General features: G+C 43.2%; 3 long non-coding RNA genes across 3 annotated transcripts; all 3 read right to left on the bottom strand.

Moving 5' to 3' along the window:
• Positions 1–1,504: 1,504 nt before the first annotated feature.
• LOC141136590 (uncharacterized) lies at positions 1,505–2,743 on the bottom strand. The gene is made up of 2 exons (XR_012243679.1): positions 2,647–2,743; positions 1,505–2,088 (listed from the first exon to the last, which is right to left on the bottom strand). It is a non-coding gene; the product is annotated as an uncharacterized lncRNA (long non-coding RNA).
• Positions 2,744–27,872: 25,129 nt separating this feature from the next.
• Positions 27,873–29,111, bottom strand: LOC141136486 (uncharacterized). The gene is made up of 2 exons (XR_012243678.1): positions 28,994–29,111; positions 27,873–28,436 (listed from the first exon to the last, which is right to left on the bottom strand). It is a non-coding gene; the product is annotated as an uncharacterized lncRNA (long non-coding RNA).
• A 28,410-nt stretch (positions 29,112–57,521) lies between these two features.
• Positions 57,522–69,005, bottom strand: LOC141136382 (uncharacterized). Its single transcript, XR_012243669.1, has 3 exons — positions 68,890–69,005; positions 68,610–68,695; positions 57,522–59,632 (listed from the first exon to the last, which is right to left on the bottom strand). It is a non-coding gene; the product is annotated as an uncharacterized lncRNA (long non-coding RNA).
• Positions 69,006–72,089: the final 3,084 nt, after the last annotated feature.

The raw sequence follows: 72,089 nt of genomic DNA, 5'->3' as shown, positions 1-72,089 counted from the left end.
TACAGTGTTGCATGACTGAGTAATTGTCATTCAATGTGTGACAGCGCTGAAAGCTGAAAATTGGTTTGGGCAGGAAGGGAATGAAAGTTTCCAGTATTGAAGTGGTTAAAGTTGAACTTTAGGGAAGAATTAAAATGGCATCATTGGCTGTTATGATGTGCAATAACAACCAATGACACTGTGCATCTGCCTGTGTCCTGTGATGTAATTGGTTGCTAGGGTGCACACAGCTGGCCCTCACGGTGTTACTGGTTGCTAGGACGCAGGCAGACACCAGTTGTCATTTAGTGGTGGTAGTGATACTGCCACTAAATGAATGATTTCTAAATACATCAACCAGAAGTTTTGCAGTAGGGTGCACTGGCTAATTGAGGTCATTATTTTGCCTGTCCGGTGAACTGTGAGCATGTAAACTTCAGGTCGAACTCTACATCAACCCAAATTAACCACTTGCTTACTGGGCACTTAAACCCCCCTCCTGTCCAGACCAATTTTCAGCTTTTAGTGCTGTCGCACTTTGAATGATAATTGCGCGGTCATACAACACGGTACCCAAATGAAATTTTTATCATTTTTTTCCCACAAATAGAGCTTTCTTTTGATGGTATTTGATCACCTCTACGGTTTTTATTTTTTGTTAAAAAAAATTTAAAATGACAGAATTTTTTTTAAAAATTATATATTTTTTATATTTTGTTATCAATTTTTGCAAACAGTTAATTTTTCTCCTTCGTTTATGTATGCCGATGAGGCGGCACTGATGGGCACCGATAGGTGGCAGTGATGGGCACTGATGGGTGGCGGTTATGGGCACTGATGGGTGGCAGTGTTGGGCACTGATTGGGCACTGACTGATGGCAGCACTGCTAGGTGGCACTAATAAGTGGCACTTGTGGGCATTGATAGGTGGCACTTGTGGGCATTGATAGGTGGCACTTGTGGGCTTTAATAGGTGGCACTTGTGGGCTTTAATAGGTGGCACTTGTGGGCACTGTGGGCACTGGCAGATGGCACTTGGAGGCACAGATGAGGCATCTGTGCCTCCTTCCTCTTCGGGACCGATGTCCCTTTGACATGAGCCGGTGATCGGCTTTTTTTTCCTCCTCACGCTGTCAGCGTGAGGAGAAAACGAAACCGATCACCGAGCTTTTGTTTACATCATGTGACCAGCTGTCATTGGCTGACAGCTGATCACATGGTAAGGGGCCGGGACCGGCCCCTTACTCGGATCTGTGATCACCCGAGTCTCCGTGACTCGGTGATCACAGCGCGCACACCGCACGCCCTGCAGGGTGCGCGCGGTGCGCGTGCATAGGGGAGGACGTCATATGACGTCCTCCCGGAGATTGAGGTCCGCGCTGTAGCCGTCATTCGGCTATGGCCGGACCTCAAGTGGTTAAAAACTCATCTCTGATCTCCACATGTGGCAAAGTGGGAGCACAATTCAGAGACAGTTGTCTCCCTATAAAATAAAGTGCCTGAAGAAGGGATTCCATAGCAGGAGTACCAGATATTATTTTAATAAAAGCTGCATATTTAAATAGACTGGGATTTACTTTTGATGTTACAAGTTAAAGCTTACAGTATTTGAGATTTTACTGATCGGGTATAGATCTACTTTAAGGTTTTCCATATTCTTAATATACATATATGTACTGAACATTCATTTATTATAATATTTAGGTGATGTTATTGGAAGTGGTCCATGAAGGTGAGCCCTTTTACTGTACAGTCATTGTTCAGGAGGTTATTGCATGTAGATGAAGTTCTTGCACAGGTCTTCCTGTCGGTTCATACACTGTGCCTCCACCGAGCAGAGATACAATGCAGAGTCAGATACAATGGAGTGCTGGATGTGCAGTAAACAGCTGCCCTTGTTTGGGAATAAAACGGTGAATCTTCCTTCTGGTTTGCTCTGTTCTGAAGGAGCATTTATGATGAGAACTGGACCACCTCCAGGGTTCAGCCTGTACCAAGTTAACTTATAAAATTGAGACACTGTATATCCACAATATAGAGTCACATTTTCTCCTTCTGTGAGGGTGATGGTGCTGTTCTGGTAATCTACAGAATTTTGGCAATGTACAGCTGAAAAACAAGAAATGAAGACTTCATAAACTGGATAATAATAATTCATATTTACTGTCAGTGTGCATGACTTACTTACAATAGTCGGAATAACACAATAATTTATAAAAATGTACCAAGCTCAGCGTTGCTTAGCCAACCTTGGTTTTTCAATACATTGCATAATCACTGGATACCAAACTGCTTTTTTTTTTAATCTTTTTGTGATTTTAAATGCTGTTATTCTAAATATTAGTTTATCTGTATGTAGGCCCTGTTGGGGATGATAACTGATGTGAATAAATCTCTTTACTCTGTAAAGTGCTTTGTAATATGTCAAGTGATATATAAATTGAGAAAATATAATGTTAGGACAGATGGAATACATTATAAAGCATAAATAAAATAGTACTAAAGCACATTTCTGGCTTACACTAAAAAAAACAATATATTAAAGGAATATTATCTTAACCTGTCCTCAAAAATGAAAATTGGCTATGTTATTAATACATATAAAATCATGGGGTAAGTGACATGATTCTGCAGATATGTGATTGGTCCTGAGAAAGGTAAACTTACAGGAAATCCAGAAAATTTTTAGTAAAACCAGACTCCATAGAGGGTTCATTGTTGTGTCTCTTCTGTATGTAAGATCTTCAAGAACTGAATGTGATGTGTGCTGTACAAGATGAGAATGTAGCTAGTCATTCACCACAGGATACAGGATGGTGTTATCTGACCTAGATTGTCACCAGATCATATGACTGCAATCCTGTATTTCAAGGTGCATGTTGTCTGTTTAATCCTTCAAATGATGATATAACAGAAAAGCCAAGTCAGACTTTAAGGCTCAGTTCACACATATATGCGATGCGAGGACCCATGCGAATGAAGCACAATTTCCCGCATCGCATAGGACTCGCAGGCTTATGCGAACCACTGGGAGTGTCAATACAAAGTTAATGACACCCCCAGATCGGTTTGCATATCGCAGAGCAAACTGACAATTCGGATAAGAATGTGAGAACACCTATGCGATCCGGTTCTTGCACAGACCAAGAAAAGGGTCCTGCACAACTTTGGTCCGAATGCAATGCAAATTCAGCCATACAATCTGTATGGCTGAATTCGCATTGCACAGACATCGCATGTGATTTGCACAGCGCACCAGTGTGAACCCAGTCTAAAGAAGAAAATTACATACTCTGACACCTGGTATTGGTTACATTAAAATATTTTGTGTACAAGCTTTTAGGGAGCACACCGTCCCCACTGCCAAGCATGATCACATGATATCCAGCGAAGAGGACCAATATTCATGAAATGCCCTGCTGAATTGTTGCATATTTAATCATGCTAATATTTATCCTATATTTAATATTTTGTACATTGAGTATAAAAAGATACACATAATTTATGGAAATGTTGGGTTATTTTTGCAAGTGCACGGTACAAAGAAGTCTGAATGAATTTATAATAAAATATTTAGTATGATTTACATGTGCATGTTAAAAATGTGCATATAATCATCTCTTTAAAATGGACTGGAAATCAAATTTGTTCTGTTTTTTTTTTTTTTTTTTTTTTTAAATAAAACCTTGCATAGAATTTTAATCTGGGTTTATAGCCAAACTATTAGGATTTCTTTGAAACATAAAATATTGATCCTTACCATTTTCACAAGTTAATTTTCTGTGTTTAAATTAGTCTCTAGTGTATTATCTTGCCCTACAACATACAGTAATTGTTGAATAATTACCTTGTCTACAGGCAATCACAGTTGTTTTGTATAATCAATTTGCAGTAAAACATCCAATAGCTTTATCTGTACATTGAAAAACAAGGTTGTGAATAAATATTTAGATACAGTTTAAACAACTAGCACCTCCTCCATAATTCCCTACACAAGATGTTGTCTGCTTAAAGCTCCAAGTATTGAGGGAGTGGATGTTCACTTTACTTGATACTAACACAGATAATAAGATTACTTTTTTTGTGTTTTTGCAATTCAGTTTAGTTTCATTTATTAGTGCAGATTTCAAATATCTGTTCCTGAGGAGAATGTATATTAGTACTGATGCTTTGATACATCAAGCCCAAATAGAGAATAAAGGAAATAGCAAGATCCAGCCAGATCCAGCTCCATACAGTAGGCATCTTATGTTTAAAGGCTAAGTTCACCTTCATAACATGTTACATGTTACAGCCCTATTTAGGGTGTGACATGTAACATGTTCAGCACCCCCTGATCCTCCCTCCCCTGTGGCAGCGTGCAAGGTTCTTACTCCCTGCACTTGCTGTCACATTTTAAAAACAGGCTTCTTCTGCCCGCACAGCCACGTCATTCATTCACAGTGATCTGTGAATGAATGAACTACACGTCCCGTCTTGCACTGCAGCAGGCAGCTTGCAAGCAGATGTTTCCAAAGAATTCTAAGTGTTAAAAGTTTTCTTCAGCTATGTTCATTCTCTGAGGCAGAGGTAGGCAACCCCCGGCACTGGTGCCGCAAGCGTCATCTGATGCTGTTCCTGATCTCTTGTAGTCCTGGACCAGATTGTGCTCACTATTATAAAGACTCCTCAGGCCACCAATTTTGACTGTAAAATAATTGATGTGTGCCCTGGGGTGCAAAGGCTTCACAAATTTAACCAGTTTCTCCAGCGTTGCCTTCCTCTTTATTTTGGTAGGACCCAGAATAAATGGCTATTTCTTTTTCACAAATACTTGCCTATGTGTTTGTTTGTGAGTAGGCAGGTACATTTCAAAAATACAATGTCAAATTAACAAGGGACACCAACCAACCTCCTTGAGGTAAAAAAATACAAGATAATAATGGTGTTGTGGTAACTTGACACACAAAACGAGAAATAATATTATAGAGAGCACTAGAAAAAAAATGCAGATCTTGATTAAAAAAAGAAAAAAAAAACGAAAAAAAAAAAAAAACATTATTTTATCTGACGAAAAACTAAATTAATATTATTCATGAGATCACGAGAAATAATAAAGAAATCAGTTTGTGAGAACTCTGTGTGAATCCTACTAGCATTCTAAAGAAGAAAAGCTGCATTAAACTATTTTAAAAATTGCAGCGTGATGAATGTGCTATCTCCATTACGAACTGTAGTTTTACCAGACCGAGCGTTTCCCTCTCATAATTTATTCTGAGCATGCGTGGCACTTTGTGCATCGGAATTGTGTACACACGATCAGAATTTACGCGAACAGATTTTGTTGTCGGAAAATTTGAGAACCAGATCTCAAATTTTGTGCGATGGAAATTCCGATGGAAACTGTCTGATGAAGCCTACACATGGTCGGAATTTCCGACAAAAGGCTTCCATCGAACATTTTCCATTGGAAAATCCGACCGTGTGTACGGGGCATACTGTAACTCTCACACTCTTATACCTGCACTCCTACCAAACTTTGGAGTTTTGGAACACCCCCCATTGTCCTATAGTCAAAAAGGATGCCTCAGCAGCTCATAAGGGGTCAATCCACTGGATAATAGGATGGTAGGAGTGTTCCAAATCTCCATAGTACTCTGCTGTCTTCATCATTTCGCTTGGGGGTTCCTTGGACCAGAACAGGGAAGACGAAATAACAACTCCCTGTTCAGCTAAAGACACGCCAAACATAAGATTTAGGTCTCTTGGGATACCAACTCCATGGTTCCCATGCTTGATTAGAGCTAAGTGTTAACTTTGTTTCCATTTCCTTACCTCTTGCATTCATTGTGTTTTTGCTTGTTTGCATTGTTTTAGATTTATGCTCTTGACCCATGTAATTCTCCCTTTAGATACTTTTCTCCCTATTACGTTCCCTTTTCTATCTTCTGTCCTTTGGGTATTGTAAATATTTTCACTCTTAGGACACCTATTAATCTTATATTGCAATATTAAATTATGGTATTTGAAATTTATGCATTTTTTGGGATATTCTATACTTTAATGCATACATTTGTCTTATTATAGTTATGTGATTTTTGTATAATTGAGTTACTTTTTATGTTTATGCTTTTCTTATTAGGAAGAAAAGTTGTCCAAAAAGGTTCTTTAATGAAAAAAGTTACATCACAAGAAAAGGTGCAACGTTTCGGGGCCGCGCAGGACCCCTTCGTCAGGCAAGTGATGTCACTCAAGTCATCACTTGCCTGACGAAGGGGTCCTGCGCGGCCCCGAAACATTGCACCTTTTCTTGTGATGTAACTTTTTTCATTAAAGAACCTTTTTGGACAACTTTTCTTGCTTGATCCATGGTGTGCTGGCGAAGATGTACGTTTGTCTGATGCTTCCAGAACCCAACTGGTAATCGCTACAACACCCATTCATTTTTGTGCCTTTTTTCCGGGAACGTGTGCGATCGGAATATCGAATTGATTTCTTATTAGGACTGACATTTTATCAATGCATTATGAACAATAGCCTATTTATGCTTGCATGTAGGCCTCTTTTAAATGGGCCTAGCCCCCCTCATGAGAGTGCCCCACCACCTTAAACCATGAAACATGACATTCAGCTGCATGGGACCAGGATTGTGTCACTGGTTGCAAGGATGCCAGTGACCACTGCCATCTTAGCAAAAACAGTCTTCAGTAGGAAGCTGTAATTCATTAGAGGCAGTAGTAGTACTAATGTTCGCTATTTTCAAACTAACATTCCTCCCTGCCAATTAGCTGACAGGTCAGTGAGACCTGTCTCCCAATTGGCCAAAGCATTAGGCGATCCTATTGGATGTCTAACCCTTTGGCAGAAGAGGAGACACGTTGGAGGAAGCCTGATGAGCCGAGCAGACACAGGAGCCGCAGCCGCCGCTTCCCGCTGAGGAGGAGAGCCACCGCTTCCCGCCGAGGAGGAGAGCCGCCCAAGAGGAGAGCCGCCACTTCCCACTGAGGAGGAGGGCCACCGAGGAGAGAGCCCCATCACTCCAGGAGAGGAGCAGAGCCCTACCACAGGAGCGGTAAGTACCGCCAAGCCGGGGGATGCGCTTGGCTGCATTTGATGGGCACAAGTGGCTGCATATTGTGGGCACAAGTGGCTGCATATGATGGGCACAAGTGGCTGCATTTTACAGGCAAAAGTGACTGCATTTGATGGGCACAAATGGCTACATATAATAGGCACAAGTGGCTGCATATGATGGGCACAAGTGGCTGCATATACTGGGCACAAGTGGTTGCATATGATGGGCACAAGTGGCTGCATATGATGGGCACAAGTGGCTGCATTTAATTGGCACAAGTGGCTGCATATACTGGGCACAAGTGGCTGCATATTATGGGCACAATTGGCTGCATTTGATTCGCATATGTGGCTGCATTTGATGGGTACAAATGGCTGCATATGATGGGCACAAGTGGCTGCATTTGATTGGCACAAGTGGCTCCATATGATGGGCACAAGTGGCTGCATTTGATGGGCTCAAGTGGCTGCATATTATGGGCACTAGGGATGAGCCAAACACCCCCTGGTTCAGTTCGCATCCAGAACATGCGAATGGACCGAAATGGGACTCGAACGTGAGAAATCAAAAGTGCGAATTTTAAAGGCTAATATGCAAGTTATTGTCCTAAAAAGGGTTTGGGGACCCAGGTCCTGCCCCAGGGGACATGTATCAATTCAAAAGAAGGTTTTAAAAACGTCAGGTTTTTCGAGAGCAGTGATTTTAATGATGCTTAAAGTGAAAAAATAAAAGTGAAATATTCCTTTAAATATCATACATGGGGGTGTCTATAGTATGCCTGTAAAGTGGCACGTGTTTCCCGTGTTTAGAACAGTCCCTGAACAAAATGACATTTCTAAAGGAATAAAAGTCATTCAAAACTGCTTGCGGCTGTAATGTAATGTCAGGTCCCGGCAATATGGATGAAAATTATTGAGAAAAACTGCATGGGTATCCCCCCAGCTCATTACCAGTCCCTTTGGGTCTTGTATGGGTATTAAGGGGAACCCCGCACCCAAATTAAAAAAAGAAAAGGCGTGGGGCCCCCAGGCCCTGTATACTCTGAACAGTAGTATACAGACGGTCTAAACAAGACAGGGACTGTAGATTTGTTCTTAAGTTGAATCTGTTTGTAATTTGGAACAGGTACATTTTTTAAGTGTAGCTCCAGCCAAAAAATCTATTTTTAAGCCTTTTGGAAAACATAGGGAAGAGTTATCATCACCCCTGTAACATTTGTTTTGCTGTCTGTGCCCCTGTTCAGAAGATTTCATCTCACTTTCTGTCCCAATGACAATTGGATTTTGAAAATTTGGGGTGTTTAGGGAAACAAGGATTGGTGATAATAAAGCATCAGTGGAGACACCTTTTTCCCATATTAACTCTTACAGGAGAGAATTTCCCTTCCTAGGGGTAGAGTTCCTCTCACTTCCTGTTGTCTCCCTCTGTTTGTAAGTAGGAGTCGTTTGTAACTCAGATGTTTGAAAGTAGGGGACCGCCTGTATATACTATACAACCTGCCCTATATACTCTGCAGAAATGTGGGCCTTAGGTGTTGGTGGTACCAGAACACTGTAAGCCCTCACAGTTACTCTTGGTGGGCGCTGGAATGGGCCCTGCTGTGAAACATTATATCAAGAATTGTAATTACATGCCCCTGTTGAACAGGGGCAGAAAAATTGGGCCTTTGGTGGTGTGGTGGTGGTGCCACAACACTGTAAGCCCTCACAGTTACTCTTGGTGGGTGCTGGAACAAGCCCTGCTGTGAAATATTACATCAAGAATTGTAATTAAATGCCCCTGTTGAACAGGGTCAGAAAAATTGGGCCTTTGGTGGTTGTGTGGTGGTGTTGCCACAACACTGTAAGCCCTCACAGTTACTCTTGGTGGGCACAGGAATGGGCCCTGCTGTGAAATATTAGATCAAAAATTGTAATTACACACCCCTGGTAAACAGGGGCAGAAAAATTGGGTCTTAGGCAGTGGTGGTGGTGCCACCACACTGTAACCCCTCACAGATTCTGTTGTTGAGCGCAGGAACGAGCCCTGCTGCAAAATATTACAGCAAAAATTGCAATTACACGTCCCTGTTAAACAGGGGCAGAAAAATTGGGCCTTAGGCACTGATGCTGGTGCCACAACACTGCAACCCCTCACAGATACTCTAGTTGAGCGCAGGAATGAGCCCTGCTGCAAAATATTACAGCAAAAATTGTAATTACACTCCCCTGCTAAACAGAGGCAGAAAAATTTGGCTTTAGGCACTGATGGTGGTGCCCAGAACCAAAAATGTTCTTAGAAGCTATCAATAGGGATGAGCTTCGAGTTCGAGTCGAACTCATGTTCGACTCGAACATTGGCTGTTCGCAAGTTCGCCGAACAGCGAACAATTTGGGGTGTTCGCGGCAAATTCGAATGCCGCAGAACACCCTTTAAAAGTCTATGGGAGAAATCAAAAGTGCTAATTTTAAAGGCTTATATGCAAGTTATTGTCATAAAAAGTGTTTGGGGACCCGGGTCCTGCCCCAGGGGACATGGATCAATGCAAAAAAAAGTTTTAAAAACGGCCGTTTTTTCAGGAGCAGTGATTTTAATAATGCTTAAAGTCAAACAATAAAAGTGTAATATCCCTTTAAATTTCGTACCTGGGGGGTGTCTATAGTATGCCTGTAAAGGGGCGCATGTTTCCCGTGTTTAGAACAGTCTGACAGCAAAATGACATTTCGAAGGAAAAATTCCATTTAAAACTACCCGCGGCTATTGCATTACCGACAATACACATAGAAGTTCATTGATAAAAACGGCATGGGAATTCAACACAGGGAAACCCCGAAACAAAATTTCAAAAAAAAAATGACGTGGGAGTCTCCCTAAATTCCATACCAGGCCCTTCAGGTCTGGTATGGATATTAAGGGGAACCCCGGCCAAAATTAAAAAAGAAAATGACATGGGGTTCCCCCTAAATTCCATACCAGACCTGAGGTCTGGTATGGATTTTTGGGGAACCCCGCGCCAAAAAAAAAAAACGGCCTGGGGTCCCCCCAAAAATCCATACCAGACCCTTATCCGAGCACGCAACCTGGCAGGCTGCAGGAAAAGAGGGAGGGACGAGAGTGCGCCCCCCCCTCCTGAACCGTACCAGGCCACATGCCCTCAACATTGGGAGGGTGCTTTGGGGTAGCCCCCCAAAACACCTTGTCCCCATGTTGATGAGGACAAGGGCCTCATCCCCACAACCCTGGCCAGTGGTTGTGGGGGTCTGCGGGCGGGGGGCTTATCGGAATCTGGAAGCCCCCTTTAACAAGGGAACCCCCAGATCCCGGCCCCCCCCGTGTGAAATGGTAAGGGGGTACTTACCCCTACCATTTCATTAAAAAACTGTCAAAAATGTTAAAAATGACAAGAGACAGTTTTTGACAATTCCTTTATTTAAATGCTTCTTCTTTCTTCTATCTTCCTTCATCTTCTTCTGGTTCTTCTGGCTCTTCTGGTTCCTCCTCCGGCGTTCTCGTCCAGCATCTCATCTGCGGCGTCTTCTATCTTCTTCTCCTCGGGCCGCTCCGCACCCATGGCATGGGGGGAGGCTCCCGCTCTTCTCTTCATCTTCTTCTTCATCCTCTTCTCTTCTTCCTTCTTCTCTTCTTCTCTTCTTCATTTTCTTCTCCGGGCCACTCCGCATCCATGCTGGCATGGAGGGAGGCTCCCGCTGTGTGACAGAGTCTCCTCGTCTGACGGTTCTTAAATAACGGGGGGCAGGGCCACCCGGGGACCCCGCCCCCTCTGACGCACAGGACATGACGGGACTTCCCTGTGGCATTCCCCGTGACGTCACAGGGAAGTCCCGTCAAGTCACCGTGCGTCAGAGGGGGGCGGGGTCACCGGGTGGCCCCGCCCCCCGTTATTTAAGAACTGTCAGACGAGGAGACTCTGTCACACAGCGGGAGCCTCCCTCCATGCCAGCATGGATGCGGAGCGGCCCGGAGAAGAAAATGAAGAAGAGAAGAAGAGAAGAAGGAAGAAGAGAAGAGGATGAAGAAGAAGATGAAGAGAAGAGCGGGAGCCTCCCCCCATGCCATGGGTGCGGAGCGGCCCGAGGAGAAGAAGATAGAAGACGCCGCAGATGAGATGCTGGACGAGAACCAAGCTCCCCTGACCCTGTCCTGGTGCCATACTCACACAGGTACTCATTGATGGTCCTCTGCTGCGTGTGCAGCCGCTGCAGCATTGCCAACGTTGGAGGGCGGAGAGGAGGTTGGTGCCATTGTCGCAAACCACCATTCTTAGCTGAAGCTGGCGTGGCGTCAACCACCTCTGAACCTGCCCCTGCAGAGCTGCCAGAATCTCTGCCCCAGTGTGGCTCCTGTCCCCTAAGCAGACCAACTCAAGCACCGCATGGCATCTTTTTGCCTGAGTGCTTGCGTAGCCCCTAGAACGCCTACGGAGCACCACTGGTTTCGAGGACAAATCTGCACATAAAGAGGCCATAGAGGAAGAAGAAGAGGAGGGGGTGGCAGAATCACCACTACCAGCATTTTGGAGGCGTGGTGGTGTAACAAGCTCCAATATTACTGCACCCTGTCCTGCATCCTTCCCAGCTGCCAGCAGGGTTACCCAGTGCACTGTGAAAGAAGGGTAACGTCCCTGTCCATGCCTGCTGGACCATGAGTCAGCAGTAATATGCACCTTACCGCTGACCGCCCTGTCCAACGAGGCCAAGACATTGCCTTCCACATGCCAGTAGAGAGCTGGAATGGCCTTCCAAAAATGGTGTTTGGGAACCTGCCACTGAGGTATCGCACATTCCACAAAATCTCAAAAGGGGGCAGAGTTTACCAGCTGAAAAAGCAGCAGTTGGAGTGCTAGCAATTTAGCCTAACTAGCATTCAGCCACTGAGCATGTGGATGGCTGGGACCGAATTTCTTTTGACGGTTTAGCAACTGGGGTAGGGAAATTTGCCTGCTACATTTAGGTGTACCGCTAGCAGATTGCCCGCAAGTGCTTGGGACATCTAATTCTACACCTTCATTCCTCTCAGTGCAGGTCTCTGAGAGGACTGAAGGTATAGTGGGGTTGGAGATCCCAGCTGATGAGGAGCAAAGAGAGGTCCGCCTTGTTCTTTGGTGTGGATCTTTTAAGTACTGTTGCCAATGGACTGCATGGGAGCTCGACACATGTCTGGTCAAGCATGTGGTGCCCAAGCGACTGCTGTTTTGGCCACGCTTGATACGCTTCAGACATATGTTGCAAACAGCAACAGTGCGATCTGCTGCACACGTCTCAAAAAAGGGCCACACCAAAGAACTTTTGAAAAAACGTGCGGAGTCAGCAGCGCCCTGCACACACTGTGGTGTGATGCAGTCCTTTGGCTGTCCTTAAGCTGGCCCCTGGAGGGCATCCTGCCTCATTGGAGATGTGCCTCCTCCTCTCTTCTATCAGGCACCCATGTAGAGTCAGTGACCTCATCATCCCCTCCCTCCTTGCCACTAGAGCAAACCTGGCAGTATGCTGCAGCTGGGGGAACATGGGGCTGCCAGTTTCTTGTCCTTCTTGGGCACCCCCTCTCTCTGAGCTCACGTTTTTGCCTTCATCCTCAACCTGGGTACCATCATCGGAGCCTTCAAAACACTGCCCATCCTCCTGCAGCATGTACCCGACACTGTGGTCGAACAGTTCGGGGGACTCCTCAGGACATGATGGTGGGGCTAGGGAAGGAGTGACTGATGCCATTGAGCCAATGGAATAGGCCACTTTGGCAGTTGCATTGGCAGCCAAACTTGTCCTAGCCTGGGTGACAGAGGATGAGGAGGATGAGGACGGCTTTGTGATCCACTCTACCAACTCTTCTGCATGTTGTGGCTCAACACGGCCAGCTGTCGAAAAAAAGGACAAGGGTGCCCCACGGCCATGTGCTGAGGATGCACCATGTCCACAACCAGCACTGTTGGCTGTACACACAGAGCCTGCTTGCCCTCTTTTAGTGGCCTGAGAGCGTCTGCCTTTCCTTGGTGGCCTTCCAGACATACTGTAAAATTGGATTAGCAAAACACTGGCAGAAGTTTACTAGAAAAATTACACCAGGAATGGCCTGCAGTCAGGTATAGGCTTGGCTAGACTAGAATGCAGTGGATATATATGTAGGAGACTGTATATATATATATCTTTATGCACTGCAGATCACTGAATCACCTGCCTGCCTGCCTGAAAGTGTAATTGAAAACGTACACCAGGAATGGCCTGTAGTCAGGTATAGGCTTGGCTAGACTAGAATGCAATTGATATATATGTAGGAGACTGTAAATATATCTTTATGCACTGCAGATCACTGAATCACCTGCCTGTCTGCCTGAAAGTGTTGTTGAAAATGTACACCAGGAATGGCTTGTAGTCAGGTATAGGCTTGGCTATACTAGAATGCAGTGGATATATATATGTAGGAGACTGTATATATCTATCTTTATGCACTGCAGTTCACTGAATCCCCTGCCTGGCCTGCCTGCCTGAAAGTGTCTTTGAAAACGTATACCAGGAATGGCCTGTAGTCAGGTATAGGCTTGGCTAAACTAGAATGCATTGGATATGTATGTAGGAGACAGTATATATATTTAATGCACTGCAGATCATCGAATCACTTGCCTGCCTGCCTGTCTGCCTGCCTGAAAGTGTATTTGAAAATGTAGACAAGCAATGGCCTGCAGTCAGGTATAGGCTTGGCTAGACTGGAATGCAGTGGATATATATATGTTAGAGACTGTATATATTTATTTAATGCACTGCAGATCGCTGAATCTCTTGCCTGCCTGCCTGAAAGGGTATTTGAAAACGTACACCAGCAATGGCTTGCAGTCAGATATAGGCTTGGCTGGACTAGAATAGACATGTGCATTCGTTTTCGTCCGAATGCATTTTCGTCCGAATTTCAGGTATTTTCGTTATCGTTTTAACAAACGATAATGAAAGTGCAGAATACGAAAAACGAAAGATCCGACATAAACAAATGCTTTATTTTCGTTTTCGTTGCGACAACAGTTCAATATAGATAGGAGATTCGAAATGACGTTGACAATAACAATCTGTGTCTATTGAACCTGTGGTCGAATGTGCCTAACCTTAACTCTATTAGTCCAAGATTATTCTACATAAAGAGAAAAGATTCGACACAGAGAGAAAAGATTCGACATAGAGAGAAAAGATCGCTGCTGGAATTGGGTGGGGGAAGTAAAATAAAAATAATGATGCTGATGAATGTTATTGTCCGATTGTAACCAAAGAGGAGGGGCAGTAAAATAGCTAGAACTAAGTACACACGTACAGCCAACTTACTTTTACGATTTGCTAGCAGAGAGAGACACACACACTGAATCATTTCAGAAGACAGTCAATCTTAGCTGGTCCGTTTGTCAGAGAACCTGAATTATTTAGCAATTAAGCATAAGCACAGCAGCAGAACAATAGTGAAGCAAGCTACAGTTCAACTTAACTTTTTCATAATAATCTGCTGCTATTGTGTTAGTGTTGTGAACTTGATAGTGATACTAGTGTTGCTAGTGTTGTGATAGCCTCAGAGGCTGCCCGTGTTGTGGGGGGGATTTATTATTATAGATTCTATATTATAATGCCATATCAATATCTAACACAACGTTGGATGCCACGCCCACCATTGCTCTTGGTGATTGAGAAACGAATGTGAAAGTTGGCTGACTGTTGGGGTAGAGTAGACCATTCAACATGAACGACGAAGATTCGACAAAGCAACGAAAAACATACAAATGTCGAATCTTTGGCTTATGGTGTCTGTCGAAAGTTCTAAGAAGGTTCAATGGAGCAGCTAAACTGTACGACATTGCAATCGTACATTTCTGGTCAAATGCATCCACCCATAGGCTATAGAAAAATTCTAATGTTGGTTGACTAGTAAAAGAATTAATAAGTAGGAAGGCCAGTATGGTGGCCTGAATTTATGGGAGGAGCCCGGGGGGTACTTAAGCAGCCCGCTCACCTGTGGTGCTTGTCGGTTTCCTGTGCGCGATACACGTCACTAGGCCGACTATTCGATATACCAGCGTCCGCAAGTTCTTGCCTCGCAGATTTCCGTATTCGATACCGTACTCAGAACTTTCGAAGTCCGCGTTTTTCGTTCGTAGTTTGTACCACGCGGCTGGCTTGGCTGTCGCAGGTAAGGTCCCGTCGGACTTTTCGTTTTCATATCAAGTCACGAAACCGTAATTTCAAATTTTTCGTTTCACTCGCTTTTCATAAACGGCAATGTATATCGCATTTTTCGTTTCATGTCATGTCACTAAACCGTACTTTCAAATTTCGTTACTCGCACTGCACGATTGCAATGTATATCGCTCGTACTTTCGATATGTTACCATTTCGACAGCACCGCGACGCAGACGTCGCTTCATTACTAGCATGTCGGTGTTTGAAAATATGCATCGGTAAACAGCCATAGCAAGTCGCAATTTGCAGGTATCGGATCAAGTCAGTTCGATATCAATCATTTCTCATTTCTGAAACATTCTAGAACTCATTTCTGACATTTCAAATCATTTCAAAACATTTCTCATTTCAGTCACCTACCGCGCTCCAATTCGAATCCAGTCGCATCAAAGATGCACCGATTCGTTCCGGTGTGCCCCAGTTAATACGGCCTCATTTCTATACATGCTCCAGAGTTACGTTATTGTCTGTCAATTGTATCTCTGTCATGCTTATCATTTCATTTCCACGTATCACGTTCCGACATGAATCCAGTCGCATGCTAAATGCACCGATTCGTCTCGGCGTGCCCCAGGATTGGCCTCATTTCTATACATGCTCCAGAGTTACGTTTGTCAGTCATTCGTACCTCTGTCATGGTTTCATTTCAATTCCACGTATCACGTTCCGGCATGAATCCAGTCGCATGGCAATGCACCGATTCGTCTCGGCGTGCCCCAGGACCGGCCTCATTTCTATACATGCTCCAGAGTTACGTTTTTCAGTCATTCATACCTCTGTCATGGTTATCATTTCATTTCCACGTATCACGTTCCGACATGAATCCTGTCGCATGGCAATGCACCGATTCGTCTCGGCGTGCCCCAGGACCGGCCTCATTTCTATACATGCTCCAGAGTTACGTTTATCAGTCATTCGTACCTTCTGTCATGGTTATCATTTCATTTCCACGTATCACGTTCCGACATGAATCCAGTCGCATGACAATGCACCGATTCGTCTCGGCGTGCCCCAGGACCGGCCTCATTTCTATACATGCTCCAGAGGTACGTTTATCAGTCATTTCGTACCTTCTGTCATGGTTATCATTTCATTTCCACGTATCACGTTCCGACATGAATCCAGTCGCATGACAATGCACCGATTCGTCTCGGCGTGCCCCAGGACTGGCCTCATTTCTATACATGCTCCAGAGGTACGTTTATCAGTCATTCGTACCTTCTGTCATGGTTATCATTTCATTCCCACGTATCACGTTCCGACATGAATCCAGTCGCATGGTAATGCACCGATTCGTCTCGACGTGCCCCAGGACCGGCCTCATTTCTATACATGCTCCAGAGTTACGTTTCATCAGTCATTCATACCTCTGTCATGGTTATCATTTCATTTCCACGTATCACGTTCCAACATGAATTCAGTCGCATGGTAACGCAGCGATTCATTACGGCGTGCCCCAGGGCTCGGCCTCATTTCTGATACATGCTCCAAAGTCCGGATCATACCTAGTCGCAGACATCGGGGGATTAATCCATGTCTCTGCCATGCAATTACTACCATTTCACTCCCACAACGCATCACCGTTTTGGAACCAGTCGCATCTGACATGCACCGATTATTTACGGAATGCCTTGCTGGTTCCGACAGCGTTTCATACCTATACCAGAGCTCGGTTGGTTGCCAGTCGCAAACACGGCACAACCAATTCGAGCCTCGGTCTAATAATCATTTCTCTCATTTCATTTCACACTGTGCTCCGATTCGAATCCAGATGCGTCAAACAGGCACCAGTTCGTCCAGGGTGCACCAATGTTTTCACTTGCCTCATTTCAATACATGCTCCAGAGCCCGGTTCTCGGTCGAATTAATGATGACGACCAGGCCGGACCTCTGTCATGGAGTCCATTCATAATCAAGGCAAACATTTCGAATCATTTCATTGTCATACAAATCGTTGCTTCAAAGTCAGTTAGCAATCCCTTCACGAATTGTCACCTTTTCGTTTTTCTCAGGTGACCCTGATCAGATTTTGAATTTAGACTCCGCAGCTATAGCGGACCTATCCATGTGGGAGGAATTCTTGTCCGCCTGGAATGGCATATCTCTATTCATACCGATAGTTTCGGTCCATTCACCCCAGGTGGTGACGGACGCCGCAGCCTCCACAGGTTTCGCGGCAATTTTTGGCCATCATTGGTTTTCAGGACCCTGGCCTCAACAGATACTATCGATACCCGGCTTTTCCCAAACATCTGCCCTCTTTGAGCTTTACCCCATAGTGGCAGCCGCACAACTCTGGGGCCACCACTGGACAGGACAAACTGTAGTCTTTAGCACCGACAACCAGGCCACGGCAGACATCATCAACAAAGGCAGGTCCAAGTCCCTAGCAGTCATGTCCTTCCTGCGCAGGTTGGTTCAACTGTCTTTACAACATCAGTTCAATATACACTGTGTATTTATTCCCGGCAGATACAACTCAGCAGCTGACGCACTGTCACGTTTCAATTATTCCTCCTTTTTTAAACAGGTTCCCGATGCCGATCCAATGTCGGCCCCTATCCCTGTCTGGTCACAACTGACCCTGGACTAGTTCAACATCTACACGGAGCTACACAACTTATAAATCATTCCCTCTCCTACAACACACTTAAAGCCTACCAGACAGCCTGGAAGGCCTTTAACAAATTCCTCACGTCCTGCCGTAAAGGACCAACAGATATCAAGCAGGTACTGGCCTTCGCTGCACACTGCCACACGCAGCTGGCCTTATCCTACAATACCATCCGGCTATACCTAGCCGGCATTCAACATTTCATGGCGCTTGAAGACCCCACAAAATCTTCACTATTCTCATCTCACGCTATACGAGCCGTTCTAAGGGGAATTCAGAAACAACAACCAGTCATCAGCACTAAGCGCTTGCCCATTACGGGACCCATCTTTAGGGACATGTCAACGGTTCTGGCTACCTCGCCATTCGGTCTGCTCCGCAGCACGGTCTTACAAGCAGCTATATATCTAGCGTACTATGGGTTCTTGCGCCCTGGAGAATTCACTTCTAACAAATCCACAGACCGAGTACTATGCAGACGACACTTACTTAGATACCAAGACCACTTCATCCTGCACCTCGAGGTCTCTAAAACCCAGCAAATGGGCTCAGGAGCGAACATTCACCTCTACAAAACCGACAACAGCTGGTGTCCAGTCGCCGTACTCAACCGGCTCCTGTCACTCCTGCCTGAACAATCAGACAGCAGTCCCCTTCTACCATTCCCAGTTAAACCCTTAAACGCCTCTCAGTTTGTGGAACACATAAGGATACTTCTCCGCAATCTTCACCTTAACCCTAGTCAGTATTCCGGACACTCTTTTCGTATCGGAGCAGCCTCCGCGGCGTCCCGCCACGGGGTTCCAGACCACATCATCAAAAGACTGGGCAGGTGGAAGTCAGCCTGCTTCGCCCGGTATATCCCCAATCCACAAACAGAGATGGCACAAGCATTCTCCAAATTGGCTCAATAAATAATTGTAAATCAATAAAATCATAACCCTACCTGAATGTTTTTGCCCCCTTATTTTGGCATACCGGCCATTAGACCAAGGCACACTTTCAGGTCCATTTCATATGGTAAGTCCACACTTTCAGGTCTATTTCCGATGGTAAGTCCTATCTTTACTATAAGTGGTATCCATGTACATACCGGACATAGGGCTCCAACCATAAGTAGGAAGGCCAGTATGGTGGCCTGAATTTATGGGAGGAGCCCGGGGGGTACTTAAGCAGCCCGCTCACCTGTGGTGCTTGTCGGTTTCCTGTGCGCGATACCCACCCTCCCATCCCCATTTCACAGCATTTCTCAAACTATTCATTTCATTCATTTCTCTTACAAGAATAATCATTTCTTAAACCAGGGTATGCCCCCTTATTTTGGCATACCGGCCATTAGACCAAGGCACACTTTCAGGTCCATTTCATATGGTAAGTCCACACTTTCAGGTCTATTTCCGATGGTAAGTCCTATCTTTACTATAAGTGGTATCCATGTACATACCGGACATAGGGCTCCAACCATAAATATAATTATTACTAGTCGTACAACATTAGAATTCTACTACAGCTAGCTTGTAGGTTGAAAATTAGACCAGAAATGTACACGTACAGTTTAGCTGCTCCATCGATTCTTCTTTGAACATTCGACAGACACCATAAGCCTTCAATGACAGATTCGACCTTAATTAATTTGGATTTTTGGACGAATGCAATTTTTAACGAAAAACAAAATAAATAAAAACGAATTTCAGGAGTAACTAAATAAATTTATTTTTTGGACGAAAACGAAATTCCGAAACCAAATATTTCAGTGTGCACATGTCTAGACTAGAATGCAGTGGATATATATGTAGGAGACAGTATATATATTTTATGCACAGCAGATCACTGAATAACCTGCCTGGCCTGCCTGTCTTAAAGTGTATTTGAATAGGTACATCAGGAATGGCCTGCAGTCAGACAGTCAGATCTAGCTACACAGAATACAGAGTATATATATATATATATATATATATATATATATATATATATATATACACAAAGCCAGGATGTATGTATATATATATATATATATATATAGACTAAATACACTGCAGCTAACTAAATCACCTGCCTGCCTGAAGTAGATTAGAAACAGTACACCAGGAAAGGACTGCCTGCTCAATCTAACGCCAGCAACACACTACACAGGGCCGACGTGCAGGCGACCTTATATAGTGTGGGGTGTGGACTTAACCCCCTGAGCCATAATTGGCCAAAGGCACGCTGCCTTTGGCCAATTACGGCTCTCTTTGCTGACGGCGCTGTGATTGGCCAAAGCATGCAGGTCATAGTGCATGCTTGGCCAATCATCAGCAGGGCATTATGGGGCGTGACACGCCGCTCGAATTTGGCATGAATGCCCCATAATGTTCAATCTTCGTCGAACGAACAGTCGATGTTCGAGTCAAACTCATGTTCGACTCGCACATGTGGCTTCATATGATGGGCACAAGTGGCTGCATATGATGGGCACAATTGGCTGCATATGATGGGGCACAGTGGCTGCATATGATGGGGCACAGTGGCTACATGTGATGGGCACAGTGGCTGCATATGATGGGCACAATGGCTGCATTTGATGGGCACAATGGCTGCATTTGATGGGCACAGTGAGGCTGCAATTGATGGGGGGGTTCGGTATTTTTCAGTTTGTTTGCGCCCCCCCAAAAAAAATTTGGAGCACCAGCCACCACTGCTTTTTGCCCAACAGTATATCCAGTAACAGAATGTAGACACAGTTCTTTGTTTATTGATTTTGTGTTTTTAAACTCCCCCCTCTAAATTCTAATTGTGATGAAAAAATTTGTAGAAGGAAATCAGGTGAAGTTCTTGCACAGGTCTTCCTATCATTGTGTCACACTGTGCATCATGCACACCACAGAGATACAGTGCAGAGTCAGATACACCGGGGTGTGGGATGTGCAGAAAACAGCTGTCACCATGAAACTCAAGTGTGAGCTTTCCTTCTGTTTCTCTTTTTCTGCTTGGGGTATTGATGATATGAACTGGACTGGATCCTCTATTCAACTTGTACCATCTTAGCCCTTGAAAACCACTCACTTTAAAGGAGCAATATAAAGTCACATTTTCTCCTTCTGTGATGGTGATGGTGTCATTCTGGCTTACAGAAATCTGGCAATTCACCACTACAAAACAAGAACATACTATTTACATCTATAATAAAAGAACACTGTAAATGTATATCTAAATTCATACATGCAATATAGAAAATAGGAACTCTTCCAAGGATACATATTTCAAACGCAAAGAAGAACTGTTTGCATATGAAATCTCTGAAATATACAGTCTGTGTTGTTTTAAAAAAATAACACTTATAAACTTACAGGAGGTCCAGAAAGTCCCCAATAACAGGAAACTCCATAGTAAATGCATTGTTGTGTCTTCACTAAATGTAAGCTCCTCATTCGATGAATGTGTGAGATGTGTGCTTGTTATACCCACCAGATACAGAATGTCACCTGACCTCACCACATCACATAACCATCCTGCTATATCAATTTGGAGCTTGTCTTTGATCTCATATTCATATATATTCTCATACTCAGACTCATATATAGCTGGCCATATACTAGTAGAGTTTCATTTGAAAAATGATGTCTTAAAAACATTTGTTTAATTTTATGTTTGTTCGTGGGGTCAAATCGCTATTCATTTTTGACCACAGTGACAAGAAAATTGAAGGAGCAGAATTTCTAACTATGAATGTGGTTTTTGTTCAAGAAAGTCCATTCAATCCAAAATCGATTGCTAAAAGCAAACTTTTTTTAAAGTACTTTCAAACTACTGTATATGCCTCATGTCATCACTTGTACTCACGAGAATTGTCATATGAATGTGCGTGCGAATATGATTGTACTAGAATATGGCTAGCATTAGTCCATTGTAGCTTTGTTCACAGGAGAACCTAAAAAAAAGAAAAGGAATTTGTCTTGCACATGATAGGACGACTGAAGAAAACATAGTAAACTTTTTGCTTCTTTAGTAAACCCCAATAAGTGATAACACTAGATTATTTTTCTTTTCTTTGCAGTATTTTATTTCTAAATGTTACCAAAAAATGCCACTGCTATTTAAACTTTCTGACCTATATAAAATGACATTCAGAATTAATATTTTGCAGCTTTATTTGTAAGAAAAAAAATGTCACTCTTATTTATAAAGCCTTTTCACTTTGCCTTATTTTTCAAAATGTGAAAATAAGCAAACAAAATGTCTAATCAGAATATTTAAAATTTTCCCGCCATTATTGTCATGGAACATCTATGCCACCCAAAACTGAACAGAGTTAACATTTTAAATAGAAGGAAGCTAGATAACTATTATGGCCGATACAAGCTCGATTGACCCACTGCCGCTGGCATGTCCACTCCATCTGGTAAGAGTATACATCTATACTTTCTTGGTGGAAGATATACTATTTCTGGCATCTCAATCACCAGTCATACTCTATTCCACTATTCAAAGTGTCATCTCAACAGTGGATCCTAAGTCCTTCACATTTGTGGACATTTGCTTAAATGAGCTCACTATAGTGGTGATTTCACGTTTTCACTGGCTCAGTCACTGGACTTCATTATTAATTTCTTGTATACATTATTATTTTTCCTGTATACATTAGTATTTCATGTTTACCCATCTTTAATGCACTGTATAGTATGTTGTATTTTTGATGGTTCTTAGCACTACACTGTGTTTTCGCATGGTATTTAATAACACTTTAATAAGTTTGCAATTTGTACTGCAAAATAAATACATCGGTGCCAAAAAAATGGCAATGTGGACTCCAAAGAATAGTTTAACCAATAATAGGAACATGTTACATTCAGAAAGGTAACTGTTAGACCCCTTTCACACCGAGGGCGTTTTGCAGGCGCTATGGCGTTAAAAATAGCGCCTGCAATCCGCCCTCCAACAGCTGCAGCATTATCTCCAGTGTGAAAGCTAGTCAGCAGCTTCTGTGGAGCGGTGAAGGAGCAGTGTGTTTACCGCTCCTCCACCGCTGCTCCCCATTGAAATCAATGGGGCAGTGCTGGGATACCGCCGGCAAAACGCCGCTATTGCAGCGCATTGCGGGCAGTTTTAACCCTTTCTCGGCCGCTAGCAGGGGGTAAAAGTGCCCCGCTAGCGGCCGAAATGCGCCGCAAATCCGACGGTAAAACGGCAATAAAAATAGCGGCGTTTTACCGCCGACGCTATAGGCGGCTCGGTGTGAAAGGGGTCTTATTCTCAATTCTGGAAATATTAGTGTACGTTAACACCCATTTTCCTATTGCTAGTGTCCAAATAAAGTCCAGCAGATATAGGTAGTCACAAATGTATTAAAAAATTGGAATATCAAAAAAAATTGAAGGAAATAATAATGTTAACATTTTGAGTAGCATAGCAAAATGTATTTACACAAAATGGCAGATGGGGTATGTCATAAAAATGAATGAGTGCAAAGCCTTGTATAGTCTATAGATCCAACACACCAAAATTTTCCTCACTTTCAGATCAAAATGACATTTATAGAGAGGGTAAATAGGGGTCACAGAAAGCAATGACAACTGAAGGGGGTGCTAATTTAATTTTATATACTTGTTTTTGTTTCAAGGCATGTCAAAGTTATTTTCAATCACAACAGAGGTAATATTACAAAAATTGTGCTAAACTAAACATAAGTACCGCTTGGTATACTATCCAGCTGCAGCAGCTGTCAGCCCCTCATATAGAGTTTTACGGGCTGCCAGCAGTGGGGCTGAATGGTGCGCCTGTATATTCCACCCGCACCTGAATGTCGGACCTCAAGTACCGGGGTCAAATGCTCATTACAAGAAATGATCGTTATAATTATTTGTTACATCAGTCAGGCAAGCAGGAGCTTCTGAAACCTTACATTATGTGCCGCAAACAGGCAAATAAAAATGTCTTTAAAACCAATATAATTTATATTAAATGGGCTGTGCTGCCATCTAGTGGTTATATAGTGTCTCTTAAGAATAGGTTTCAATCAAAATACAGTGCCCTGAAAACACACCACATGGAATACAACTCTGTGGAGAGAGAATGCAATATTTCACATAAAGGAAAGTGTCAGACTTTTTAGCTCAGTAATGTTAAAAAAAACAAAAAAACAAAACACATACCTCCTACACAATTGCCAATCATTATATCATCATTTCATTTATTTTTTTAATTAGATTCTTCTTTATTTTCTTTTGCCATTTACAACAGTACAGACACATTGTACAAAATACATCCCATAAAACATCACAAAAACTACAAGAAAGAAAAAAAAAAAAAGTAAAAAACAAAAGAAAAGAACCCCAAAGCCCCCCCCCCCCCCCACACACACACACACACACACACACACACAACACCTTTTGGAGCATAAAACATATTTAAAAAATAATTTAACGAAGAAAAATGAATGCTTAGTAATTAGGGTGGACTAAACATGGCCGTAGAATATTCCTCTTAACCACTTGCTTACTGGGCTCCTAAACCCCCCTCCTGCCCAGACCAATTTTCAGCTTTTAGTGCTGTCACTCTTTGAATGACAATTGCTTCATACAATTGGTCATGCAACACTGTACCCAAATGAAATTTGTATCATTTTTTTCCCACAAATAGAGCTTTCTTTTGGTGGCATTTGATCACCTCTCAGTTTTTTTATTTTTTGTTAAAAAAATTAAAAAAGACAGAATTAAAAAACAAAACAAATCTGTTTTATATTTTGTTAATAAATTTTGCAAACAGGTAATTTTTCTCCTTCATTGATGTACGCTGATGGGCACTGATAGGCTGAACTGATGGGCACCGATGGGCTGCATTGATGGGCACTGATAAGGTGACACTGATGGGCACTGATAAGGCAGCACTGATGGGTACTAATAGGCGGCACTGGTGGGCAGTGATGAGGTGGCACTGGTGGGCACTGATGGGTGGCACTGATGGGTGGCATTGATGGGCGGCACTGAAGGGCATTGATAGGTGGCACTGAAGGGCACTAATAGGTTGCACTGATAGCTGGCACTGATGGGCACTGATGGGGCAGTGATGGGCACTGATGGGTGGCAGTGATGGGCACTGATCAGCACTGGTAGGTGACACTGATAGGCAGCACTGCTAGGTGGCACTGATGAGGCACCACTGGTGGGCATTGATAGGTGGCAATCGTGGGCATTGATAGGTGGCAATGGTGTACTGGTGGGCACTGATTGGTGGGCACTGTTTGCACTGATTGGTGGGCACTGTGGGCACATATGAGCCCGCTTCGCCTCTCCCTGCTCGGGACCAATGTCCCTTCAACAGGAGCCAGTGAGCGGCTTTTTTTCTTCTTACGCTGTCAGCATGAGAAGAAAAAAAAAAAAAAGATTACCGAACCTCTGTTTACATCACATGATCAGCTGTCATTGGCTGATAGCTGATGACGTGGTAAGGGGTCGGGATCGACCCCTTACTCTGATCCGTGATCACCCGAGTCTCATTGACTATGGTGATCACAGCACATGCCCTGCGTGCACAGCACGTGCCCTGCCCTATACATATACATATATGTATATGCAAACACAGTCAGGTATATCCATATACATATAGAGCAATGCTTATTGTGCAGATTGATCTATACCACTACCGAAGACATAGCCTCAAGCCATTGTGACCAGATAAACTCAAATTTCCTCATGGAGTTCCTTAAGAAATGTGTATGTTTTTCAAAATAAAAAGTCAGATAAGGTAGGAGGGTGAGGAGAGGTCTACTTAAGGGGAATCTGTCTACGGGCCACAAATATTTTTTTTTTTTGTTTTTTCTTAGCTTATTAGTTTAACGGCGAACTTCCGTCCCAGCCTCGCCACAGCGGGGCTATTCAGAAAGCGCCGCGCGACTCACGTATGCACAGTAGGAGACCGGCTGTGAAGCCTGAAGGCTCCACTGCCGGTTTCCCTTAGCTACTATGGCGGCGCCTGCACCCGATCCGATAGATGGATCGGCCTCGGGGGGCAAAACATCGTGGGCTCCCTGGACAGGTAAGTGTCCTTAATAAAAGTCAGCAGCTACAGTGTTTGTATTTTCAGGGTGAAACTCCGCTTTAAATACCACCAAAGAAATTTATCTGGCTAAAAAATTATAAAAATTGAATTTGGGTAGTGTTGCATGACTGAGTAATTGTCATTCAACGTGTGACAGCGCTGAAAGCTGAAAATTGGTTTGGGCAGGAAGGGAATGAAAGTTTCCAGTATTGAAGTGGTTAACCACTTCAGCCCCGGAGGATTTTACCCCCTTCACTTTTTGTGATTCGGCACTGCGTCACTTTAACTGACAATTGCGCGGTTGTGCGGCGTTGTACCCAAACAAAATTGATGTCCTTTTTTTTCCCACGAACAGAGCTTTCTTTTGGTGGTATTTGATCGCCTCTGCGGTTTTTATTTTTTGCGCTATAAACAAAAAAAGAGCGACTATTTTGAAAAAAACGCATTATTTTTTACTTTTTGCTATAATAAATATCCCCCAAAAATATATAAAAAAACATTTTCTTTCCTCAGTTTAGGCCGATCGTATTCTTCTACATATTTTTGGTAAAAAAAACCCCGCAATAAGCGTATATTGATTGGTTTGCGCAAAATTTATAGCGTCTACAAAATGGGGATAGTTTTATGGCATTTTTATTTTTAATTTTTTTATTAGTAATGGTGGCTATCTGCGATTTTTATCAGGACTGCGACATTATGGCGGACACATCGGACATTTTTGACACTATTTTGGGACCATTGTCATTTATACAGCGATCAAATACAGCTATAAAAATGCATTGATTACTGTGTAAATGACACTGGCAGTGAAGGGGTTAACCACTAGGGGGCAGTGAAGGGGTTAAGTGTGTCCTAGGGAGTGATTCTAACTGTTAGGGGGCTGGACTTCAACACACAGGACAATGATCACAGCTCTCGATTAGAGAGAGCTGTGATCACTGTCCTGTCACTAGGCAGAACGGGGAAATGCTTTGATTACAAAAGCATCTCCCTGTTCTTCCTCTCCGTGACACGATCGCGGGCACCCGGCGGACATCGAGTCCACGGCAACCGTGGTCACGAAGATCACAGCGGGCGCGCGCCCGCGACACTGCTTCTTAAAGGGGATGTACTTGTACCACCTTTTGCCTACCAGCGCCATTCTGCCGATGTACATTGGCGTGCGCTGGTCGGCAAGCGGTTAAAGTTGAACTTTAGGGAAGAATGAAATCTTTCCTTGCAGTGAGGCTCCAGTGACCTGGTATGGTTCAGAAGAGAAGGGTGCATATGCTTGCTGTCTCCTTCCTTTCCCGGCCAGCCAGTGTGCATTTTCAAATAAGGGTTTGGTATAGCTTTTTAGGGGGGACCCTTGTGTGCTTTCTTTTTTACATGGGGTCTCCCTTAAAAACTATACCAGACCCTCATCCAGGATTAGGGTATGGTACGGATTTTTTAGGGGGTCCCCACACTTTGTTTTGTGGTTTTTTTTTGTATCGAGGCCCCCGCTTAAAATCTATTGCAGACGTCTATCTAAGATTATATATGATATGGTTTGGGCCCTACTGATTTTTTTTCACTGAATCATTGCCAGCTAGGATGCATATAGCCACGTGGCATCATTGGTTGTTATGATATGCAATAACAACCAATGACACTGTGCATCTGCCTGTGACCTGTGATGTAATTGGTTGCTAGGGTGCACACAGCTGGCCCTCACAGTGTTCCTGGTTGCTAGGACGCAGGCAGACACCAGTTGTCATTTAGTGGTGGTAGTGATACTGCCACTGAATGAATGATTTCTAACTACATCAACCAGAAGTTTTGCAGTAAGGTGCACTGGCTAATTATGGTCATTATTTTGCCTGTCCGGTGAACTGTGAGCATGTAAACTTCAGGTTGAACTCTACATCAACCCAAATTAAAAACTCATCTCTAATCTCCATATGTGGCAAAGTGGGAGCACAATTCAGAGACAGTTGTCTCCCTATAATAGGAAGTGCCTGAAGAAGGGATTCCATAGCAGAAGTACCAGATATTATTTTAATAAAAGCTGCATATTTACTTTTGATGTTACAAGTTAAAGCTTACAGTATATGAGATTTTACTGATCGAGTATAGATCTACTTTAAGGCTTTCTTAATATACATATATGTACTGAACATTCATTTCTTATTATAATATTTAGATGATGTTATTGGAAGTGGTCCATGAAGGTGAGCCCTTTTACTGTACAGTCATTGTTCAGGAGGTTATTGCATGTAGATGAAGTTCTTGCACAGGTCTTCCTGTCGGTTCATACACTGTGCCTCCACCGAGCAGAGATACAATGCAGAGTCAGATACAATGGAGTGCTGGATTTGCAGTAAACAGCTGCCCTTGTTTGGGAATAAAACGGTGAATCTTCCTTCTGGTTTGCTCTGTTCTGAAGCAACTTTTATGATGAGATCTGGACCACCTCCAGGGTTCAGCCTGTACCAGCTTAACCCAGAAAAACCAGGTGTTTTATATCCACAATATAGAGTCACATTTTCTCCTTCTGTGATGGTGATGGTGCTGTTCTGGTAATCTACAGAATTTTGGCAATGTACAGCTGAAAAACAAGAAATGAAGACTTCATAAACTGGGAAATAATACTTCATATTTACTGTCAGTGTGCATGACTTACTTACAATAGTCGGCATAACACAATAATTTATAAAAATGTACCAAGCTCAGCGTTGCTTAGCCAACCTTGGTTTTTCAATACATCGCATAATCACTGGATACTGAACTGCTTTTTTTAAAATCTTTTTGTGATTTTAAATGCTGTTATTATAAATATTAGTTTATCTGTATGTAGGCCCTGTTGGGGATGATAACTGATGTGAATAAATCTCTTTTCCCTGTAAAGTGCTTTGTAATATGTCAAGTGATATATAAATTGAGAAAATAAAATGTTAGGACAGATGGAATACATTATAAAGCATAACTAAAATAGTAGTAAAGCACATATCTGGCTTACACTAAAAAAAACAATATATTAAAGGAATATTATCTTAACCTGTCCTCAAAAATGAAACTTGGCTATGTTATTAATACATATAAAATCATGGGGTAAGTGACATGATTCTGCAGAGATGTGATTGGTCCTGAGAAAGGTAAACTTACAGGAAATCCAGAAAATTTCCAGTAAAACCAGACTCCATAGAGGGTACATTGTTGTGTCTCTTCTGCATGTAAGATCTTCAAGAAATGAATGTGATGTGTTCTGTACAAGATGAGAATGTAGCTAGTCATTCACCACAGGATACAGGATGGTGTTATCTGACCTACATTGTCACCAGATCATATGACTGCAACCCTGTATTTCAAGGTGCATGTTGTCTGTTTAATCCTTCAAATGATGATATAACAGAAAAGCCATCTCAGACTTTAAGGCTCGGTTCACATATATGCGATGCGAGAACCCGTGCGAATGAAGCACGAGTTCCCGCATCGCATAGGACTCGCAGGCAGTTCACACTGTGTTATGCGAACCACTGGGAGTGTCAATACAAAGTTAATGACACCCCCAGATCGGTTTGCATATCGCAGTGCGAACTGACAATTTGGACATGGATCAAATCGGATATGTGTGAACACTCATGCGATCCAATTCTGGTGCGGACCAAACAAAGGGTTCTGCACAACTTTTGTCCGAATGCGATGCAAATTCAGCCATACAATTTGTATGGCTGAATTTGCATCGCACAGACATCGCATGTGATTTGCACAGCGCACCAGTGTGAACCCAGTCTAGAGAAGAAAAGTACATACTCTGACACCTGGTATTGGTTACATTAAAATAATTTGTGTACAAGCTTTTAAGGAGCACCCCGTCCCCACTGCCAAGCATGATCACATGATATCCAGCGAAGAGGACCAATATTCATGAAATGCCCTGCTAAATTGTTGCATATTTAATCATGCTAATAATTATCATATATTTAATATTTTGTACATTGAGTATAAAAAGATACACATCATTTATGGAAATGTTGGGTTTTTTTTGCAAGTGCATGGTACAAAGAAGTCTGAAGGAATTTATAATAAAATATTTAGTATGATTTACATGTTCATGTTAAAAATGTGCATATAATCATCTCTTTAAAATGGACTGGAAATCAAATTAGTTTTTTTTTTTTGTTTTTTTAAAAAAAACCTTGCATACAATTTTAATCTGGGTTTATAGCCAAACTATTAGGATTTCTTTGAAACATAAAATATTGATCCTTACCATTTTCACAAGTTAATCTGCTGTGTTTAACCTCCCTGGCGGTATGATTATTTCAGATTTTTGCGTCTCAAAGCGGTACAATTATTTTGCATAGAAATTTGGCGTTTTATTGTAGGCCTGTAATTCTTAGCAATAACACACTTAAATATGTCCACCATGAGTCTAGTAGACATCCCAGGTATGATGAAGTTTGAAACACAAAATCATAAATTATAATATAATAAATATAAATAATTATAAAAAATAATAGTATAATAATAATAAAATACATTTCCCCACGATTCACTATCACTCAATTCTGCAAGTGTTCTAATTTACTATCGCTGTTTTCTAGCTGGTCTAAAGCCACTTTTGACATAAAAGGACACTTTTTGGTTGCTATGGACAATCTCCAGTTTCCAGGCAGAAAGAACAGTATATATAATATAAAACTGCATGCAGGGCATTGGACAAAGCATTGGGGACAAAAGGAATGTGAAATGACTTCATACAGTACTGTAAGCTTACAGCTTACAGTACTGTATGTGTTATGATTTTTACAGTTTTTTTAATTTGCCGCCAGGCTCCGCCCCTATGCATCGCAACGCTTGCAGGGAACGGAGCCTGGCACAGAGAGTCTTTGGGAGAAGGACACAGCCCGCAGACACAGCGGGGGACATCGCAGGATCCTGGGGACAAGGTAAGTATACCGCTCCAGGATCCTGCAATGCAATCCTGTGGCTCGGGGTTACTGCTAATGGTGCTGAAATTTAACCCCGAGCCCCACTCGGGAATACCGTCAGGGAGGCTACATTAGTCTCTAGTGTATTATCTTGCCCTACAACTGTGGTGGCAATGCTTCTACCTCACTTAAATGATTAATAAAACATAAAATAGGTGATTAAAACCTTTTGACTATATAGGAATCAACCCATGGAGTTGCAGCAATATTCTGTTTGTATCACTTACTTGATATCTTTGGAAACATCTTTGTTTTTAAGGTTTTGCCATCTACTTTCTGGTCGGTAATATCTGATTAACACAAGTTTCTTTTCTGTACAATATTAAGTTTAAATAAATGTGATTGTTATTCTTTTCGCACAGTTATCATTCGTTTTTAATTCTATCCGTGATAGCTGCAACTGCATGGGTTGATTCTTATATAGACAAAAGGTTTTAATCACTTATTTTATGTATCATTAATCTTTTAAGTGAGGTAGAAACATTGCCACCACACAACATACAGTAATTGTTGAATAATTACCTTGTCTACAGGCAATCACAGTTGTTTTGTATAATCATTTTGCAGCAAAACATCCAATAGCTTTATCTGTACATTGAAAAACAAGGTTGTGAAAAAATATTTAGATACAGTTTAACCTCCCTGGCGGTATGATTATTTCAGATTTTAGGTGCTGAAAGTGGTACCATTATTTTGCACAGAAATTTGGCGTTTTATATTGTAGGCCTGTAATTCTTAGGAATAGTTCACTTAAATCTGTCCAAACAAGAGTCTAGTAGACATCCCGGGTATGATAAAGTTTGAAAAACGAAATAAAAAATTATAATATAATAAATAACTATAAATAATTAAAACACATAATAATATAATAATAATAAAAATTATATAATAATGTAATCAAATCAAAAACACTGAAATTTGCTCAGTTCCAGAATTTTAGCTTTTATTACTTTTAGTGTTTGATGACGGATCTCCCCACAAATCACTATCGCTCAATTCTGCAAGTGATTATAATTTGTTATCGCTTTTTTCTAGCTGGTCTAAAACCACTTTTGATGTAAAGAGACAGTTTTGGTTGCTATGGACAATCTCCAGTTTCCAGGCAGAAAGAACAGTTTTATATATATAAAACTGCATGCAGGACACTGGGCAGACCACTAGGGACAAAGGGGATGTGTAGTTATTTGATACAGTACTGTAATCTGTAAGATTACAGTATGCTGTATCTATACTGTGTGTTTCACTTTTGAATTTGCCGCCGAACTCCGTCCCCGTGCGTCGCAACGCTCGCAGGGAACGGAGCTCGGCACTGTGAATCGAGCGAGACACAGCGGCTCGCCGATCACAGCGGAGAGACATCGCAGGAACCAGGGGACAAGGTAAGTAACCTCTTCCTGGATCCTGCGATGCAAGCCCGAGTCTGGCTCGGGGATACCGCTTTTGGTATGTAAAATCCACCCCGAGCCAGACTCGGGAATACCGCCAGGGGGGTTAAACAGCTAGCACCTCCTCCATAATTCCCTACACAAGATGTTGTGTGCTTAAAGTTCCAAGTATTGAGGGAGTGGATGTTCACTTTACTTGATACTAACACAGATAGCAAGATTACTTTTTTTGTGTTTTTGCAATTCAATCTAGTTTCATTTATTAGTGCAGATTTCAAATATCTGTTCCTGATGAGAATGTATGTTTGTACTGATGCTTTGATACATCAAGCCCAAACAGAGAATAAAGGAAAAAGCAAGATCCAGCCAGATCCAGCCCCATACACTAGGCATCCTATGTGTAAAGGCTAAGTTCACCTTAATAACATGTTACATGTTAGAGCACTGTGCCCCCACACATTGTAAAAGATGGGAAACATTGTTTGGTTCTCTAACTTTGCTGTAGCTGCGATCGCCAGCTTTTGTGATGGGGAAGAAAATGGGTGCAGTTCTGCTGGGGGGGGGGGGGGGGCAATCCCTGTTTCCAGGGGTGGAAGAGATGAGAAGGGCATCCAGCAGTGGGACAGAAGAGCAGGGGGGTTCAGTGTTGGGCCAGATGAGAAGGGGGTTACAGAGGTGGGACAGAAGAGCAGGGGGGTTACAGTGTTGGGCCAGATGAGAAGGGGGTTACAGTGGTGGGACAGATGAGAAGGGGGTTACAGTGGTGGAACAGATGAGAAGGGGGTTACAGTGGTGGCACAAATGAGAAGGGGGTTTAGTGGTGGGACAGATGAGAAGGGGGTTACAGTGGTGGGGAAGATGAGAAGGGGGTTACAGTGGTGGGGAAGATGAGAAGGGGGTTCAGTGAACCCCCTTCTCAGAAAAGCAGGGGGGTAGAGCAGTGGGACAGATGTGAAAGGAGGTTTATTGGTGGAACAGATGAGCAGGGGGTTACAGCGGTGGGGCAGGAGAGCAGGGGGTTTAAAACAGAGAGGAGATAAGGGCGCTCTGGTGGAGGTGGGTAGCTGGTCAGAGGGATGATAGTGATGAGATGGCACTTCTGGCAGCACTTTGGTTAGAGGAGAAGCAACTCTGAAGATATAAAAAAGGAAAAGAAAGGCGCCTCTAAGTGCAGTATGTAAAATTTAATAGAGTGTAACCTTGATATAACGGTGATGTCGACCAAGCTTGTTCCAGCCTAAGCAGCAGCCAAGAAGCTTCAATGAGGTATAAAACAGAGAGGAGATAAGGGCGCTCTGGTGGAGCTGGGTAGCTGGTCAGAGGGATGATAGTGATGAGATGGCACTTCTGGCAGCACTTTGGTTAGAAGAGAAGCACTCTATTAAATTTTACATACTGCACTTAGAGGTGCCTTTCTTTTCCTTTTTTATATCTATCAGGAGAGCAGGGGGGACAGAGGTGGGGCAGTAGAGCAGGGGGGTACAGAGGTGAGACAGGTGTGCAGGATGTACATTGGTGGGGCAGGTTACAGTGGTGGGGCAGATGAGCAGATGGGTTCAGTGTTAGGGCAGATGAGTAGGTGATTCAGTAGTGAGACAGAAGAGCATGGGGATACGACGGTGGAGCAGATGTGCAGGGAGGTACAGTGGTGGGGCAGATGAGAAAAGGGGTACATTTATGGGGCAAATTAGTAGGGGGTTACAGTGGTGGGAAAGATGAGCATGGGGGATGTTCCAGTGTTGGGCCAGATGGGAAGGGGGTTACAGTGGTGGAAAAGATGAGCAGGGGGGGTTCAGTGGTGGGGCAGATGTGAAAGGAGGTACATTGGTGGGACAGATGAGCAGGGGATTACAGTGGTTGGGCAGAAGAGCAGGGGGTACAGAGGTGGGGCAGATGTACAGGGGGGAACCATGGTGGGGCAGAGGAGAAAGAAGGTACATTGGTGGGACATATGAGCAGGGGATTACAGTGGTGGGGCAGAGGAGCAGGGGGTACAAAGGTGGGGCAGAGGGGTGCAAAGTAGAAAGGAGGTATATCAGTGGAACACATGAGCAGGGGGTTACAGTGCTGGGGCAGAGGAGCAGGGGGAACAAATGTGGGACAGATGTGCAGGAGGTGCAGTGGTCGGACAGATGAGATATGGGGTTACAGTGCTGGGGCAGATGAGCAGATAAGTTCAGTGTTTGAAACAGATGAGAAGATGGTTGAGCAGTGAGACAGAAGAGCACGGGGGTTTGGCGGTGGAGCAGATGTGCAGGGAGCTACAGTGGTGGGGAAGATGAGAAAGGGGGAACATTGGTGGGGCAGATGAGCAGGGGGTTACAGTGGTGGGACAGAAGAGCAGGGTGGTACAGTGGTGGGGCAGATGTACAGGGAATTACAGTGGTGGGGCAGATGTACAGGGGGTTACAGTGGTAGGAGAGATTTGCAGGAGGGACAGTGATCTGAGGTGTGAAGGTGCATGAATTGGGGCTGATCTGAGGCGTGAGAGTGCAGGATGTTAATTTCTTACTACTACTCAAGTAATTTACAGCATTTACTTTATAAAAAATCCTTTTCGCAATTGAGAGAGTGTGAAGTTAACTTTTTTTACCCATATTTGATAAAGATAAAGGTTGTACTGCAGAGTGTGTAGAAAGAGTGTGCTTTTCCTACATTCATACTCCTACTCTCTTACCCCTTAGAATGTTACTCCTAACCTTATGCCTCGTACACACGATCGGATTGTTCGCCAACAAAACTGTGGAATTTTGTCCAAAGGTCGTTGGCTCAAACTAGTCTTGCATACACATGGCCACACAAATGTTGGCCAACCATTACGAACGCAGTGACATACTAGACGTACTACGAGCCGATAAAAAGGAAGTTCACTAGTCACACGCCACCCTTTGGGCTCCTTCTGCTCATCTCGTGTTAGTAGAAGTTTGGTCAGTGTTGATTTTTCAGCCTTGTGCTTGTCAGTTAGTTTCTGTTTTTCAGGTTGTGCTTGTCGGTTCGTTTCTGTTTTTCAGTGCGTTCTTTTTAGTTTGCTTCTGATTTTCAGTGCGTGCTTGTCAGGTCGTTTCTGATTTTTTGTGCATTTTTGTGATTGTGCTGGTTTTGGGCTTGGAGTTATTGCTTTGACCTAAGTCCAATCCAGGAACAGGGGGAGGAGACGTTCTTGGACCAAGAATTGGTTGCTCAATCGTGACTAGGGATGAGCTTCGTGTTCGAGTCGAACCCATGTTCGACTCGAACGTTGTCTGTTCGCCCATTCGCCAAATTGCGAACGATATGGGCCGTTCGCGCCAAATTCGTGTGGCGCGTCACGGCCCATAATTCACTGCGGCATCGCAGTGCATTGCTGGCTGATGATTGGCCAAGCATGCACTATGACCCGCATGCTTGGCCAATCACAGCGCCGTCTGTAGAGAGAGCTGTAATTGGCCAAAGCCAGGGTGGCTTTGGCCAATTATGGCTCAGGGGGTTTAGTACACGCCCCACACTATATAAGGCCGCCTTCATGGCGGCCCTGTGTAGTGTGTTCCGGCGTTGAGAGACAGTGTCATTTGATTTAAGTTAGATAGATTAGGCAGGACAGTGATTCAGTTAGCTGCACTTGCAGTGTATTGTGTATATATATATGCATCCCAGGTGCAGAGGTTGCACTACACTAATGTGTAAATAATGTAGCTGCCTGCGGTAGTGATAGGATCAGGAAAACACCACCAACCTTCTACAGGTAGCTTTAGCTGAACACTGTGCAGAGGTCGCACTACACTAACGTGTAAATAATGTAGCTGCCTGCAGTAGTGATAGGATCAGGAAAACACCACCAACCTTCTACAGGTAGCTTTAGCTGGACACTGTGAAGAGGTCGCAAAAAATTAACTTGTAGCTTTTTTAGCTTAAAGTGATAAATGTGCCTTCGCGCTATCTAAAAATGTGTATCACAACAAAAATAGATTAAAAGTATATAGATTGCAGCAAAATCAGAAGTGTTCACAGTGACACCAATAAAAACTCAATAATAAAGGTGATTTCGCACATTGATTCAGTATATTAGGGATATCTCCTCTAAGTGTGATAAAGTGAAAGATGATAACAGGTCTATCAAAATCGCATAGAGTGCGTTCAATAAAAAATAAATAAATTATAAATTCATACTAGTAAAAACATGTATATATAAAGGGCTAGTAGAAATCTCAACGGTGCTAGTAGAATAATGTTAATAAATATTAATAATCAATCAAGTGAAATAGTGATAGTGATCATATAAATACCGTATTTATCGGCATATAACACGCACAGGCGTATAACACGCACATTCATATTACGAGGGAAGTTTCAGGAAAAAAAAAAAATTTTAAATGAAGCAAAATTAGAATCAGTTCCCATCTGCAGCCTCACCATTGCCATCAATGCAGCCCGATCAATGCCCATCTGCAGCCTCACAAGTGCCATCAATGCAGCCTCATCAGTCAACATCAATGCAGCCTCAGCATTGCCATCAATGCAGCAGCCTCACCACTGCCTTCAATGCAGCAGCCTCGACATTGCCATCAGTGCAGCCTGACTGATGCCAATCTGCAGCCTAGAGGGGACAGGGTGGGGGCGGGACGAGCGCCATCAGATTACATACAGTGAGAATCTCCTATGATAGACAGAGCACTGGTCCAATGCCGGACAAGGAGACGGGACTTCCTATTACAGAGGCCGCCAAGTAAACAGGAGATTCTCACTGTATGTAATTTGACGGGGCTCATCCCGCGCCTCTCCCTGTCCCCTCTGAGGCAGCTAAAATTGAAGTATCGGCGTATAACACGCACACGCTATTTGCGCCTGGTTTTCAGGGTGAAAAAGTGAGTGTTATACGCCAATAAATACAGTAATTCAATGTGCAATAAAACTAGTCCAAAAAGGAGGGGTTGGGTGAAAATGTCCGGTCCTCCTGGGGAATAATGGTGATTCAAAAAAGTCACAGGTGATGGAGAATGCACTTTATGCGATTTTCATAGACCTGTTATCATCTTTCACTTTATCACACTTAGAGGAGATATCCCTAATATACTGGATGAAAGCGCGAAATAACCTTTATTATTTAGCTTTTTTAGCTGCCTGCGGTAGTGATAGGATCAGGAAAACACCAACCTTCTACAGGTAGCTTTAACTGAACACTGTGCAGAGGTCGAACTACACTATGTAGTTTTAGCTGAACACTGTGAGGAGGACGCACTACACTAACTTGTAGCTTGTACCGCAGGCAGCTACATTATTTACACGTTAGTGTAGTGCGTCCTCAAAACAGTGTTCAGCTAAAACTACCTGTAGAAGGTTGGTGGTGTTTTCCTGATCCTGTCACTACCGCAGGCCGCTACATTAATCTAACGTTGGTGTGGTGCATCCTCTGCACAGTGTTCAGCTAAAGCTACCTGTTGCAGATTGGTGGTGTTCTCATACTACAGGCAGGAAGTTGATTCTGCTAGCTGCAGTATCAGTATATATATATATATATATATATATATCCCAGCTTAGTGCAGCTACATCTCACTGCAGGCCATTAGTGTGTCTGGAAGGCCAACAAGGAGAGGCAGACATTCACAAGCCAATAAAACAGGGCAAGCAGGCTCTGTGTCTAGAGGCAACAGTGCTGGTCGTGGACACGGTGCACCCTCATCAGCACGTGGCCGTGGGACACGCTTGGCCTTTTTTTCAGCAGCTGGCCGTGTTGAGCTGCAACATGCGGAAGACTTGGTCGAGTGGATGACCAAGCCGTCCTCATCCTCCTCATCCTCTCTCACCCATGCTCAGGGAACTTTGTCTGGCAAAGCAGCTGCCAACGCGGCCTCTTCCCTCGGCTCAATGGCATCAGTGACTCCTTCCCTAGCCCCACCATGTCCTCCTGAGGAGTCCCTCGAACTGTTTGACCAGTGTTGGGTACATGCTCCAGGAGGATGCCCAGCGTTTAGAAGGCTCTGATGATGATACTGAGGTAGATGAAGGCAGTAACGTGAGCATGGACAGAGGGGGTGCCCAAGAAGGACAGCAATCTGGCAGTCATGCTCCCCCTGCTGCAGCATACTGCCAGGTTTGCTCCAGTGATGAGGAGGGAGGGGATGATGAGGTCACTGACTCAACGTGGGTGCCTAATAGGAGAGAGGAGGAGGAGGAGAAGGAGGCACATCACCAACGAGACAGGATGCCCTCCAGGGGCCAGCCTAAGGGCAGCACACTGACTGCATCACACCGCAAAGCTCCGCATGTGAAGGGCGCTCCTGTCTCTGCGCGTTATTCCAAAAGTTCTTTGGTGTGGGCCTTTTTTGAGACGAGTGCATCAGTTCGCACCGCTGCTATTTGCAACATATGTCTCAAGCGTATCTCGCATGGCCAAAACATCTCCAGCTTGGGCACCACATGCTTGACCAGACATATGTTGACCTGCCATGCAGTTCATTGGCAAGCATACCTAAAAGACCCACACCAAAGAACAAAGAGGACCTCTCCTTGATCCTCATCAGCTGAGATCTCCAACCCCACTATACCTTCAGTCCTCTCTGAGACCTGCACTGAGAGGAATGAAGGTGTAGAATTAGGTGTGTCACAGCCAAGTACTTGTGGGCAATCTGCTTTCGGTACACCGACGTCAGATTGTACCAGGCAAATTTCCCTGCCCCAGCTGCTGCACCGCCGAAAGAAGTTCGCTCCCAGCCATCCACATGCCCAGTGGTTTAATGCTAGCTTGGCAAAATTGCTAGCACTTCAACTGCTACCTTTTCAGTTGGTAGACTCTGCCCCCTTCCGTGAGTTTGTGGAATGTGCGGTTCCTCAGTGGCAGGTACCCAAACGCCACTTTTTCTCACGGAAGGCGATTCCGGCTCTCTACCGGCATGTGGAAGGCAATGTCCATGCCTCGCTGGACAGGGCGGTCAGCGGTAAGGTGCATATTACCGCTGACTCATGGTCCAGCAGGCATGGACAGGGACGTTACCTAAGTTTCACCGCGCATTGGGTGACTCTGCTGGCAGCTGGGAAGGATGCAGGACAAGGTTCAGTAGTGTTGGAGGTTTTTCCGCCACCACGCCTCCAAAATGAAACTACTAATGATTCTGACACACCTCTCTCCTCCACCCCCTCCTTTTCTTCTTCCTCAATGGCCTCTTCCTGTGCTTTGTCCTCGGAACCAGCAGTGCTCCGTAGGCGTTCAAGGAGCTATGCAAGTATGCAGGCCAAAAGATGCCATGCGGTGCTTGAGCTGGTGTGCTTGGGGGACAGGAGCCACACTGGGGCAGAGGTTCTGTCAGCTCTGCAGGGGCAGGTTCAGAGGTGGTTGACGCCAGGCCAACTTAAGGCAGGAATGGTGGTTTGCGACAATGGCACCAACCTCCTCTCCGCCCTCCGACAGGGACAAATGACCCATGTGCCCTGTTTGAGTCACGTCCTTAACTTGGTGGTGCAGCGGTTCTTGGGCAGGTACCCGGGCTTACAGGATGTCCTGAGGCAGGCCAGGAAAGTCTGTGTGCATTTCCACCGGTCATATAATGCCAGTGCTCGGCTGGCAGACCTCCAAAAGGAATTTAACCTGCCCAAGAACCGCCTAATCTGTGACATGCCCACCAGGTGGAACTCAACGTTGGCCATGCTGCAGCAGCTGCACATGCAGCAGAGGGCCATCAATGAGTACCTGTGCAACTATGGCACCAGGACAGGGTCAGGGGAGCTTGTTTTTTTTTCCCTATGCCAGTGGGCCATGATCAGGGATGCATGCACTGTCCTGTCACCATTTGAGGAGGCCACAAGGATGGTGAGCAGTGACAGTGCATGCATCAGTGACACTGTCCCCCTTGTCCACCTGTTGGAGCACACGCTGCGTGGAATAATGGACAGGGCACTTGAGACAGAACAGAGGCAGGAAGAGGAGGACTTCCTTAGCTCTCAAGGCCCCCTTTATCCAGACGTGTTCCTGCATGCCCGCCGATCACACAGGAAGAGGACGAGGAGGAGGAGGATTGTGTATGGAGTTGGAGCCTGGCACTCAGCATCAGCAGCAGTCTTTAAGGGATCATTTACAAAAATGAATCAGTCTTGGATCACCACCAGCTACCAAGCACCTGATGCTGATGTAACCGAATAAATTTTTTTGAAATGTCAGATCCCTTCAAAGACTGCCTATGCTGATGCTGAGTGACTATCCTGTTATGCTGAGTAATTATCCTCTTCCTCCTCGATGATCATGCTGATAGCTTTTAAGAACATTTTTGGTTCTGGGCGCCGCCAGTCCCGCCACCAGTGCCTAAGGCCCAATTTTTCAGCCCCTGTTTAACAGGGGCATGGAATTACAATTTTTGATGCAATTATTTGCAGCAGGGCTAGCTCCTGCGCTCCAACTAGAGTATCTGTGAGGGGTTGCAGTGTTGTGGCACCATCACCAGTGCCTAAGGCCCAATTTTTCAGGCCCTGTTTAACAGGGGCGTGTAATTACAATTTTTGATGCAATTCTTTGCAGCAGGGCTAGTTTCTGCGCTCCAAATAGAGTATCTGTGAGGGGTTCCAGTGTTGTGGCACCAGCACCAGTGCCTAAGGCCCAATTTTTCAGCCCCTGTTCAACAGGGACATGTAATTTGAATTCTTGATCTAATATTTCACAGCAGGGCCCGTTTCTGCGCCCACCAAGAGTATCTGTGAGGACTTACAGTGTTGTGGCACCAGCACCACCACCACCACCAAAGGCCCAATTTTTCTGCCCCTGTTCAACAGGGGTATGTAATTACAATTCTTGATCTAATATTTCACAGCAGGGCCCTGTGAGGGCTTACAGTGTTGTGGCCACAACAACACATAAGGCCCAAATTTCTGGTGAGTATATAGGGAAGGCCCTTACTTTCAAACATCCAACTTACAAACGACTCCTACTTGCTAACGGAAGGAGACAACAGGAAGTGAGATGAAATCTACCCCTAGGAAGGGAAATTCTCTCCTGTAAGAGTTAATATGGGAAAAACTTTTCTCCTTTCCACTGATGCTTTATCACCAATCCTTGTTTCACAAAAAACCCCAAATTTTCAAAAAACATTTGTCATTGGGACAAAAAGGGAGGTGAAATCTTCTGAAGAGGAGCACAGACAGCAAAACAAATGTCACAGGGGTGATAACCCTTCCCTAGGTTTTCCAAAAAGCTTAAAATAGATTTTTTGGCTTGAGCTAAACATGTTAAAAATTTACCAGTTCAAAATTACAAACAGATTCTACTTAACAACAAACCTACAGTTCCTGTCTTGTTTGCATCGCCTGTATACTGCTGTTCAGAGTATATAGGGCCTTGGGGCCCCACAGCTTTTCCTTTTTTAATTTGGGTGTGGGGTTCCCCTTAATATCCATACAAGACCTAAAGGGCCTGGTAAGGTGCCCCTGATGATGTAATTTCTGACGAAACGGCTGTAGGGTAGACACGCTCGTACCAACGGCGCATGCGCGGAGGTTCGATTTCTGAGTGGAGCTTGTTTTAAACGTCCTTGCAAGGAAAGTTTTATGGATGCCTGTGTGGCGAATTTTTAAATAAAGGAAAGTCAAAACGCTCTATACTATTGGAGTTTCTTTCTTTCCTCTTGGATATTTTACTATCGGTGGGAGTGATCTTTCCTGATTGGACTGCTATCTGGAGGCTTATGGTGACCGTCTGCTGACACACATCTACCATCCCGGATGAGATCCATTCGTTGAGAAGACAACACCCCAAGCTGATGCTATTATGCCTCTGATTAGAGGCTGTCTGGTAAACCTTTAATCTATTCAAGGTGATGGGCATTCATCACGGTGACAGTCACGGATTTATTCATACAACAAAGTCACTTTAAATCTTTTTATGGACACTTTATTTGTTTATGCATTCTGAACTTTACCAAGACAGGTGGATGTGGTGGTGTTAACCACGCACATATCCCTATAGTGAAGCACTTTTTTCACTTATTTGTTTGAATAGTATGGACTTATTATATGATTTATTTTCACTATTTATGGATCACATATAATGCCCCGTACACACGGTCGGACATTGATCGGACATTCCGACAACAAAATCCTCTGATTTTTTCCTACGGATGTTGGCTCAAACTTGTTTTGCCTACACACGGTCGCACAAAGTTGTCGGAATTTCCGATCGCCAAGAACGCAGTGACGTCAAGCACGTACGACGAGACTAGAAAAGGCCGGTTCAGAACCAAGCGCAGCACCCTTTGGGCTCCTTTTGCTAATCTCGTGTTAGTAAAAGTTTGGTGAGAGACGATTCGCGCTTTTTCAGACTCGTGGCTTTCAGATCGTTTTCTGCCGTTCAGTTTGTGCTTGTGGGTTTGTATCTGCTCTTCAGTGCGTGCAAGCAAGTTCCGCGTGACTTTAGTCACTGTATTCTTGTTCGTTCGTTACTGGTTTTCAGGTCGCTCTTCACAGGCCTTGCTGTTCTTCAGTGCGTTCTGTTACTTCGTTCTGAGCAGCCGACCGTTTTCTAGCCATGTTTCGTATGCGTACTCCTCGTAGAGTTCGTGCTGTGCGGGGGCTTGGTGTTGGGGTCCTGACCTTGACACAAGTCCAGTCCATGAACAGGGTGGGGAGGAGTTCATGGACCAAGAATTGGTTGCTTCAGCGTGACCAGTTCTGTCATATGCCTTTGCTCCGTGAGATCCGTGAGAATAATCCTGATGATTTCAGGAACTTTCTCAGGATGACGGACCCCGTGTTTCACCGTCTGTTGGCTTCGCTGACCCCCTATATCAGCAGGCAGGATACCTGCATGAGGCAAGCCATCACTGCGGAGCAGAGGTTGGTCGCTACCTTGCGGTATTTGGCCACAGGGAGAAGTCTGCAGGACTTGAAGTTCTCGACAGGCATCTCCTCCCAGGCTCTGGGTATCATCATCTCAGAGACCTGTTCTGCCATCATCCAGGTTCTGCAGAAGGAGTATATGAAGGTAAGATTTTTATCCTTTTATATCACATTTTATTGTATTGAATGTTTGCTAATATATTGTATTTCTTTCCTCATTCCCTAATTACCATGATTGTAATATGCTGTGAATGTCCCCTTTGTCCTCATGCATGCTGGATTTTTATGTAATTATTATTTTATGTCCTTCATACATATTTGCCCTTCAATAACCTCTCCAGCATGGTGTCCCCTGCCCTATATTCACCTCATGTAGTCACTTAACAATGTATTTTATCAGCTCCATAGTAGTGCTTTACCCCAAACACCCCCTAAAATGTTTGGAAATGTTATTTTGGATTTAAATTCAGGCAGAGGGCCAGAGGCTTTTGTTTGTGGGGTCCCCAAATTTTTGGTAACCCTCCCTCCCCCAACTGCTAAGTCAGCTGATCCCAATTCTCTATCCTCAATCATCTATCTGCTGACTTTGCCAAACCCATACACACTATACCCATCTCTTTTGTGGTCAGATTTATGGCTGAATTACCCAAAGCATGTAGTGCAAGGGCCTGCCTGTATACTTTCCAATAGTACTGTTTAAAGTTTTTGTATCCTATTATTATCTTGATAGGTAATAGCAGAATGTCCAAATGTGCTCAAATGTGTACAGTGTGTATTTATATCTTTGTATTATGACACTTCTTACCTGTCCAGTGGTCTGCCAATAGTGTAACTAAGGAGGGGCTGTTCCAAGTAATACCCTGTATTTAGGCATTCATCTCTCAATGAAGTGAAGAGGGTTACCTGTCCAAGAGTCCCCCCCCCCCCCTATAATGTTAGAAATGGCCCATGAGAGGGGGGGAGGGGGAATATGATAGGTGTACCTTATACTTTGTTGTTGTTAAATTCCCCTTAATAAATGCTATCTGGAGGTTGACCCATAATGTTTGTGTCTAATCTGCTTGCCAGGTTTATGTGAAAAAATAGTAATGTTTATTGTTTTTTCCTCAACAGTTTCCTTCCACGCCACAGGAATGGCAGACTGTGGCCTCCCACTTTGCCCAGCGGTGGGACTTTCCTAACTGCGGAGGGGCAATTGATGGGAAACACGTCCACATCGTCCCACCACCCAACTCGGGGTCGTACTATTATAATTACAAGGGGTTTAATAGTATAGTGATGTTGGCGGTGGTGTCGGCTAATTACGAGTTCTTGTATGTGGACGTGGGGAAGAATGGCCGGATGTCCGATGGTGGAGTCATCGCCCAGACGGAGTTCTACAGGCGTCTCCAGAATGGCAGTTTGGACTTGCCACCTCCAGAGGACAATGTTGAAGGTCTCCCATTTGTGTTCGTTGCTGATGAAGCATTTGCGCTGGGGGACCACCTGATGCGGCCATTCCCGATGAGGACCCTCACCCCGGAACAGAGGGTTTTTAATTACCGGCTGGCCAGAGCCCGAAGAGTGGTGGAGAACACATTTGGAATCCTGGCCAGCCGGTTCCGACTATTTCTGACACCCATCCATATGGCGGAGTATAAACTGAACCATATTATACTGGCGTGCTGTGTTCTCCATAATTTTTTAAGAAAACATTCAGCCAACTATGCTGGCTCAGTTGGGCCTGAGGCCGGAATACCAAATACATCAACAATGACGGCACTTGAAAGCGGCCGTCCTGGCTTGCCCTCCCTGAATGCCCGTGATGTCCGGTTACGATACCTGGAGTTCTTTGCGGGTAGGGGGGCTATCAATATGCCAGACAATCTGTGACACCTTTTTCAAATAAAAAACAACCAAAAGCTATTCTTGGTGGACATTTCCTGCTTGTGTTTGTTTAAGCTGACCCTGACAGAAATGTGTTGAGTACAGAAAATGTCGTGATTGGGTAACCTTATAAAAAACAGTGTTGGCTGGTACTTCCTAAATGCAAAAACACTTTTCACTACAAGTGCACTTGCAACTGCACTGAACCTGCACTTGTAGTGCAAAGTGTATTTGCCCTTAGGATAACCCCCATTTGTGCATAAAACAGCAATTACATCACCCCAAAAGTGTTGTAGTGTTGAGACAATAATCCACACATTCTTGAGTAAGGCACTTTTTTATACCTGCACCATCACATGCGCATTTACCCAAGGTTTTTAAAACAAACCAACATGTTTGTTGTATAAAATGTTTGCATTAGCATTATGAAAAATCAAAATATCCATTTCTGATAAAACAGGCCTGTGTAAAACCAACAAGAAAGCCAAAAAACTAGAACTTACAAAGTTCACATTAGGTAAAACCTGAAGGCTATATCAGACATCAATATTTAGGAACTGGGTTTGATATAGCGTTCAGACGGGGGGAACTCACCCCCTGGAAAAGCCAAATTTGGAAGATGCACACCAATTTACGAATGTCCACATGTGCTATCTGCCATCAGGGGGGATCAAGGGACGTGTTTTGGGGGAGCAAGCCCTTCCTCAACGCTACTTTATAATTGAGGAAGGGGTTGCACCCCCAAAACGCGTCCATTGATCTCCCGTGATGGCAGATAGCACATGTTGGCACACTGTGTGCATCCTCCAAATTTGGCTTTTCGAAACATTGTAAAAATTTAAATTACATAAAACAGGTGATTTTGTGGGGTTTAAATTCGCCCCAAAACATCAATGATGTTATTATTTTTTTTAATAACATCAGTGATTTGTTGCTGGATGTTTTGCAATTGGAGATTACATCCCATGATCTCCCCTATCAGTATCTGGGCACTTTCTGATGTAAAACGTTCTCTCTCCCTCACATCACGATCACCTAAAAAGAGATAAAGAACAAAAAAACCAGGTCTCAAAAATCTGCCACCAGCCATCTCTTTTACCTGAGCCTGTGGTCGCAGACACTCACCTGTTGTGGTGCCAATCTCCACCACATCTTCTTCTTCCTCCTGCTCTTCTTCTTGGGTTGGTATTTCCCCTTCTTCCAGAGGGGGGGGGGGCTCTGGTCTCCTGGGATGAGGGGTGTCCGAGTCTTTTCTCCCCTATGTAAAACAAAAATGGTATACTTAGCACACAGATATTTGATGGCAGAACTATAGAAATAGGAAACATTGCTTGGAAGTGGGGTACAATTGTCTATTTTAGCCGAGTTCCAAGATGTATATTTTTTAGTGCCCTTTGTCAAGCTGCAATACTTTACCTGTTTGGTACAAGCTTCACAGATGTAACCCCCCCTATAGTATACACTGGAGCACCTGTGTGCCCCCCCTAATAAAAATGGTGTTCTGGGGTCCCACACTAGTGCTCCAGTGTCCAGATGTGAAAACAGCTGCTCAGTGTCCTCTCCTTACACACAATCTAGTTTGCATTTCATTCTAGTAACAAACCCATCTACACAAACTAATATTTGGCATCCAAGTAGGCCCAAAAAAAAAGTGTGAAAATGCATATGGCCTAAACAATGGTGTTCTAGAGGCCGAAAGAAAAATGTTTGATACGAACGAATAATGGGCCCATGAACATTAAAGTTGCCCTTTTAAACGTTACAATTACTAAAAGCATATGGAGCAGAACGAACGGAATAAAGACAGAAAGAATATGCACACAGCACAACTACTTACTTTTTTGCAGCACTCTCCGGATCTTTCGGTACTGCTCTGGCTCTCTCAACTTCAGGTCCGACCACCGCTTCCTGAGCTGATCTTTTGATTTTCGTACCCCGAAATTCCTCTCCAGACTCCGGACCACTTTACCAATGATTTTTGCCTTTCGGATGTTGGGGTTGGGGTAAGGCCCATATTTTCCATCATAGTCGGACTTCTTCATGATGTCGACCATCTCCAACATCTCCCCAAACGACATATTTGTGGCCTTAAAACGTCTCCTTCTGGATCGGGACGTGCCTGGATCCGGGCTTTCCTCCTCCTCCTCGTTGTTCGAATTATCACGCACCTGGTGTAACTCCGCCATCATGCTCTTCCCCCACTGCGCCGAACGAAAAGGGGCGGGGAATAGAATAGAAAGAACGTCAGGGGCGGGCGGTATAAAGCGTAACACGCGTGCGTATTACGTACGATCTGTGAGCGGAGGAAGGAGCATTGGACGCGCCGATCGTAAGAACGAAGGTAAGAGACAAACTTGGGCCTATACTGCTTCTAGATTGAGGCCTATATTGTAACAAGATTAGGAGAGTTTGGTCTGACATTAGGCTTTGTCTTGTGTTGTGTCTTGCAGTGAACATGGATATCTTAATGAGAGATACTGACTTCATGTCACTATTCATTGATATGCTAAGGGAGCTGCCCTGTCTGTGGGAGATTACCCACCCCCATTTCAAAAACCAAGCAAAGAGGAAGGCAGCACTGGAGCAATTGTGTGAAATTGTGAAGCAGGTGATCCCCACGGCAGACATCACCTATTTAAAGATTTTCATTGGTGGCCTGAGGAGCACATATCTGAGGGAGCGCAATTAAGTCCTGGATTCACAGAGATCTGGAGCAGCAGATGACATCTATGTCCCCAGGATGTTGTACTACGACAGGCTGCACTTTCTGGCAGGCCAGACTGAACCCAGGCCATCCCTCTCAAGTCTTCCTTCCACGCTTCCTTCCCCCCCGGCTGAGGCTTCTGACGCCCAACCTGGGCCTTCCAGGCCATATGTGGAGGAGCCCAGATTGAGCCAGGTATAGCATTCCTCTAAATATTGCTGGTTGTCCAATCAATGATGTTAACTAGATGTTAGTTGGGAGTACTAATTTATGAATGTGATTGATGATGCCAAAACTAAAACCATGTCCCTTTTTCATACACAGGGAAGTCTCAGCCAGGAGGTGGCTGATCTGCAGGTCCCTCCACCCACCCTGAAAACAGAAAGTGGCAGCAGGAGGAGTAGCCTAGAGGAGGCGGCTATCAGATTCTTTTGGAGGGCTACAGAGGTCCTGGGAGCACCACAGACCAGGGAGGAGAATATTGCTGCATTCATTGCCTATAAAATGCAGAGGATGGAGGAGGGCCAACAAGCCATGTGTCAGGCCCTCATATCAGAGGCTCTGGAGAAAGGTGTGAGGGGCCAACTTACACCTCACACACAGCTTTGGGATGGTCCTCCTCCTCCTCCTCCCTCTCCTCCAGGTCCTCCCAGTCCTCCTCCAGGTCCTCCCAGTCCTCCTCCAGGTCCTCCCAGTCCTCCTCCTCCTCCAGGTCCTACTCCTCCTCCTCCTCCAGGTCCTACTCCTCCTCCTGCCACATCTCCTACTGCACAGCCACAGCCCGGAAGGAAGTGTGAAAGGAAGACCAGAGAGTGATTGCCCTGGATCCAGTCTGGTCGGCCAAAAGATGCAGCCTCTTGTGGTACCACAGCCTGGGGACACTGATGTCGTCTGCTGCTATCCAAGTCTCTGTGAATCCCGGACCAGACTGCCCTCCCTTATATATGGACTCCTCAGGCCACCAATTTTGAGGTTTAAGAATTGATGTCTGCCGTGGGGGTCCCAGGCTTCGCTAATTTCTCATGTTGATCCAGTGTTGCCTTCCTCTTTGCTTGGTTCTGATACCTTAATAAAGGATTTTTGTTTTGAATTATACTCTCCTATGTGTTTTACTTCAAAAATGATGGTTTGTTTGTGAGGATTCAGGTACATTTCTAATATACAATGTGAAATGAACAAGGGACACCAACAACAAACAATCTCCTGGAGATTAAATAATAAAAGATATCAATGGTGTTGGGGTAACTTGCCACACAAAACACACCCAAAAATATTCTGGAGTAAAAATAAAAATAACATTGAACAAAGATCAGCCTTGGAAAAAATACAAACATTAAAGAAAAAAAAAGGCTTAAAAACCAAAAAAAAAATCCAAAAAAAATATAAAACTGTCAGATGTGACAACTAATAACAATATATTGAGGGAATCCCACTAAAAAAACACAAATAAAAGTTTGTGAGAAGTGTGTGTGAATATGAGCAGCAAAACTACTTAATTCTTGTCACATTATAAAGAAGAAGAGAGTGCGCTGTATTAAACCATTTTTTACATTGCAGCGTGACGAAAGTGCTGTATCCATTGCGAACGATTAGTTTACCAGAACGAGCTGTCCCGTGTCGGAATTTCTTCTGAGCATGCGTGGCACTTTGTGCGTCGGAACAGGCCACACACGGTCGGAATTGACGCGATCGGATTTTGTTGTCGGAAAATTTTATCTCCTGCTGTCCAACTTTGTGTGTCGGAAAATCCGATGGAAAATGTCCGATGGCACCCACACACGGTCGGAAGTTCCGACAACACGCTCCGATCGGACATTTTCCATCAGAAAATCCGACCGTGTGTACGGGGCATTACAGATATTTACTTAATCAATTTTGGGTTTTATATATATCCAGCGCTGCACTTCTTTTTATATTTATTTAGCAGTGCCCCTTATCAAGGTTATAGTGCTTAGCTGCAGGATATTCCTTCACAGGTTGTTATATTCTCATAATAATTGTTTGCACACCTAGCGCAAATTTTTTCTTTAGAATTATAATGGACTTGGGGGTACCCATGCCGTTTGTCTCACTGATTTTCATCCATATTGCCAGGACCCGACATTACATTAAAGCTGCAAGCAGTTTTAAATGACTTTTTTTCCTTTAAAAATGACATTTTGTGCAGGGACTGTTCTAAGCACGGGAAACACGCGCCACTTTACAGGTATACTATAGACACCCCCCAGGTATGATATTTAAAGGAATATTTCACTTTTTTTTTTACTTTAAGCATCATTAAAATCACTGCTCCCGAAAAAACGGCCGTTTTTAAAAGTTTTTTTTGCATTGATACATGTCCCCTGGGGCAGGACCCGGGTCCCCAAACCCTTTTTAGGACAATACCATGGAAATTAGCCTTTAAAATTAGCACTTTTGATTTTGAACGTTTGAGTCCCATAGACGTCAATGGGGTTCTAACGTTCATGCGAATTTTCGGTCCGTTCGCAGGTTCTGGTGCGAACCAAACCGGGGGGTGTTCGGCTCATCCCTAATTGTGACCAATTCTGTCATATGCCTTTGCTGCGGGAGCTCCAGGAGAATAATCCTGATGATTTCAGAAATTATCTCCGGATGACGGACCCCTGCTTTCACTGTCTATTGGCTTTGCTTACCCCCTATATTAGTAAGTAGGACACTTGCTTTCAGCAAGCCATCACTCCCGAACAAAGGCTCGTTGTCACCTTGTGGTACTTGGCGATGGGGAGAAGTCTCCAGGACCTTAAGTTTACCACTGGGATCTCCTCCCAGGCTCTGGGAATCATTATTCCAGAGACATGTTCTGCCATCATCCAAGTCCTGCAGAAGGACTATATTCGGGTAAGTTTTAGCCTTTAACATCACATGCATATTTGCCTTCACTAACCTCCCCAGCATGCTATCCTCGGCCCATACACACCTAGCCTAGTAACATAACAATGTATTTTGTCATTTTCGTGCTTACCCTAAACACCCCCTAAAATGTGTACAAATGTCATTGTTGTCCTCAAATTCAGGCAGAGTGCAAGAGGCTATTTTTTTTGGGCCCAAACTCATTTGGAACCCCCCCCCCCAAATGCTAAGTCAACCGATACCAATACTTTGTCTGCTGAGTTTGCCAAACACATACACACTATACCTATTTTGTGGTCATATTTATGGATGAATTCACCAAAGCATGTAGTGCAAGGGCCTGCCTTAATACAGTCAAATGGTACTGTTGAAAGTTTTTGTCTCCTATTATCTTGATAGGTCATTTCATAATGTAAAAATGTGCTTCAATTTGGACAGTGTGTATCTATATTTTTGGATTATGACACTTCTTACCTGTCCAGTGGGCTGCCAATAGTGTAAGCAAGGAGGGGCTGACCAAAGTAACATACATTATTTATGCATTCAGCTCTCATGGAAGTGGAGAGGGTTACCTGTCCAAAACACTCAAAACCATGACATTTTTAGAATGGGTCAGCAGAGGGGGTGACGAATCTGATACGTCGACCTTTTACTTTTGTCTTTAAATACTCATTTCAATAAATATTATACTTATGTTTGCCAAGAATGTTTGTGTCTAATCTGCTTGCAATGTTATGTGCAAAAGTACTATTTTTTTTTCTTGTTTGACTCCACAGTTTCCTTCAAACCTACAGGAATGGCAGACTGTGGCTCCCCAATTCCACCATCAGTGGGATTTTCCCAACTGTGGTGGTGCTATTGATGGGAAGCATGTGCGAATTGTCCCATCACCCAACTCGGGCTCTTATTATTTTAATTAAAAGGGCTTTTGTAGTATCGTGATGTGGTGGTGTCGGCCAATTATGAATTTCTCTACCTTGATGTTGGGAAGAAAGGCCGAAACTCGGATGGAGGAGTGATAGCCCAGACAGAATTCTACCATCAGCTACAAAATGGCACCTTGCCACCTCCTGAGGAGAATGTGGAGGGCCTCAACTTCGTGTTTGTTGCAGATGCGGCCTTTGCTCTGGGGGAACATCTCATGAGGCCATTTCCCATGAGGAACCTGACCCCACAGCAGAGGATTTTCAACTATCGGCTGTCTCATGCCCGAAGAGTTGTGGAGAATGCGTTTGACATCATGTCGAGTCGGTTCTGGCTTTTTCTTACTGAGATGAACCTGGCAGAATACAAACTCAATCATGTGGTGTTGTGCTGCTGCATTCTTCACAATTATTTAGGGAGGAATGCAGCCAGCTATCTTGCCTCAGTTTTAACTGAGATGGACTTAGCAGCTGAATCAACAGTGCTGATGGCTATGGAAAGTGGCCATGCCGGCTTGCCATCCCAACCTGCCAGAGAAGTCTGCCAAAAGTATCTTGAGTACTTTGTGGGTAGAGGGGCAGTGGCTTTACAGCACAATTTGGCTGATGTATAATTTAATTTTTTTTTATACTAAACTCATATTTCCTTTAAATTATTGTTTGTGTTTCTTTTCTGTCTCCTAGGTTTTCAAATGGCCTTTTAAATTTGGCTATTTTCTTCAATAGTGCAAACCTAACCTATTTGCTCCATGAGGTGATAATGTTTTCTTCAGCTAACTATTATGTTGTGCTGTGGGTCTTGTAGTATCGTGATGTGGTGGTGTTGGCCAATTATGAATTTCTCTACCTTGACGTTGGGAAGAATGTCCGAAACTCGGATGGAGGAGTGATAGCCCAGACAGAATTCTACCATCAGCTACAAAATGGCACCTTGCCACCTCCTGAGGAGAATGTGGAGGGCCTCAACTTCGTGTTTGTTGCAGATGCGGCCTTTGCTCTGGGGGAACATCTCATGAGGCCATTTCCCATGAGGAACCTGACCCCACAGCAGAGGATTTTCAACTATCAACTGTCTCATGCCCGAAGAGTTGTGGAGAATGCGTTTGACATCATGTCGAGTCGGTTCCGGCTTTTTCTTACTGAGATGAACCTGGCAGAATACAAACTCAATCATGTGGTGTTGTGCTGCTGCATTCTTCACAATTATTTAAGGAGAAATGCAGCCAGCTATCTTGCCTCAGTTTCAACTGAGGTGGACTTAGCAGCTGAATCAACAGTGCTGATGGCTATGGAAAGTGGCCATACCGGCTTGCCATCCCAACCTGCCAGAGAAGTCTGCCAAAAGTATCTTGAGTACTTTGTGGGTAGAGGGGCAGTGGCTTTACAGCACAATTTGGCTGATGTATAATTTATTTTTTTTATACTAAACTCATATTTCCTTTGAATTATTGTTTGTGTTTCTTTTCTGTCTTCTAGGTTTTCAAATGGCCTTTTAAATTTGGCTATTTTCTTCAATAGTGCAAACCTAACCTATTTGCTCCATGAGGTGATAATGTTTTCTTCAGCTAACTATTATGTTGTGCTGTGGGTCTGCAACACACACACAATGTTATTGTTGTTAATATATGTAATGCATTAATGATAAAAATATTTAGTCTTTTCAACTCCTTGAATTAATTGCTTGGAGTCCCTAAAATTGCCTGAGTTTGGTACATTTTACAGCATATTGTCACTGTAACTACACCAGCTTAACAAATACACTGATATTGAGCATTGAAATAAGAAGCCACACATTGTTTAGTAGAAAACATTTTACTCCAAGCACATTCATATGTGCGTTATAAAAGGTTTCAGAACAAACCAACATCTTGGTGTATAACATGTATGTTTGGCATTATTTAGCCTTTTTTGGGGATAAACAGGCATGTTTAAAAACATAACAGACACATCCCCAACTCAGGAACTTACAAAGTTTGACTTTGCTAAAGTGAAGGCCATATGAGACATTAGTATCTCAAAACTGTGTTGATGTTTCTTTCCTCAGATGGGGGTGATCTCATCCCTTTAAAAGCCAAAATTTGAAGCCACGTACAGAAAGGCCAATCAACTTTGCACTACAAGTGCACTTTCATGTTTCAAGTTTCAAAGTTTTGCCTTTTTGAAATAAGCCCCAGTGTGTCAACATGTGCTAGCTCCAATCATGGGGGATCAATGGACGTGTTTCGGGGGTGCAAATGCTTCCTCTCACCCACTTTAGTTTGAAGGAAGGGGTTGCACCCACAAAACGCGTACATTGATATCCCGTGATGGGAGATAGCACATGTTGACACATTGTGTGTTTTGGGGCTTTAGCAAAATAGATGTAGGGAAAGACACACATTTTAGGCATGGGATCATGAGGGATATTTGGAGTCCCAATTTGTGTGCATCTCCAAAATTTGGCTTTGTGATTCATTTAAAACTGTACAAACACGTACAACATAATGACAACTATAATACTTTTTTGTTTTTTAGATTTTCCCTAAAATATCTATGATGTTGCTAAGTCTGTTTTGTACACCATGGATGTTTTGTTTCATTTTTTCCAAATCACGGTTGCAAACCATGAGCTCACTGATCAGGATTTGTGCACTTGCACTGCTGAAGTGATTTTCTTCTTCCACAACATCCACATCACCTAAAAATAAAAAAAACACCATGTATTAAAAATATGCAGGCATCCATCTATTACCTGAAGCTGTGGTCTCAGACACTGACCTGTGGTCGACACCATTTCGACAACTTCACCTAGTACTTCCTGCACATCAGCATCAACATCTTCAGGGTGTGTGGTGAGTTGCCTTTCTTCAGTATCTTCAGTAGGTGCTGGGTTACTGGTGTCCCCACACACCTCAGATGCCCCTCTTCTTTTCTCCCCTATGTGAATACAAAAAAGGTATACTTAGCAGACAGATATGTTAGGCTAAAAATAGTAATATGAAACATTGCTTGGAAGTGTCTGCCAATTGTGTTTTGCCAGAGTTCCAAGCTGAATACATGATTTTTTTCCATTTCAAAAGCTGGAATACTTACCTGTTTTGTGCAAGTTTCACACATGGAGAGACCCCTAGTATCCACTGGAGCACCTGCATGGGACACCATAACAAGGGTGTTATGGTGTCCCACACTAGTACTCCTGCATCCAGATGTGTAAACAGCTGAGGAGTGTCCTCTCCTTACACTGAATAAAGTTGACATTATAGTTTCAAACACATCCAGACAACAATCTAATGAACTTATTTTAATCAAAATAGGCCCGAACAAATATAATTAACCTGCATCACCCAAAAACAAAGTATTAGTGGTCGAAACGAAAAATGTTTAATGTCCCGCGAACGATTCCTAAACATAAAACTTGGCATTTTAAACTATACAACAGTAAAGAAAAGAACATTGACCAGCACGAAAGTAATAATAATAATAGAAACACACGACAAATACTTACTTTTTTGCAGCACTTTCCTGATCTTTCTATACTGATATTCCTCTCTCAATTTTAGGTCTGACCAGCGTTTACTCAACTGATCCTTGGATCGTCGTACCCCAAAATTCCTCTGCAGACTTCTCTCAACTTTAGCCATGATCTCGGCCTTTCTGGCAATTGGGTTTCTGTACGGTCCATGATTCCCATCATTGTCTGTCCTCAATAAGATGTCCACCATCTCCACCATTTCTTCTAAAGACATATTTGAGGCCTTAAATCTCCTCCTGTATCTGGAACTGGCTTGCTCCGGGCTTTCGTCTTTGCTGCTCTCAGCATACACCGTATGTCTCTCCATCATTTGCTCTCCCTCTGCCCCGAAAGAGAAGAGGCGGAGAATACACTTGAAATAAGGACAGGGGCGGTGTTTGACGCATGCGCAGTGTATATAAAGCATAATGTGCGGTCGATGTAACGGCCGTAGTGGCCTATAATGCTTATAGATTGAGGCCTATATTGGGACCAGATTATGAGAGTTTAGCCTGACGTTAGGGTTTGTCTTGTGTTGTGTCTTGCAGGTTAAATTGTGGATAAATTTACAGCCCCTGATTTTTTACCGGAATTTATCCAACAATACCGGGAGCTGCCATGTCTATGGCAAGTTAAAAGCAGGGATTATTCAAACAAAATCAAGAGGAAGGCAGCGATGGAGAAACTGTTGGAATTGGTGAAGCCTGTGTATCCCACGGCAGACATCAATTATTTGAAGGCCAAAGTTGGTAGCCTGCGGAGTACATATAATAGGGAGCGCAAGAAGGTCATGGATTCCCAGAGATCCGGAGCAGCAGCAGATGACATATATGTCCCCAGGCTGTGGTACTACGACAGCCTGCATTTTTTGTCAGAACAAACCGAACCACGCCCATTACTTTCAACACTTCCTTCCACATCGGTTGAGGCTCCTGAGGTCCACCCTGGTCCTTCAATACAGAAAGAAGATGTGGAGGAGCCCAACTTGACCCAGGTATAGCATTGTTGAACATATTTGTTGTCAAATATTGAATGATGTTAACTAGATGTTATTTATCACAAATTTCTGCTTTAACAAAGTGGTTTCCATATCAATAGACAGTAGTGGCCAAAAATGATTGTGACAATGGCATCAGTCACTCCTTCCCTAGCCCCACCATGTCCTCCTGAGGAGTCCCCCGAACTGTTTGACCACAGTGTTGGGTACATGCTCCAGGAGGATGCCCAGCGTTTTGAAGGCGCCGATGATGGTACCCAGCTAGAGGAAGGCAGTAACGTGAGCCCAGAGAGAGGGGGTGTCCAAGAAGGACAGCAATCTGGCAGTCATGTTCCCCCAGCTGCAGCATACTGCCAGGTTTGCTCCAGTGATGAGGAGGGAGGGAATGATGAAGAAGTCACTGACTCCACGTGGGTGCCTGATAGGAGAGAGGAGGAGGAGGCACATCTCCAACAAGGCAGGATGCCCTCCAGGGGCCAGCTTAAGGGCAGCACACTGACTGCAACACACTGCAGAATTCCGCATGTGCAGGGCGCTGCCGTCTCTGCGCGTTATTCCAAAAGTTCTTTGGTGTGGGCCTTTTTTGAGACGAGTGCATCAGATCCCACCGCTGCTATTTGCAACATATGTCTCAAGCATATCTTGCGTGGCCAAAACATCACCCGCTTGGGCACCACATGCTTGACCAGACATATGTCGACCTGCCATGCAGTTCGTTGGCAAGCGTACCTAAAAGACCCACACCAAAGAACAAAGAGGACCTCTCCTTGCTCCTCATCAGCTGGGATATCCAACCCCACTATACCTTCAGTCCTCTCTGAAACCTGCACTGAGAGGAATTTCCTTATGGAGTTCCTTAAGAAATATGTATGTTTTTCAAAAGAAAAAGTCAGATAAGGTAGGAGGGTGAGGAGAGGTCCAATTAACCACTTAAACCCCGGACCATTTGGCTAGCCAAAGACCAGAGCACTTTTTGCGATTCGGCACTGCTTCGCTTTAAGCGACAATTGCGCGGTCGTGCGACATGACTCCCAAACAAAGTTGACGTCCTTTTTTCCCACAAATACAGCTTTATTTTGGTGGTATTTAATCACCTCTGCAGTTTTTATTTTTTGCTCTATAAACAAAAATAGAGCGACAATTTTGAAAAAAATGCATTATTTTTTACTTTTTGCTATAATAAATATCCCCAAAAAAGTATATAAAATTTTTTTTTCGTCAGTTTAGGCCGATACGTATTCTTCTACATATTTTTGGTAAAAAAAATCGCATTAAGCGTTTATTGATAGATTTGCGCAAAAGTTATAGCGTCTACAAAATAGGGGTTCGTTTTATGGCATTTTTATTAATAATTTTTTTTTATTAGTAATGGCGGTGATCTGCGATTTTTATCGTGACTGTGACATTATGGGGGACACATCGGACAATGCTAAAAAATTGCATTGATTACTGTAAAAATGACACTGGCAGTGAAGGGGTTAACCACTAGGGAGTTAGGGAGGGGTTAAGTGTGTCCTAGGGAGTGATTCTAACTGTGGGGGGGAGGGGCTGTGTATGACACATCACTGATCAAAGTTCCCGATCACAGGGAGCTATGATCAGTGACAGTGTCACTAGGCAGAACGGGGAGATGCTTGTTTACATTAGCATCTCCCGTTCTTCCTCTCCGTGAGACAATCACAGGTATCCCTGAGGACATCGAGTCCGTGGGACCCACATTCCTTTTTGCGGCAGGGTCGCCAGCGGCGAGCACACGACCACACGGCGGCAAATTCAAAGGGACGTACAGGTACGCCCATTTACCCAGCCGTGCTATTCTGCCGACGTATATGTACATGCAGCGGTCGGCAAGCGGTCAAGGGGAATCTGTCTACGGGCCACAAATATTTTTTTTTTTGTTTTTACTTAGCTTAGTAGTTTAATGGTGAACTTCCGTCCCAGCCTCGCCACGGCGAGGTACATCATGTCCTCTCCTGACTCCACCCCTCCTTCCCCCCGCTGCATTCTGGGACCTGTGTGTCCCCCAGAAGACAATGGGGCCATTTAGAAAGCGTCGCACGACTCATGTATGCGCAGTAGGAATGCTATGAAGCCTAAAGGTGTCCCTTAGCTACTATGGTAGTGCTTGCACCCGATCCGATGGACGTATCGGCCTCGGGGGGCTGACATCATGGACTCCCTGGACAGGTAAGTGTCCTTGTTAAAAGTCAGTAGCTACAGTGTTACCACCAAAGAAATTTATCTGGCTAAAAAATTATAAAAATGTAATTTTTTGTATAGTGTTGCATGACTGAGTAATTGTCATTCAACGTGTGACAGCCCTGAAAGCTGAAAATTGGTTTGGGCAGGAAGGGAATGAAAGTTTCCAGTATTGAAGTGGTTAAAGTTGAACTTTAGGGAAGAATGAAATCTTCTCTTGCAGTGAGGCTCCAGTGGCCTGGTGTGGTTCAGGAGAGAAGGGTGCATATGCTTGCTGTCTCCTTCCTTTACTGGCTAGCTAGTGTGCATTTTCAAATAAGGGTTTGGTATAGATTTTTAGGGGGTGCCTTGTGTGCTTTCTTTTTTACACGGGGTCTCCCTTAAAAACCATACCAGACCCTCATCCAGGATTAGGGTATGGTGTGGATTTTTTAGGGGGATCCCCACACTTTTTTTTGTGTTTTTTTTTTGTATGGAGCCCCCGCTTAAAATCTATTGCAGACGTCTATCTAAGATTATATATGATATGGATGGGGCCCTACAGATTTTCTTTCACTGAATCATTGCCAGCTAGGATGCATATAGCCACGTGGCATCATTGGTTGTTATGATGTGCAATAACAACCAATGACACTGTGCATCTGCCTGTGACCTGTGATGTAATTGGTTGCTAGGGTAAACACAGCTGGCCCTCACAGTGTTCCTGGTTGCTAGGATGCAGGCAGACACCAGATGTCATTTAGAGGTGGTAGTGATACTGCCACTGAATGAATGATTTCTAACTACATCAACCAGATGTGCAGTAGGGTGCACTGGCTAATTATGGTCATTATTTTGCCTGTCCGGTGAACTGTGAGCATGTAAACTTCAGGTTGAACTCTACATCAACCCAAATTAAAAACTCATCTCTAATCTCCACATGTGGCAAAGTGGGAGCACAATTCAGAGACAGTTGTCTCCCTATAATAGGAAGTGCCTGAAGAAGGGATTCCATAGCAGGAGTACCAGATATTATTTTAATAAAAGCTGCATATTTAAATAGACTGAGATTTACTTTTGATGTTAAAGCTTGCAGTACAAGAGATTTTACTGATTTATACGGGTATAGATCTACTTTAAGGCTTTCCATATTCTTAATATACATATATGTACAGAACATTCATTTATTATAACATTTAGGTGATGTTATTTGAAGTGGTCCATGAAGGTGAGCCCTTTTACTGTACAGCCATTGTTCAGGAGGTTATTGCATGTAGATGAAGTTCTTGCACAGGTCTTCCTGTCGGTTCATACACTGTGCCTCCACCGAGCAGAGATACAATGCAGAGTCAGATACAATGGAGTGCTGGATGTGCAGTAAACAGCTGCCCTTGTTTGGGAAAAAAACAGTGAATCTTCCTTCTGGTTTTTGCTGTTCTGAAGCAACTTTTATGATGAAATCTGGACCACCTCCAGGGTTCAGCCTGTACCAGCTTAACCCATAAAAACCAGATGTTTTATATCCACAATATAGAGTCACATTTTCTCCTTCTGTGACGGTGATGGTGCTGTTCTGGTAATCTACAGAATCCTGGCAATGTACAGCTGAAAAACAAGAAATGAAGACTTCATAAACTGGAAAATAATACTTCATATTTACTGTCAGTGTGCATGACTTACTTACAATAGTCAGCATAATACGGTAATTATAAAAATGTACCAAACTCAGCGTTGCTTAGCCAACCTTGGTTTTATAATACATCTCATAATCACTGGATACTGGACTGTTTTTTTTTAAATCTTTTTGTAAATTTAAATGCGGTTAAATTCTAAATTATAGTTTATTTGTATGTAGGCCCTGTTGGGGATAACAACTGATGTGAATAAATCTCTGTAACCTGTAAAGTGCTTTGTAATATGTCAAGTGATATATAAATTAAGAAAATAAAATGTTAGGACAGATGGAATACATTATAAAGCATAAATAAAATAGTACTAAAGCACATATCTGGCTTACACTAAAAAAAACAATATATTAAAGGAATATTATCTTAACCTGTCCTCAAAAATGAAACTTGGCTATGTTATTAATACATATAAAATCATGGGGTAAGTGACATGATTCTGCAGAGATGTGATTGGTCCTGAGAAAAGTAAACTTACAGGAAATCCAGAAAATTTCCAGTAAAGCCAGACTCCATAGAGGGTACATTGTTGTGTCTCTTCTGTATGTAAGATCTTCAAGAACTGAATGTGATGTGTTCTGTACAACATGAGAATGTAGCTAGTCATTCACCACAGGATGCAGGATGGTGTTATCTGACCTACATTGTCACCAGATCATATGACTGCAATCCTGTATTTCAAGGTGCATGTTGTCTGTTTAATCCTTCAAATGATGATATAACAGAAAAGCCATGTCAAACTTTAAGGCTCGGTTCACATATATGTGATGCGAGAACCCGTGCGAATGAAGCACGATTTCCCGCATCGCGTAGGACTCGCAGGCAGTTCACACTGCCTTATGCAAACCACTGGGAGAGTCAATACAAAGTTACTGACACCCCCAGATCGGTTCGCATATCATAGTGCGAACTGACAATTCGGACATGAATCGAATCGCATATGTGTGAACACTCATGCGATCCAATTCTGGTGCGGACCAAACAAAGGGTTCTGCACAACTTTGGTCCGAATGCGATGCAAATTCAGCCATACAATTTGTATGGCCGAATTTGCATCGCACAGACATCGCATGTGATTTGCAGTGCCCTGCGAATCACATGCGATGGCGCACAGCTCACCAGTGTGAACCCAGTCTAAAGAAGAAAAGTACATACTCTGACACCTGGTATTGGTTACATTAAAAAATGTTGTATACAAGCTTTTAAGGAGCACCCCGTCCCCACTGCCAAACATGATCACATGATATCCAGTGAAGAGGACCAACATTCATGAAATGCCTGTGCTGAATTGTTGTATATTTAATCATGCTAATATTCATCTCATATTTAATATTTTGTACATAGGTATTGAGTCTACACAGATATACATAATTTATGGAAATGTTGGGTTCTTTTTGCAAGTGCACGGTGCAAAGAAGTCTGAAGGAATTTATAATAAAATATTTAGTATGATTTACATGTTCATGTTAAAAATGTGCATATAATCATCTCTTTATAATGGACTGGAAATCAAATTTGTTCTGTGTGTTTTTTTTTTTTTTAAATAAAACCTTGCATAGAATTTTAATCTAGGTTTATAGCCAAACTATTAGGATTTCTTTGAAACATAAAATATTAATCCTCACCATTTTCACAAGTTAATCTGCTGTGTTTAACCTCCCTGGCGGTATGATTATTTCAGATTTTTGCGTCTCAAAGCGGTACAATTATTTTGCATAGAAATTTAGCGTTTTATTGTAGGCCTGTAATTCTTAGCAATAACACACTTAAATATGTCCACCATGAGTCTAGTAGACATCCCAGGTATGATGAAGTTTGAAACACAAAATCATAAATTATAATATAATAAATAAATATAAATAATTATTAAAAATAATAGTATAATAATAATAAAATACATTTCCCCACAATTCACTATCACTCAATTCTGCAAGTGTTCTAATTCTCTATTTCTCTATTTAGGTCTCTAGCGTATTATCTTGCCCTACAACTGTGGTGTTGCAGCAATATTCTGTTTGTATCACTTACTTGATATCTTTGGAAATATCTTTGTTTTTAAGGTTTTGCCATCTACCTTATAGTTGGTAATATCTGATTTATACAAGTTTCTTTTCTGTACAATATTAAGTTTAAATAAATTTGATTGTTATTCTTTTCGCACAGTCATTCGTTTTTAATTCCATCCGTGATAGCTGCAGCTGCATGGGTTGATTCTTATATAGACAAAAGGTTTTAATCACTTATTTTATGTATCATTAATCATTTAAGCGAGGTAGAAACATTGCCACCACACAACATACAGTAATTGTTGAATAATTACCTTGTCTACAGGCAATCACAGTTGTTTTGAATAATCATTTTGCAGCAAAACATGCAATAGCTTTATCTGTACATTGAAAAACAAGGTTGTGAATAAATGTTCAGATACAGTTTAAACAGCTAGCACCTTCTCCATAATTCCCTACACAAGATGTTGTCTACTTAAAGTTCCAAGTATTGAGGGAGTGGATGTTCACTTTACTTGATACTAACACAGATAGTAAGATTACTTTTTTTGTGTTTTTGCAATTCAATTTAGTTTCATTTATTAGTGCAGATTGCAAATATCTGTTCCTGATGAAAATGTATATTAGTACTGATGCTTTGATACATCAAGCCCAAACAGAGAATACAGGAAAAAGCAAGATCCAGCCAGATCCAGCCCCATACAGTAGGCATCCTATGTTTAGAGGCTAAGTTCACCTTAATAACATGTTACATGTTAGAGCACTGTGCCCCCACATATTGTAAAAGATGGGAAACATTGTTTGGTTCTCTAACTTTGCTGTAGCTGTGATCGCCAGCTTTTGTGATGGGGAAGAGATTGGGTGTAGTTCTGGTGGTGGGGGGTGGTGGTCCCTGTTTTCAGGGGTTGAAGAGATGAGAAGGGGGTTCAGCAGTGGGACAGAAGAGCAGGCGGGTTCAGTGGTAGGACAGATGAGAAGGGGGTTACAGTGGTGGACAGATGAGAAGGGGGATCAGTGGTGGGACAGATGAGAAGGGGGTTACAGTGGTGGACAGATGAGAAGGGGGTTCAATGGTGGGAAAGATGAGCAGGGGGTTACAATGGTGGACAGATGAGAAGGGGGTTACAGTGGTGGGGCAGATGAGAAGGGGGTTACAGTGGTGGGACAGATGAGAAGGGGGTTACAGTGGTGGACAGATGAGAAGGGGGTTCAATGGTGGGAGAGGTGTACAGGGGGTTACAGTAGTGGGACAGATGAGAAGGGGGTTACAGTGGTAGGACAGATGAGAAGGGGGTTACAGTGGTGGACAGATGAGAAGGGGGTTCAGTGGTGGGACAGATGAGAAGGGGGTTACAGTGGTGGGGCACATTAAAAGGGGGTTCAGTAACCCCCTTCTCAGAAAAGCAGGGGGGTTGAGCAGTGGGGCAGATGTGAAAGGAGGTGTATTGGTGGGACAGATGAGCAGGGTGAACAGAGGTGGGGCAGAAGATCAGGGGAGACAGATGTGCAGGAGGTACATTGGTAGGGCAGTTGAGAAAGCGGGTTACAGTGGTGGGACAGATGAGCAGATGGATTCAGTGTTAGGGCAGATGAGTAGGTGATTCAGTAGTGAGACAGAAGAGCATGGGGATACGGCGATGGAGCAGATGTGCAGGGAGGTACAGTGGTGGGGCAGATCAGAAAAGGGGTATATTGATGGGGCAGATGAGCAGGGAGGTTACAGTGGTGGGACAGAAGAGCGAGGGGGTACAGTGGTGTGGCAGATGTGCAGGAGGTACAGTGGTGGGACAGAAGAGCAAGGGGATATGGCAGTGGAGCAAATGTGCAGGGAGGTACAGTGGTGGGGCAGATGAGAAAAGGGGTACATTGATGGGGCATATAAGCAGGGGTTTACGGTGGTGGGACAGAAGAGCAAGGGGGTACCTTGGTGGGGAAGATGAGCAGGGGGGTTCAGTGGTGGGACAGATGAGCAGGGGGTTACAGTGGTGGGGCAGAGGAGCAGGGGGTACAAAGGTGGGGCAAAGGGGTAAAAACGAGAAAGGAGGTATATCAGTGGAACAGTTGAGCAGGGGGTTACAGTGGTGGAGCAGAGGAGCAGGGGAACAAATGTGGGACAGGTGTGCAGGAGGTGCAGTGGTGGGGCAGATGAGATAGGGGGTTACAGTGCTGGGGCAGATGAGCAGATAAGTTCAGTGTTAGGACAGATGAGAAGATGGTTGAGACAGAAGAGCATGGGGATACGGCGGTGGAGCAGATGTGCAGGCAGGAACAGTGGTGGGGAAGATGAGAAAGGGGGAACATTGGTGGAGCAGATGAAGAGGGGGTTACAGTGGTGGGACAGAAGAGCAGGGTGGTACAGTGGGGGGGAAGATGTACAGGGGGTTACAGTGGTGGGGCAGATGAGCAGGGGGTTACAGTGGTGGGACAGATGAGAAGGGGGTTACAGTGGTGGGTTAGATGAGCAGGGGGTTACAGTGGTAGGGCAGATGAGCAGGGGGTTTTAGTGGCGGGACAGATGAGCAGGGGGTTACAGTGGTGGGCAGATGAGCAGGGTGGTACAGTGGTGGGGAAAATGTACAGGGGGTTACAGTGGTGGGGCAGATGAGCAGGGGGTTACAGTGGTGGGATATATGAGCAGGGGGTTACAGTAGTGGGGCAGATAAGCAAGGGGTTACAGTGGTGGGGCAGATGTACAGGGGGTTACAGTAGAACCACCCTGGTCCTTCGACACAGGAAGAAGATGTGGAGGAGCCCAGCTTGACCCAGGTGTAGCATTGTTGAACATATTTGTTGTCAAATATTGAATGATGTTAACTAGACGTTATTGATCACAAATTTCTGCTTTAACAAAGTGGTTTCCATATCAATAGACTGTAGTGGCCAAAAATGATTGTGACAAGAATAAAAAAATGCTGGGGTCAGAATGATAGTCTTTTCTATTTGTTAACATTCAATTTGCAACAGTCATGAGGCCCAAATTGTGTGTGATTGATGACCAAAAACCTAAAAATATGTCTCATTTTCATACACATGAAAGTCTCAGCCAAGAGGAGGCCATGCTCCCAGGTTCCTCCCCTATGCCCTCCAACTAAAAGGGCTAGGGAGTCGAGAAACCTGGATGATGACACAGCTGCGTTCCTCAGGCATGCCACATGTGCTATTAGCGCGACTCCTGATGCCCAGGAGGCTTTTGGCTGCATGACAGGAAACAAATTAAAATATATGGAGGAGGACCAGCGCAGCATGTGCGAAGAGATGATCCTTCAGCTCCTCAACAAGGGGAGGAGGGGATAATTTTCACCCCAAAAACACACATATGCAAAATTGACCATAATCCTCCACCACCAACACCACAGCCACCCCACCCACAACAGCAGCATGGCGGACCGTGGCCAATGCAGCCCCAACACCCCCAACAAGGTCGCTGGGCTGGGGATTATCAGCAGTATAATTTATCATTTTCTTTTTGTTTAATTTGAGTTGATCTTTTTTTTTTGGTGCAGAGAATGCATTTTTGATTTATTTTATTTAATTTGTGTGGAAGGAAGTGTTGAGAGCGATAGCCTGGGTTCGGTCTGGTCTAGCAAAAAATGCAGGCTGTTGTAAGACCACAGCCTGGGGACATATATGTCATCTGCTGCTGCTCCCGATCTCTCGGAGTCCTGGACCGTATTGTGCTCCCTAATAAATGGACTCCTCTGGTTACCAATTTATACAGTCAAATAATTGATGTCTGCCCTGGGGTACAAAGGCTTCACCAATCCAACTGTTCTCTATTGTTGCCTCCCTCTTTATTTTGATATGACCTTGTGCTCCCTATTGAATTAAAATTTTTTGTTTTGACAAATACTTGGCTATGTGTTTTACTTCAAAAAGGACAGTTTGTTTGTGAGTAGGCAGGTACTTTTCAAAAATACAATGTCAAATTAACAAGGGACACCAACATAGTTGTATCTTTGAGGTTAAAAAATACTATAAGATAATAATGATGTTGTGGTAACTTGACACACAAAACTAAAAAAAATATTATTCTGGAGATCACTAGAAAAAAAATATTCTGGAGATCACTAGGAAAAAAAAAATATTATTCTGGAGATCACTAAAAAAAAAGAAATATGTTTGTCAGAACTCTGTGAATATCACCAGCAAAGCAGCTTCATTATTATACCATTATAAAGAAGAAGAGAATGCGCTGCATTGAGAGATTTCATAATTTGCCGAGTCATGAATGTGATATCTCGATTAGGAGCTAGTTTTACAAGACCGAGTGCTTCCGGCTCGTCCTTGATTCCGAGCATGCGTGTTTGTACTTTGAACTTTTGTCCGACGGACTTGTGTACACACAATCGGAAAGTCCAACAACACACATTTGTTGGCGGAAAATTTGAGAACATGCTAGAAAACATTTGTTGGCGGAAAGTCCGACAACAACTGTCCAATGGAGCATACACATGGTCAGATTTTCCGCCAACAGCCTGACATCCAACATTTCCCGTCGGAAAATCCGATCATGTGTACGGGGCTTTAGGCTTCATGTACACGGACGTTTTACAACCTCTCCTGAATGTTTTAACTTGACAGATAGTAACCGACGTTTAAAAATTTCAGTTTTGCTGTGTTTACATGCCGCGTTTAGTCACGTTTGCGTTTAAAAGCGTTTTTTTTTTTAAACAGTCAAAAATTAAAAACGGCTGTAATCAAAATGTGGCTAAACGCGAGTTACTGCGTTTACACCCATTTACAGGCTGTTACAGGTGTTTGGCGTTTCAAATGCCTCTGAACATCCGTCCTGAAGGCATTTTTTTGCTTTCCAAAAAATGTTTCTAAACTCAACCACCTAGAAATGACTAGAAAGGACCCTGTGTACATGTACTGATAAGATAATATAGAGGAGAGTTCGGGGGCAGCTAAAAAAAAAACTGCTCCTAAATGTTTGTTTACCAGCAGCAGTGTACATGAAGCCTTATTCCTACTCTTACTCCCACACTCTTATACCTGCAATGGAACACCCCCCATTGTCTCATAGCCCAAAATGATGCCTCAGTAGCTCATAAGGGGTCAATCCACTGGATAATAGGATGGTAGGAGTGTCCAAATCTCCATTGTACTTTGCTGTCTTCATCATTTCCCTTGGGGTTCCTTGGACCAGAACAGGGAAGATGAAATAACTCCCTGTTCAGATAAGACACACCAAGCATAAGATTTAGGTCTCTTGGGATACCAACTGCATGGTTCCCATGCTTGGTTAGAGCTAAGTGTTAACTTTGTTTCCATTTCCTTACCTCTTGCATTCATTGTGTTTTTGCTTGTTTGCATTGTTTTAGATGAATGCTCTTGACCCATGTAATTCTCCCTTTAGATATTTTTCTCCTTATCACTTTCCCTTTTCCATCTCCTGTCCTTTGTGTATTGTAAATATTTTCACTCTTAGGACACCTATTAATCTTCTATTGCAATATTAAATTATGGTATTTGAAATGTATTCATTTTTTTGGGATATTCTATGCTTTAATGCATACATTTGTCTTATTATAGTTATGTGATTTTTGTATAATTTCATTACTTTTCATGTTTATGCCTTTCTTATTAGGACTGACATTTTATCGATGCATTATGAACACTAGCCTATTTATGCTTGCATGTAGGCCTCTTTCAAATGGACCTAGCCCTCCTCATGAGAGTGCACCCCACCTTGAACCATGAAACATGACATTCAGCTGAATGAGACCAGGATTGTGTCACTGGTTACAAGGATGCCAGTGACCACTGCCATCTTAGCAACAATAGTCTTCAGTAGGAAGCTGTTATTCATTAGAGGCAGTAGTAATACTGCCACTAATTAATGACTTCTTTCAAAACAGGAGGTGAACAGGCTTTTTAATTCATTTGTTCGCTAAAGTGTCAACAGCTAGAGTTTGGGTGAACCCTGCATTGCTCCAAACTTGAACCTCATCTCGAATTACAGGAAGCTGAAATTGTATGAAGATCATAAGCCTTTTTGCCAGTGGCGGCCCATGCATTGTGGGCGCACGGGCGCCACCACCCCGGCCCCTCTGCCGCCCTCCCTAGTGACAGCCGAGCCGGGGATGCGCCTGGCTGCATTTGATGGGCACAAGTGGCTTCATACAATGGGCACAAGTGGCTGCATTTGATTGGCACAAGAGGCTTCATATGACGGGCACAAGTGGCTGCATATACTGGGCACAAGTGGCTGCATATGATGGGCACAAGTGGCTGCATTTGACGGGCACAAGTGGCTGCATTTGACGGGCAAAAATGGCTGCATATGATGGGCACAAGTGGCTGCATATGATGGGTACAAGTGGCTGCATATGATAGGCACAAGTGGCTGCATTTGATGGGCACAACTGGCTGCATTTGATGGGCACAAGTGGCTGCATATGAGGGGCACAATGGCTGCATATGATGGGCACAGTGGCTGCAATTGATGGGGGGGGGGTTCAGTATTTTTCAGTTTGTTTGCACCCCCCAAAAATTTTGAGAACCAGCCGCCACTGTTTTTTGCCCAACAGTATATCCAATAACAGAATGTAGACACAGTTCTTTGTTCATTGATTTTGTGTTTTTAAACCCCCTCCCCCCTAAATTCTAATTGTGATGAAGATAATTGTAGTATGAAATCGGGTGAAGTTCTTGCACAGGTCTTCCTATCATTGTGTCACACTGTGCATCATATACAGCACAGAGATACAGTGCAGAGTCAGATACACCGGGGTGTGGGATGTGCAGAAAACAGCTGTCAGTGTCACCATGAAAGTCAAGTGTGAGTTCTCCTTCTGTTGCTATTTTCTTGCTGGCGGCATAAATGATATGAACTGGACTGGATCCTGGATTCAACTTATACCATCTTAACCCGTTAAAATTACTCACTTTAAAGGTACAATATAAAGTCACACTTTCTCCTTCTGTGATGGTGATGGTGTCATTCTGGCTTACAGAATCCTGGCAATTCACCACTACAAAACAAGAACATACAATTTACATCTATAATAAAAGAACACTGTAAATGTATATGTAAATTCATACATGCAATCTAGAAAATAGGAACTTTTCCAAGGATACATATTTCAAACGCAAAGAACTGTTTGCATATGAAATCTCTGAAATATACAGTCTGTGTTGTTTTAAAAAATAACACTTATAAACTTACAGGAGGTCCAGAAAGTCCCCAGTAACAGGAAACTCCATAGTAAATGCATTGTTGTGTCTTCACTAAATGTAAGCTCCTCATTCGATGAATGTGTGAGATGTGTGCTTGTTATACCCACCAGATACAGAATGTCACCTGACCTCACCACATCACATAACCATCCTGCTATATCAATTTGGAGCTTGTCTTTGATCTCATATTCATATATATTCTCAGCTGTCCATATACTAGTAGTTTCATTTAAAAAATTAAGTCTTAAAACATTTGTATAATTTTATGTTTGTTCGTGGGGTCAAATCGCCGTTCATTTTTGACCACAGTGACAAGAAAATTGAAGGAGCAGAATTTCTAACTATGAATGTGGTTTTTGTTCAAGAAAGTCCATTTAATCCAAAATCGATTGTTAAAAGCAAACTTTACTTTCAAACTACTGTATATGCCTCATGTCATCACTTGTACTCACTAGAATTGTCATATGAATGTGCGTGCGAATATGATTGTACTAGTATATGGCTAGCATTAGTCCATTGTAGCTTTGTTCACAAGGAGAACCTAAAAAAAAAAAAAAATGAAAAGTCATTTCTCTTGCACATGATAGGACGACTGAAGAAAACATAGTAAACATTTTGCTTCTTTAGTAAACCCCAATAAATGATAACACTAGATTTTTTTTTCTTTTCTTTGCAGTATTTTATTTCTAAATGTTACCTAAAAATGCCACTGCTATTTCAACTTTCTGACCTATATAAAATGACATTCAGAATTAATATTTTGCAGCTTTATTTGTAAGAAAAAAATTTGTCACTTTTATTTATAAAGCTTTTTCACTTTGTTTGCCTTATTTTTCAAAATGTGAAAATACTCAAACAAAATCTATGTCTAATCAGAATATTTAAAATCTTCCCACCATTATTGTCATGGAACATCTATGCCGCCCTAAACTGAACAGAGTTAACATTTTAAATAGAAGGAAGCTAGATAACCGTCTTCCCTCCGTGTGATACAGTTGTTTCCTTATTTTGCTATATTTTGCCTTTTTTAATCATTCAGTCAATGTTACTCCTGGCTAGAAAATAGCTTATACAATTTACCATAAACTGGAGAAACAAAATTTGCCTCACTGATCAAATCAACTCCATCATTGGGAAAGCATTATATACAATAGAGTACTCAATATTTTATTTCCACCATTAAAGGCAGTGGCACCAATAATCCAAATCTTTTTTTATAAATGTCAATATTATCATATCCCTGTATCTGAAAACGTTGACTATCTCTATAAGGTTACTCAGAGTAACCCTTATGCCGTGTACACACGGTCGGACTTTTCGTCTACAAAAGTCCGACAGCCTGTCCGACAGACTTTCAACAGACTTTTGGCGGACTTTTGGCGGACTTGCGGCAGACTTTCTAACGAACGGACTTGCCTACATACGATCACACAAAAGTCCGACGGATTCGTACGTGATGACGTACACCGGACTAAAATAAGGAAGTTGATAGCCAGTAGCCAATAGCTGCCCTAGCGTGGGTTTTTGTCCGTCGGACTAGCATACAGACGAGAGGATGTCTGGGTCCGGCGTAGTTACGACGTAAAGATTTGAAGCATGTTTCAAATCTAAAGTCCGTCAGATTTACGGCTGGAAAAGTCCGCTGAAAGTCCGGGGAAGCCCACACATGATCGGATTGTCAGCCGTATTTTGTCCGTCGGCGTCCGTCTGACTTTTGTAGATGAAAAGTCCAACCGTGTGTACGCGGCATAATACTTATTGCCACCATTTTTCTTTGTTTCCCCTGTCTGTAAGCTTTCTACTAGATTTGTCTATAAAGTAGAATATAAAATGTACAATAAACCTGAGAAAAGTAAAATAAAAAGCACTTATTTTTGCCTAAATAGACTGCTTTATTGTAGTAACACAGATCAGTCCCCTCTTCCCTTATCCCCTCATAACCACAGCTCAATGCACTGCAATCTCATATAGCGATATCACAGTACTGATAAAATTTCAATACATAGTAGGTGAGCCTGAAAAAAGACACAAGTCCATCAAGTCCAACCTATGTGTGTGATTATATGTCAGTATTACATTGTATATCCCTGTATGTTGCGGTTGATCAGGTGCTTATCTAATAGTTTTTAGGGAATTCCACATCCTTGCCACTCTTACAGTAAAGAACCCTCTACGTAGTTTAAGGTTAAACCTCTTCTTTTTCTAATTTTAATGAGTGGCCACAAGTCTTGTTAAACTCCCTTCCGCAAAAAAGTTTTATCCCTACTGTGGGGTCACCAGTATGGTATTTAATAACACTTTAATAAGTTTGCAATTTGTACTGCAAAATAAATACATCGGTGCCAAAAAATGGCAATGTGGACTGCAAAGAATAGTATAACCAATAATATCAACATGTTACATTCAAAATGGTAACTGATATTCTCATTTCTGGAAATATTAGTGTAAGTTAACACCCATTTTTCTATTGCTAGTGTCCAGATGAAGTCCAGCAGATATAGGTAGTCACAAATGTATTAAAAGTTGGAATATCAAAAAAAATTAAAGGAAATATTAATGTTAACATTTTGAGAAGCATAGCAAAGCATATTTACACAAAATGGCAGATGGAGTATCTCATAAAAATAAATGAGTGCAAAGCCTTGTATAGTCTATAGATCCAACACACCAAATTTTTCCTCACTTTCAGATCAAAATGACATTTATAGAGAGGGTAAATAGGGGTCACGGAAAGCAATGACAACTGAAGGGGGTGCTAATTGAATTTTATATACTTGTTTTTGTTTCAAGGCATGTCAAAGTTATTTTCAATTACAATAGAGGTAATATTACAAAAATGGCGCTAAACTAAACATAAGTCCTGCTTGGTATACTATCCAGCTGCAGCAGCTGTCAGCCCCTTATTAAAAGTGCTATGTGAGTGGATGCGCTGCTCCCATCTGTGCTCTCTATATTACCTGTGTAATAGCCTAATTTGGTTCACCATCCACCTAACAGGTTATATCTCATTTATACAATAACCATATGTTTGTATAATTCATCACATGTGAACAACAACTTAATCTAAATACTTTAAATCATATAAAAAGTCCAGTCACATATGTCACATAATGATAGACTCTTCTTCATATGTGTTACAAATCATCCGTTATAATTGCCGTGGGCGGCGTGCTCTTGTGTGTGGTATCA

This window comes from Aquarana catesbeiana, linkage group LG01 (assembly GCF_042186555.1).
Source record: "Aquarana catesbeiana isolate 2022-GZ linkage group LG01, ASM4218655v1, whole genome shotgun sequence".
NCBI classification, from domain to species: domain Eukaryota; kingdom Metazoa; phylum Chordata; class Amphibia; order Anura; family Ranidae; genus Aquarana; species Aquarana catesbeiana.
Note: the sequence above shows the minus strand (reverse complement) of the source record. Positions and strands in the feature narration are given on the sequence as shown.